General features: G+C 40.5%; 3 protein-coding genes across 4 annotated transcripts; 2 read left to right on the top strand and 1 right to left on the bottom strand.

Moving 5' to 3' along the window:
- Window positions 1-12,653: 12,653 nt before the first annotated feature.
- Window positions 12,654-13,598, top strand: LOC138874635 (uncharacterized). The gene is made up of 2 exons (XM_070153406.1): window positions 12,654-12,988; window positions 13,097-13,598. Exons 1-2 carry the CDS (start codon window positions 12,654-12,656, stop codon window positions 13,596-13,598), a joined length of 837 nt encoding a protein of 278 aa, XP_070009507.1.
- Window positions 13,599-13,610: 12 nt separating this feature from the next.
- LOC138874634 (uncharacterized) lies at window positions 13,611-14,153 on the top strand. The gene has a single exon (XM_070153404.1). The coding sequence runs from the start codon at window positions 13,611-13,613 to the stop codon at window positions 14,151-14,153; it is 543 nt and encodes a 180-aa protein (XP_070009505.1).
- A 17,184-nt stretch (window positions 14,154-31,337) lies between these two features.
- LOC104249338 (uncharacterized) lies at window positions 31,338-38,366 on the bottom strand. Of its 2 annotated transcripts, none has more exons than XM_009805749.2 (5): window positions 38,171-38,366; window positions 34,695-36,051; window positions 33,669-33,938; window positions 32,769-32,924; window positions 31,338-31,943 (listed from the first exon to the last, which is right to left on the bottom strand). In XM_009805749.2, exons 1-5 carry the CDS (start codon window positions 38,182-38,184, stop codon window positions 31,824-31,826), a joined length of 1,917 nt encoding a protein of 638 aa, XP_009804051.1. In that variant the 5' UTR covers window positions 38,185-38,366; the 3' UTR covers window positions 31,338-31,823. The 2 variants fall into 2 exon arrangements, with proteins under 2 accessions (XP_009804051.1, XP_009804052.1); XM_009805750.2 differs by having other exon boundaries at window positions 34,695-36,045; window positions 38,171-38,358.
- Between the last annotated feature and the right edge of the window lie 33,723 nt (window positions 38,367-72,089).

Genomic DNA, 72,089 nt, shown 5'->3' with positions numbered 1-72,089 from the left:
GCATGCCTCGTACTCAGCCATATTGTTGGTACAATAGAAACGAAGCTGAGCCATAACAGGATAGTGATGCCCTGTTTCAGAAATAAGCACATCCCTTATTCCAACTCCTTTCATGATGGCAGCCACATCAAGGAAAAGTTTCCAACCTGGGTTTTCAATCTGCTCCAGTTCGTCGATATGCATCACCTCTTCATCGGGAAAATAAGTTCTCAATGGCTCGTACTCTTCATCGATCGGGTTCTCGGCCAAATGATCGGCCAATGCTTGGGCTTTCATCGCGGTCCGAGTCACATAGATGATGTCAAACTCCGTGAGCAAAATCTGCCACTTCGCAAGTCTTCATGTGGGCATAGGCTTTTGAAAGATATACTTCAACGGATCCAAGCGCAAAATGAGGTAAGTAGTGTAGGATGACAAATAATGTTTCAATTTATGTGCTACCCAAGTTAGGGTGCAACATGTCATTTCCAGGTGAGTGTACTTAACCTCATAAGTCGTGAACTTCTTGCTAAGATAGTAGATGGCATGTTCCTTCCTGCCAGTGATGTCATGCTGACCCAATACACAACCAAATGAATTTTCCAGGGCTGTCAAGTAAAGAATCAAAGGACTCCCTAGTTCTGGTGGAACCAGCACAGGTGGGTCTGACAAGTATCCTTTTATCTTATCAAATGCTTCTTGACACTCATCAGTCCACTTGACCGCAACATCCTTCTTCAGCAACTTGAAAATAGTCTCACAAGTTGTCGTGAGCTGAGAATGAACCTGCTGGTGTAGTTCAACCTCCCTAACAGACTCAACACCTCAGTCTTGTTCCTCGGAGGCGGCAATTCTTAGATAGCTTTGATCTTTGACAGATCCAACTCAATGCCTCGACGGCTGACTATGAATCCCAACAATTTTCCGGATGGAACACCAAATGCGCACTTGGCAGGGTTAAGTTTGAGGTAGTACCTGCGAAGCCTCTAGAAAAATTTCCTCAAATCTCCGACGTGGTCGTCCTGTTGCTTCGACTTTATGATTACATCATCTACGTATACCTCAATCTCCTTGTGTATCATATCATGGAACACATTAGTCATTTCCCTCATGCAAGTTGACCCAGCATTTTTCAAACCATATGGCATTACTCGGTAGCAATAAGTTCCCCATGGCATGATGAATGCCGTCTTTTCCACATCTTCTTCATCCATTAAAATTTGATGATACCCTGCATAGCAATCCACAATAGATCCAATTTCACGCTTGGCGCAATTATCGATCAAAATGTAGATATTGGATAGTGGGAAGTTATCCTTTGGACTTGCTTGTTGAGATTGCGGTAATCAACGCATACTCTGATCTTGCCGTCCTTCTTTGGTACTCGCACAACATTAGCTAACCAAATGGGATATCGTGTGACCCGAGTGACCTTTGCATCTAACTACTTGGTGATTTCTTCCTTAATCTTCACACTCATATCAATTTTGAACTTTCTCAATTTTTGCTTGACGGGAGGGAATGCCGGGTCAGTGGGTAATTTGTGGATCACCAAATCAGTTCTCAAACCCGGCATGTCGTCATATGACCATGCAAAAATATCTTTGTATTCAATAAGTGCTTTTATTATCTCTTCCCTGATCTTTGGTTCAAGGTGGATGCTTATTTTAGTCTCTCTGATATTATTTGTGTCCCCTAAATTGATGGCTTCTGTATTATACAGGTTGGGTTTGGGTCTTCCTTCAAAGTGATTTAATTCCTTACTAATCACTTCAAAAGCCTCATCCTCATCATATTCTGATTCGTCATCACACTCTACTTCTTGAATTATTATTTCAAAATCAGATTGATGTTTAAGACTGGGCTGAGGATTCCTCATGCATACCATGTCATTAGAACCAGCGTAAAAAGAACTTTACAGAAAAGAAAAGAAAAACAAAAAGGAAAACCATCATGACTGATGAAGAAAGGGAGATTGCATTTCATTGAATGATAAAAGATAACAAGGTTTGCACACTCAAACAGATTGAAAGATAACAATCTGGATTACAACCCTGAAATAACCCAGACAAACTGAAGGAAAATCAAAATAAACTACCAAAACTCCTTCCGAGTGGGGAGAGGAGTAGCCTTCCAATTGTTAAGCTTTGTTTTTGGCCCGACAAATTGCACTTCCGTGTTGCTAGAACCTTCTCCAATTTCCACCATGTTTACATCGTCGAACAATTTCTCGAATTTTTCAATTAATTCCTTGCCAGGATCAATCACAGAACTGGGAATTGCTGTTACTGGGCGACTTCTGGTATCGGACTTGACAAATGATCTAGAAAGATGTGGGACCAACTTTGGAAGGGCACATGCCCTCTGTTTCAATTTCCTGGCTCTTTTTTTGTCTGCGGTTGTGGGCTTGAATCCCAAGCCAAATGTTCCCAAGTTTTTAGGGAGGGACACCGGCTGTATGATGCCCTGCAGAGATGAACCCAAACCTTTGCCTGGTACAAAACCATTCTTCAACATTTCAAAGGCCACCCTAGCTGATACGGTGGTTATCTTCGGATTTAGAATGTGTTTCCCCTCTGGGACTTTCTCAACCAACATCGTGTCAAAAACCTGGTAGACCCGCGGCCCCTTGTCATCTTCCATTTCAATGAACGACACAACGACATTGCTATGAGCGCAAAAATTATCTTCGCCGTGCACAACTATTTCCTATCTATCCCATTCAAATTTGACCATCTGGTGTAGTGTTGATGGGACTGCTTTAGCTGCGTGAATCCATGGTCGACCTAACAGCAGATTGTAGGAAACAGCTGTGTCTAGCACCTAGAACTCCATTGTGAACTCAACTGTCCCTATTGTCAACTCTAGCACTATATCCCCAACTGAATCTTTGCCTCCGCCATCAAATCCCCGCACACAGATATTGTTCTTATGAATCCTCTCATCTTCTACTTTCAACTTGCTCAGAGTGGAGAGAGGGCAAATGTTCGCACTGGAACCGTTATTGACCAATACTCGGGTAATCACGGAGTCCTCATATTTCACCTTAAGGTAAAGAGCTCTGTTGTGCTTAGTACCTTCTACAGGCAATTCCTCGTCAGAAAAAGTGACTCTATTCACTTCAAAGATTTTGTTGGCTATCTTTTCCAGATGATTCCCTGAGATTTTATCGGGAACATGAGCCTCATTCAGGATTTTCATTAAGGCTCGAGATGCTCATCTGAGTGGATTAACAATGTCAATATTGAAATCTGAGCAGGCGTCTTTTTCAATTGTTCCACGATAGAATAGTCTTGCATCTTCATCTTTCTCAAGAATTCCTCTGCCTCTTCTTCAGTTATAGCTTTCTTCATTAATACTGGGTTATCTTTAGCTTTTCTTAACTCCTCGGGGGCAAAGCATCTCCCCGAATGAGTCAAACCCTGAGTCTTACAGACTTCTTCTTTAACTTCTTTCCCTTTATAAGTCACTGTCACCCGTTCATAATTCCATGGAATAGCCCTGTTATTGACTATCGGTAACTGGGTTACCGGCTTAAAAAATGACATGATCTGTGCGGGCACCCTCCATATTTATGATAGTTCTTCTTGCCACTCTTGGCACAACCACTTTCATCCTTTCTTGTTTTTCTGCCACATCACTTGAAAACCTCTTCTTAACTGCCATAGATGGTTCAATTGGCTTGACCTCACTGGACCAAATCATCATGACGGTCTGTGAAGGCTTCCTAGGCTCCCCTACTTTATGCATTATTTCAATCATATTTGTCTCTTGGTGGGTTGGCATCGGATTTCGATTGATATTGGGCGCCTTTGGAGCTTGAACTTCAATTCTATTAGTATCAATGAGCTCCTGGATAGCACTTTTTATGTGCCAGCACTTCTCCGTGTCATGACCCGGAGTACCAGAACAATATTCACAGCTTACAGAATAATCCAGATTTTTTGGGGGAGGATTTGGCAATTTTGACTGTATCGGCCTTAGCATGTCCAGTTGTCTTAGCCTATGAAACAGACTAGTATATGACTCTCCCAATAGAGTAAAGGTTTTCTTTTTCTGCAACCTTTCATCCTTAAATGCTTGATTAGGCCGAAAACTTGGTCCAGGAGGGTTTCGTTAGGCTCGTGGTGGTGAATAAGTGTTTTGGGGAATGGGCGCACGCCATTGCGCGTGGGCAGGAGGTTGTTTGTTTGGGCGTGGTGGATAGAAAAATGAGGTTCTGGTGGGGGTAATAGTGTTGGGGTGGATTATACTGGGTGTGGGGGTAAGTTCGGTGGTGGGGTTGAGGCTGATTATAGTGGTAAGATAAGCCTTTGGGTCCGAACCAAGCTCCTGAATCAATTGTCGCCACATCCTCTCTCTTCTTTTTCCCAATTATTCCTCCCGCGCCGCCCTGAATAGTTTGAGTAGTTGCCTTAATAGCCGAATAGCTCATGATTTTATTCGACTTGAGCCCTTCTTTTACCATGCCCCCCATTTTCTCCACTTCGTTGAAGGATTTGCCTACAACCGATACCAGATGACTGAAATAAGTGGGTTTAAGGCCTGCAGGAAATAATCCACCATTTCACTTTCTTTCATTAGAGGGTCAACCCTCGCTGCTTGTTCTCTCCAACGGAAACCATACTCTCTGAAACTTTCACTGTGCTTTTTCTCAAGTTTTGTCAAGGACAGTCGATCCGGAATGACCTCGAGATTGTACTGGAAGTGACAAGCAAATGCCTGGGCTAGATCATCCCATGTGTACCATCTTCCGGGTTCTTACCGGGTATACCATTCCAACGCTGAACCACTCAAACTTTGACTGAAATATACCATTAGCAATTCATCATTCCCTCCAGCTCCCCTCATTTTGCTACAAAACCCTCTCAAGTATGCTATTGGATCACCGTGCCCATCGTACAAATCAAACTTGGGCATCTTAAACCCTGCCGGCAATTGCACATCTGGAAACAGACATAGGTCTTTGTAAGCCACACTTACTTGACCTCGCAACCCCCGCATGTCTCTGAATGACTGTTCTAAGCTTTTAACTTTCCTGAACATCTCCTCATGTTCGGGATTTTTGGACGGTTTCTCAGCTTCCACAGGAAGATCGAAACGAGGAGTGTAAGAATATGGTTCCGGAGCTTTGAAAGTGGGATCAGGGGGTAATACTAGTTGTTATGATCCTGGAATAAAGGCTCGCTGGAGTATTGGTGAATTGTAGCAGGCGGTGGTACTACGAAGACAGAAGTGGCTGGTGGATGAGGGTACGGAACTGGTTTGGGTGGTGGAGCTTGCGGGGTTTGGGAGGTGGTACCTTGGTAGTGATGGTAAATAGGAAATCTTGGAGATGAATCAACAGTAGGATGTTTGTGGGTTTGAGTCAATGGCGGGATGAAAGCAAGGTTGGCGGGGTAAGCTGGTGGTGGTTGCCCTTTTGCCCAGGCTTGGTACATTTCGGCCATCTACTGCTTCAACTTATACATCTCTTCTTTCATCGAATTAACATCCAATTCTTCCACCTCTCTTGAAGGATCGATGCTACTCACATCAAGTTCTTGGTTAGACATGATCAATTCCCCTTTGGACCTGGTGTTGTATAGATGGGTTGCCAGATTGCTCAACAAACTAACCACCTGCCTTAGCTCTACAGCATCAACAACAAACTCGTTAGTGATTAGAGCTTAACAGATTGGTAACCGCATATTTGTGGAATTCAATGCACCTAAGTAATTAATCATTTCTATCATGTATTTGCTCGATTGCTTGTGTCATCCCGGCCTTTCCTTATTTCCATGTGCAACTTCCCTTTTTCTCTTTTTTCTTGCCTTTCTTTGTTTGACTTCTCTTTGTTTTTTTATTCTCTCATTTCCCTTTCTTATTTTGTTTCCTTATCATGGTTTCTTATTTTCTTTCTATTTTCTTTTGGTTATGGTCGAATCCTATGGATATTGCCTACGTATCATGACCCCGCATGAATCAGACCGAGCATAGTTCTGGGGTATAAGTGTAAAAATAAGTAATAAAACATTTTTGGGATTTTTAAAAAAGCAAATACTTTGATTATAATGACTCAAAAACTAACAGACTCAAAAGAAACTAACAGACTTTAACAGAAAGAAAATACAGAATCAAGTAAAAAAATCACGAATACATTAATGCCTCAAATGCTCCTGGGGCCCGCGGGACATCATTCGGTCTCGCCACGGGCCTATATGAAAGATCCCTTTGAAGCCTCTCCAAGTCACTCATTATTTGTCGGAAAAACGTCATCACTGCCGCGAAGAAAGTGGTGTGAGTCATATCCTCACATGCTTAGCATTTCACAACAATGTAGTCTGCAATGACCTTGACCCGCTCTCGGATTCTACCCTTTCTTTAAGCAGATGCCCGACCTGTTGATTCCGGGCTTCTAACACCTGAGTGTCGTGGAGATGTTGATTTTGCAACTGTTGCATTTCTTCCTCCATCTGAGCCATCAAATCATAACAGTGTTCCTTATCAGCCTTGAAGTTCTTGGCTTGCTTGGCTACTTCATTCTCGAGGGTAGTCATTTTTCTCTTCAGGCTGGTGATTGTCCCTTCATACTTTCTTTTCATTTGTTGCACAAACTTTGCCCGCTCTTCCGCCTCCTTTGCCCATTGTGCCCGGACTTTGGCTAGGTTGGCCTCAGACTTTTCCAGGTCATCTTGACACTCAAGGGGTTTCTTTTTCAGACTGCTTATAAGCCTTTCATCCGCTCGGCTTCTTTCCGGATTTCTAGCAGCTGTTCTCATTTTCTGAATTTGGGCTTTGAGGGCTTCATTTTCCTGAGTTAGCGTTTTCTTCTCGCCTTCATCCGCGACGGCTTGCAAACTATTCTTAAACTGAAGGTCCATGACTTGCTTTTCTAGCCTGCCTATGGTGGCTCTGTACTAATTTTCTTTGGCCAGCCAATCCCATTGCTCTTGTGATGCTCCGACAAATTCTTGAAGATGAGGTCTTTTGGCCGGCCTTCCAAACTCAACTTCCCTTTTATACCAGGAAAGATATCCTGGTGCAACTTCACCTGTGGACAGATCACGCACTCGAGTGTTCGCCGTCAAGTCTTAACATTCGCTCCAAATTTGTCGGACTGCTACTTCATGAAACTGACCATCGGGACCAATCTCGACCACATGGCGACTAATGTCTTCATCCCTAAGAACCATTTGATATCTCCCTAATTGTCTCAAAACCCGGTATGGGGCATAAGGCTGGATACTCCTGAGACCCATCAAAAGGAAATGAGGCCTGGTAGCTGGCATGTATATGATCTCATCTACGGGAAGCCACCCAAACGTCCACTTTATTTGACTTGCACTGATGGAACTGAGATGTGATACCCATTCTATAACCACTTCTGGCGAGCTGATCCCATCAACCCTCGTATAAAATTCCTCTATGCAAATTTTCTCTGTCGACCCATAAATCAGGAATTTAGGACGATGGCATAGATGTTCAATCATCCACGTCTGCAGCAACAAGTTGCACCTCTCAAAAAAGTCTCCTCCGGCTTTGCAGGTTGTGAGAGCGCGAAAGATTTCAGCTACTATCATGGGTGCGAGGGTGCTTTTGGCCTGAGTAAGCAAAGTGCTGACAACCCCAGCTATTCGTATGTCGATATTTCCATCTTTCCTAGGAAACACCAGAAGTCCCAAGAAGACCACCATAAAAGCAAAACACCTGTGTTCTTTCCATTTGAGGCAGTTCCCTTTGCTACAAATTTTGTTTTCTGGATTGTTAAATCCTCCTATGTGACCGTATCTTTGGTATATAAACTGCGGAGTGGAAAATCCTGCGGCCAAATCTGGGTTATGGACCCCCTGCTTATCTTTAAGGAATCTAGGAATCTATGCACAGCGACGACTCTTGGAGAAACCAGATACTTGTGTCTCAGAGGAACTTCAACGCTCCTAATATATCTGGCTATTTCTTCCAGAGTTGGGGTGAGTTCAAAATCTGAGAAATGAAAAACGTTGTGGGCTAGGTCCCAGAATGTAACCAATGCATTTATGATGTCCCCTATAGGCCTGATCTTCAACAACCCGGTGAGTCCTCCCAAGTATAGATTGACCTTATCTTGCCCTGATTTACCCAGATCTTCCCACCAAATACACATCTCCAAAGGGATCTTGTTCATGACTGTTATTGGCAAATTTTGACTCGTGCTCATTCTGCACATTTATTAGGGTGATTAAGCAAAATAATGACTCATTTGACTCAAGAAAAGTTAATTTTTGAAATTGTCATTTCAAAAATAAAACCCGGCTTTGCAAATACGGCCTTTCAGCATTTCCGGGGAGAAGATTTTAAGGTTGTGCTTGCTAACCAGCCAAAAATTCGAAAAAGAGACCAAAGATGGTTGTTTTTGCTAAAACAGCCTTCCGGCGTCCTTTTTGGGGACATTCGGCTATTTTAGACAAAAATGGCATCACCCTGCTTATTTAAAATAAAATAATTTTTTTTTCTTTTGGGCTATTTTCGCAAAAGGGAAGTTGGACCCGATGGGGGTTGCCTACGTATCCCACATCCAGCGAAAATCAAACTGGCTTAGTTCGGGCAATTCTGACAAAACAAAAACCAACTCTTTTTTTCCTTCTTTTTTCACAAAAAAATTCTCTCTTTTTTTTTTCAAAATTTTGGCAGAGTTTCGGTATGTTTTGGACATTGGTTTTCAAAAATAGACAATTATCTCTCTCAGTCCCCACATTTTCCTTTACAATTTTTTCTCTATGAGCCGGTCAACATGCAAATCCAAAGCAAATGAATACACAAGTAGCAAGTAAGATGCATCAGGATGGTCTTTTCATTTCGGGTACACCTGTCCTAGACAGACTCAACCCTGTGTTGAGTCTCCAAAGTCAAATGCACATGACGCAAACAAACGTTCCTACTAGGGATCCGGTATGAGGCTGAGTTATTCTAGGTTCAAAACCTAGGTATGTGTTCTAGACTGTGTACCCGAGCGGACAACTCGAGCTGAGGAGGGGGCTACGTATCGGGAACCAAAAAGCCATCTGGCTTAGTAACTTGTCCGAGCCTCTTTCTTGTTTCAAGGTATGACACTAACAGAATAGGGAGTCTCGACCAGCGAGCACATCCCCGAAGATGAGAAGAGAAGGGTTTCGTAGCAGTTTATATACAGTTCAAATAGTATCAAAGCGTAAAAGCAATATTTAGCACATTAGGCCCAAACATGTAATCAGATAATAAATAAAGCTAAATATAACAATTCATCTAAGCTCGAATTATGAACCATGAACCAGAAGTTCTGGATTCCAGTCCCCAGCAGAGTCACCAGAGCTGTCACACTTTCTTTTTTCCTACACCACAGAAAGGGTATAAGAGAGTTTTTTCCAACTTAAAGTGACAATCGAAACGGGATTCATTTATTATTAAAAATTCAGAGTCGCCACTTGGGATAATTTATGGTGTCCCAAGTCACCAGTTCAAATCCCGAATCGAGGAAAAGATTGACTCTGTTTTACAGTCCGCGAACACAGAAATTCGGGTAAGGAATTCTGTTAACCCGGGAGAAAGAGTTAGGCATTTCCGGGTTCCGTGGTTCTAGCACGGTCGCTCAACTGTTATAATCGGCCTATTATCTGATTTTAATACATGTTTTAGCCTATGGTTCAATTTTAACTTATTAACCACTCTTATTCATTTTTAGGACGATTGCAACGTCATTTAAAATATGTCTTGAACCACATCACATAAATGCACCCGCGGTCCACGATACATTTTATTTAACATTGTTGGGATTTGGATTTGGGTCACATGAAATGCACACCCGAGATTAGGAGGGTAATTTTAAATTACGCGCCTAAAGCAACTACGCATTTTTCAACTTTGCGAGGACCATAGAAAATTCGCTAAATGGCATGCCTCGAATTCTAAGGATTTAAAATTAATTAAATGAGGGCCATGAGTTTTGAGGTTTTATTGTGGATGGAGTGGTATAAATTGATAAGTACAAAAGGCCTAAAGAAATGGGTTAGCTACATGTGTATCACTGGAGCCTTTTGTTATAGCATACTACAATTCAGAAAGGTGGAGTTGGCATTTATGTGAAAATAACAAAAGACAGGTGCCAACTTTGGGTTCATCTCCATATCATCTTCAAAAGACCGACTTTCGTTTTCAAATTCTAGAAAGAAACTAACAAAATTTTATAACAAAATAATGAATCTTAAATGATCATATGAGCACAAAATTAAATCATGCTGATAACTATTCGGATGAACCAGAAGGAACAAAACAAACATGGACATACAAAAATGCATTTTAAACTTGATTATAACAAAGAACACTTAAAGTAATTAATTTATTTAACACTATGCTAAAGAGAAAGTTGTAGTATCACCACTATAACTTTTACACTTAAAGTAATTAATTTATTTAACACTATGCTAAAGAGAAAGTTGTAGTATCACCACTATAACTTTTACAGTACCATTTTGAGGCAGAGGAAGTTGAATCTTCACATGGTTAATTTAAGAAAATATGCAACCAATAACATAAATTGAAGATAAGATCCTTCCACTAACGCAATCTATTTTTTATTTTTACATCTTAATGTTGACAAATTGTTCAACTTCACATATTTCTTTAAATTTCAAAATATGAACATGGTATTACATGGGCTTGAAATCTAAACGTAAACAAAACAATACCTGCTGGTTACAAGTTATGAGCCAAGAAAAAGAAAAAAGAAAAAAAAATGAGACAGAGTCATGAACATACTAAAATAATGTTAACATTTGCAAATTTCAATTTACTCAATTAAAGAAACATCATTCATGCGAACAGATCCAATACGAAAGAAACTTTATCAAAAGAACCAAACCAATTTGCTTCTGCATCAATAAAGATGCTCCGACATTTTTTAACTCAAGAACTTGAATTACATACCTACAAGAGAGTGAATTCAAATGAATAAAATCTGAAAGTTGTAGAGTCAATACAGCAGCAACAACAAAATCTCTATCAATTCTTCTTCAAACCCAATATTCAAGGCCTGAAATGTTGAAAGAAAAATTTAATGAAAATTTTCAACCTAAATTTCTCTCCTCCCACCTCTTATTGTTTTTCCCTTCTTCTCAAATTTTCTCTTCTATTTATAGAAAACTTTTCGAAATTTTTCAGATTTTTTTTAAAAAAAATATTTTATTATTTTATTATTTTTTAATTAAAAGAAATCTCACTTACAAATTGCTTTTATTTTTTTTATAAAAAGAAATCCCACCTTTCTTTACTTTTATTTTTTAAATTCCAACTTTAATTACTTTTATCTTATTTAAAATCTCACTTTTTTTACTTTTTAAAAGAGAATTCCACTTATTTAACTTTTCTTAAAAAACAATCCACTTTCTTTTGCTTTTCTTTTAAAAATGCTACTTTCTTTTACTTTAAATTTTTTTAATTTTTAGATACCTTTATATTTATTTTTTAATTCCAACTTTCTTTTACTTTTTATTTTTTTAAAATTTCCACAAAACTTTACTTTTATTTTTTTAATTTTCTACTTTCTTTTACTTTTTAAAAGAGAATTTCACCTACTTTTACTTTTGTTTTTTTATTTAATACTTCCCTTTTTCTTATTTTTTAAATCACTCCTGAAAATTTAAAAAAAAAATTCGGAATTTTTTTATTGTTTTAAAATAAAAATAAAATAATATTAATAGTAATAATTCAGCTTTTAAAATTTTGTATTTTTATCCTATAATAAAAAGTGTAACAAAGATAAAAATTGTAGGTTAAAACCCCTAAAATATTTACATAGAAGAAGTGATAAAAAATTAAATATTGTCAAAAATTAGGTGTTTACACACGCGACAGTACAACAGACAGTGCAACGGTCACTTCCCATTGGGAAGAGATTTGTACCAACCAAGAATTGACATCATCCTTGTGATGTCTTTGGTAGTATAACAATATGGTTCAAGGTACTAGATATTCACTTGAGCATTTAGTGATATTCTTTCAAGCATTAAAGAGTCGATCAAGCATTGAAGTCACTGGTACGTCAAAAACATGAAGACAACTCCATTAAAGGATCAGTTTCATAATGAGTCTATGTGTATCCGTAGTTGAGTTGTAATTTTGTTATTTGTTCTTCATTGTAACTCCTATATTGCTTTCTTAGAAGTTGTGCTTGGGGAAACTCAAAACCATAAACTTTCTGAGTTTGTGTTGTGACTAGAGTTAGTCATAAGTTAAAGTCTTTGTAACTATTGAGTGACAAAGTGGCTTGTGGTAAGTGTATCACAAGTTAGTTGAGTGTAAGTCTTTGTAATAGAGTCATTACAAAGTGGCTAGTAACAGTGTGATTACAAGTTAGTGAAGTTGAAATCCTACAAGTATAGGTCGTGATTTTTGTCCCCTTGAGTGAGATTTTTCTACGTAAAAATCACGTGTCTCTCTTACTTACTACTTCATTAGTATTCTCAGTGGAAACTCATATTGGAGTAGGTACTATATAGTTTGGTGGACTCATATAAACTAACAATTGGTATCAGAGCAGGTTCTTTCTAAAAGGTTAACACCTAGAAAGGATCTTAATGGCTGCTCCACCCAAATTTGAGGAAGGACAATCAACCTAGAGACCTCCTAGATTCAATGGTCAGTACTACGGCTGGTGGAAGACTCGTATGCATGATTTTATAATGGCTGAAGACTCAGAATTGTGGGATGTCATTTGTGATGGTCCACATGTTCCTATGAAGAAGCTTGGAGAAACTGGACCAATGGTGCCGAAAGACAGAAAAGAATACAGTGATGTTGACAGAAAAGCCGTAGAAAAGAACTATCGTGCCAAGAAAATCTTGATATGTGGTATAGGACCTGATGAGTACAACAGAATCTCAGCTTGTGATTCTGCCAAAGAAATATTGGAAGCATTGCAAACCGCACACGAAAGAACTACTCAGGTTAAACAATCCAAGATTGACATGCTTACTACTGAATATGAGCTCTTCAGGATGAAGGATGATGAGTCCATGTAAAATATGCACACTAGATTCACATCCATCATAAATGAGTTTCATTCACTTGGAGATGTTATTCCCAGAAACAAGCTTGTAAGGAAGATTCTCAGTGTTTAACCTAGTTCTTGGGAGAGTAAGGTGAATGCCATCACTGAAGCTAAAGATTTACAAACTCTAACCATGGATGATCTGATTGGAAATCTGAAGACATACGAGATGAAAAGAAAGAAAGACAGTGAAAGGAGAGAGCCCAAGAAGGAAAAGAACCTAGTACTCAAGGCTGAAAACAATGACTCAAATGAAAAAGATAGTGATATGGCCTATCTTACTAAAAGGTTTCAAAAGATGGTTCGAAGAAATGGTGGTATACCAAAGAGGGGCAGTTCAAGTAAGGCAAGGAACAATGATCTCTGTCACAAGTGCGAAAAGCCAGGGCATTTCATCAAAGACTGTCCATTTCTGAAACAGGAACAATACAAACAAAACCCTGACAAAGCAACAAAAAGGAACCCAGTTCTAGACAAACGATTCAATCGAAAAAGTGCAGCTAACAATATTATCAAGCAAGCCCTTGCTGCTTGGGGAGACTCCTCCAGTGAATCAGAAAGGGAACCAAATGCATAAAATAGCTCCATGATGGCAGTGATAACTGAAGCAACGAAATATGACTCACTTTTTGCACTGATGGCCCAGTCTGACGATGATGAAGATGATGAAGATGCTGAGGTAAATTTCAAGGATGTTCAGAGAAATCTGAAGACCTACTCTTCTAAGAAATTAAGGTCATTAGCAAGTGTTCTAATTGATGCATATTATAGCTTTATTAATGATAAGAAGATCTTGACCATAAAGCTAAGAGATGCTGAACAATCTAGAGATGATCTGGTGGTCTGTGTAGTAGATCTAAATGAGACAATAGCTAATCTTAAAAAGGAAAAGGAAGCTTTGAACAAAAAAATAAATACTGTAGAAAATGAGAGAGATGACTTGATGGTAGTGGTTGTTGATTTGAAGGAAATTATAGAAGTCTTTAGCAATGAAAAGCACACTCTAGAAGAGAAAATTACAGCTACTGAGCAAGAGAGGGATGATTTTCTAGTGATAATCACTGACCTAGAGGAAACTATTGAGATACTCAAATCAGAACTTAGGGCTGCAAGTATTGAGAAAGGGAAATAAGTAGCCAGTGAGTCACACATCAAGCTTGAAAAGGAATTAAATGATGTTAAAATTAGTCTATGTGGTGAACTTGAGAAAAATAAGCAGCTTCAAGCTTATTTGAAGAAAGTAAAAATTGATCTTGAGAAATCTCTCAAGTGGACCTGGTCCTCAGATGCTGTCAATACCATGTACTTCAACAATAGTGGAAACAGGTAGGGAATCGGGTATCAAAAGGAGAAAACTCCTTACAACCCTAACATCAAGTATGTCACAATTCCTGATAATTGGCTTTGTACTCACTGTGGGAACAATGGGCACTTCAAAGAAAATTGCCAGTCCAGGGTTCAGTCTGTTCAGAAAAACAAATCATTTACTGAGAAAGTGACTACTAAAGAGGGACCAGGTACCACTCGCAAGAAATGAATATTGCCTGCATGGACTAGAAAAGCTCTTATGCATCCCTTTTCTCATTACAAGGGACCCAAACTAGTTTGGGTTCCTAAATCTAACCCATAATTTACATGTGCAGGGAACGGTGAGAGGAAGTGGACTGCAATGGATCATGGACAGTGGATGCTCAAGCTATGAGTGTTTATTGGGCAGGCTGGGACGGGTTGAACGGGAAAACCCCCAGCCCGTTTGGTTAGCGGGCTGGGGATAGCGGGCTCTTAGTGGGCTGTGTTTTTTCGGGTTTTTGTGGGCCCGTACAGGTTAGGGCTCAAACGGGCTCGGGCGGGCCGGGCTCCAGTTTTTTCTTTTAATTTAAATTTTATTTTTCTTATTCAATGTTATTGATAGTTAAGTATTTGCAAACTTTTAAGGGTTAGAATTAAACTTTGAAGTTTAAAGTTTAAAATTTGAAATTTGTATTTTAAAATTATAAAATTGAAATTAGAAAGTAAGTGACTACAAAAAATTATTTAATAAGAGTATAAGACAATAAGCAATGTAAGGAACAAACTTCGAAGGCTTTCATTTATATTTTTAATACTTCAAACTAATTTGCAAGTTCTTTTTTGATTTTTAAACTTGCAAATTAAAACTTAAAAGTTTACAATAATTATAAAAAATAAGAAATAGTACATCACATGTTTTGCATCATTTTTGTAAGTTCTTCCATGTCAACATGAGGTTCTTGGTTTTCGGCATTGGTTGAATCAGAACCATAAACCATTATATCTCCAATTTCTTGGTCCTCCTCTTCGTCTATCTCGTCACGCCCTTGATTTCACCGTTCTGATCTTATCCAATCTCTGAAGCACACTAGAATTTCCAAAGCGTTGCTGCCCAATGAATGACAGGTATCTCCTAGCTGCTGCCTTGCTTGGCTAAATGCGCTCTTTGATGCGACTGTTGAAATCGACACATTTAGCACGTCTCGAGCCATGGCCGAAAGAACAGGAAATTGATTTGAGTTGCTCCTCCACCAACCCAGCGGTAGAAAATTCTTTGTGAGGGGCTCTGGTGACTTTTGCAAGTAGAATTGTAGTTCATCAATATTCCTGCTACTGGTTTGTTGATGCTCTCCTAGTGTAGACCAAATCTGATAATCTTGAACACAATCATCATCATCCATAGTTTTTCCAGATGTTGAAGGATTAGTTGAAAGAATATTTGCATCTACAACCGAAGAAGCATCAACAATATTAGCATAATAATTATATAAAGTTTGTAAATGTGTGTGTAGCTCAGAAATACAAGTGTCAATATCAGGAGTTTCAGTTGGGCCAATATCCATATAAGTATATAAAGCTCTAATTAATTGGTGACACTTTATCATTTTGACAGTAGGGTTTAAAATAGCACCAATTAGGTAAATATAGGAAATTGGGTAATACTTTTTAAACTTATCTAGCATATATTCAACAATAGTAGCATATCATTCTTTCTGCTTCATATTATGTAGTAAAAGAGAAATTTCAGCAATATGAACTAAACCATTTAAAATGGTAGGATAATAAGCTCCAGAAAACTCAAGTGTAGCCACATAAAATTTTTGTAAAAATTGTATAACATCATGAATGATTTCCCAAGATCTAGATGTTAACAAACGGTTAGGATCGGTACAATGAGAATTAGCAACTTCAGTTATAGGCATTCTATATTTATAACAACATCTTAAGAACAAATAAGTATAATTCCACCTAGTAACTATTTCTTCAGGCATGAGTCTTGGTTTTAGTCCATAGTGTACACATTTTTCCTTAAATGCATTTAATCTAGCACTTATATTATTTCCTTGAATTATACCAACAACTCTCCTAACTAAAGTAATTTCATCTCTAAATAATTCAAGGTCACTCTTCATAATCAAGTTATAAATATGACATGCACATCTAACATGAAATATTTCAGGAATTGGTGGGTGTAGATGCAATTTTATATTGTAATAGCAGCAGTGTTGTTAGAAGCATTATCAAATGACATACACAAAACTTTTTCTGCAAGATTATAAAATATAGCAACTTCATGTATAGTATTACTTATAAATGTGCCAGTATGACTTTTATCTTCATCATATTTAAAAGCAATAATACGTTTTTGCATACAAAAATTATCATCTATCCAATGGCATGTAATAGTCAAATAATCATTTCCATTCACAGCACGACCAATATCAGAAGTAAGAGAAACTTTACAAGGAAGACTTGCGAACAATAACGTATATATGTGTGATATTGTCCAAAAAGTCTAAAGATATCAGCTCTACAAGTACTTCTAGGAATACCTTTAAACATAGGGTTATAAATTCTTTGAATATAAGTAATAAGATACGGTGAAGAAGCAAAACTAAAAGGTAAACAACCTAAAACAATCATTTTAGCTAATTCTTTCCAATCTTTCTTAATATCGTATTTCCCAGATAACCCACTAGTACTCGGATTAAGTCTGTGTTGCCCAGATAACTCATCTACTCCCCAATCAAGAGGGTGTTTCTCTTCCATATGCCTACGAAGTTGACCCGTTTCCCCTCCTTTATCGGGCTCATATTTATAATGTTCACTACAAATTTTACATTTTACATATTTTTTTTGATCTTCTAGTCTTTCAAAAACATCCAACACTTACTTCTTAATCGTCGATTCTTTTTAATAAGGAGATGAGGCCTACTTGTTTCACCCCTAACATTTTGAGTTTGACTAGCATTACCAGGTGTAGGTGGTGGTGTTTCAAGATTATCGGGTGATTGAATATCATCTAACAAAGCATCTAAATCATCATCTACACCATAATTTTCTTGCATTCGCTCATAATCTACATTTAAATTTTCAGATAAACTTTCAGAAATATATGTAAAGCTACTAGAAGAATCAACACCACCTCTTGTTCTTTTTGAAGTTTTCTTACTACTACCTCTACTAGTGCACGCTTTTTTGGCTGCTCTAAGTAAACCCATTATATAAATTAAATTAAGAAATTAAATTAAGAAACTGAATTAAGAAACTAAATTAATAATTCTAAATAATAAAATAAGTGTACACCAAATAAGAGAAAGAGATGGAATGAGTGTACCTGGATTCCTTATGCCGCACTCATTTTGAATTTTTTATATCAATTCAAACTTCAATTGATAGACCAAAACTTGATAGTTGATATTACTTGAATACTTGATACCACACTTCACTTTAATAATTGATATTTGATAATAATAATTTTGTAATGACTAAACTAAATAATTGATGAAACTTGAAATAATAAATAATTGAGAATTTGAGAATTTAAGAACTATAATATCAAGAGAGAATTGAGACTTGAGAGAGAATTAGAGTAGTAAGAGAGTGAATTGTGAGAAAAAAATGAAGAAGAAGGGGAGCTATTTATAGATTTTAAAAGGTTAAAAAAGTAATTTTGCAATTATTATGGGTGGGAGGGCTATATTTTTAAGGGGGGGGGGGCGAAATTGGCCATTTTTGCAATTTCTGGCCATTCCCCGATGGTCATTTCTCAATTTAACCGTTGGGAACAGTCCAATTAAATTTTTGTAATAAAAATTCCAACGGTAACAGGGCTGCTAACGGGCTGCAGCCCGTGTTCAGCCCGTTAAGACATTTTGGTTCAACGGGTTAGGGCCACCGTTAAGCTAAACGTGAACATCCACAACCCGCCTCCCTAAACAACCCGTTCATTAATGAACAGTAGCGGGCTGAGCTGGGCTGAGCCGCATTGAAGTGGGCTGAAAACGGGTTAGCTCGGCCTGATTAACACCCTTGGCTCAAGTACATGACTGGAAACACCATGGATTCTCTCTCGCTGAAAGCCCTACAGGAAAGGATCCCCTAAAAATTAAAAAAATGGGGTACATTCTCGGTGGTGGAAAAGTTGGAAATTCTCCGTGACACTCAATTGAGAACGTTTACTATGTTGATGGCCTGAAGTACAGTCTCTTGAGTGTTTCTGAAATCTGTGGTAAAGGAAATAAAGTAGAGTTCTTATCAAAAGTGTGCACAGTTACCAATTTGGTCACTGGCGAAGTAGTCTTAGTAACCAAAAGATATAAGAATATCTACTTTGCTAACTTTGAATCTCTACAAGCTGGTGATATGAGCTGCTTGAAGTCAGTTGATGATGATGCAGAACTTTGGCATAGAAGATTGGGGCATGCAAGCTTCTCACTTCTAAATAAATTAATTCAGAAGGACCTGGTTCGTGGTCTGGCAAATTCAAGATCCATCTAGATACTGTTTCTTAGAATAAAGAATGAGATTGTCAAGGTATCTGTGGCCTTTGTCAAGAAGATCCAAGTGGAAATAGAATTGAAGGTAGTATGCATCATATCTGATCACAAGACAAAATTTGACAACGCCAAGCTTGATAAGTTTTGTAATGAAAATGGGACCACTCACAACCTCTCAGCACCAAAGACTCCATAGCAAAATGGTGTAGTTGAAAGAAAGAACATAATTGTGGAAGACATGGCATGGACAATGCTCATTGATAGTGGAATTGCCAAAATTATGGGCAGAAGCAATAAACACTGCCTACTACTTGGTGAATAGGTGTATGATCAGGTCCTCCCTAAACAAAACCTCCCATGAGCTTCTCAATGGAAGAAATCCAAAAGATAACTCATCTGAGAATCTTTGGATGCAAACTCTATAATCTCAACAACAGGAAAGACCAGTTTAGGAAGTATGATGCAAAAATGGTGAAGGAATCCTTAAAATATATCCCTCTAAAAAGCAAAGTCTGTGAAGTCTGCAACAAAAGGACACAATATGTGGAAGAAAGTGGTCATGAGCTATTCAACAAGACTCCTTCCTCTGACAAGAAAGGAAATAGTGATGGTCAAGATAATGAACCACCTTTGGATCCTGGTGAAATATCTAATGTTTCAATGGCAAGGGAAATATGATGAGTCAGATGAAGGAGACAAGTAAAGATAATGCAACATCCTCCTTCACTTTTCAAGAGGAACCTGGTACCTCAATTATTATCATTTGAAGCAGAAGAAGGGTTGGAGATGTAGTGCAAGAGACTCCACAAGTAGCAGAACAAAGAGTGTAGCGAAATCCACTTAAACTACCAAGTTCCTCTACCAATCAAACCTCAGTCCCCATTTGGAAACACAATAGCTCTCATCCGCTCGATAACATAATCACTCCTTTTGATTCTGGATTCAGACAAGATCAAAAGCCAAAAAAATCCCTAGTCCTTTCTGTATTTCCATCCCAGACAGAACCCAATATCAAATTCCAAGGAATTTCACTTGAAGGCTGCCAAAAGAATGTTGAAATACCTTAAGGAAACACAAGACCTAGATTTGTATTACCTATCAGGTGACAATTTTAATCCCATTTCGTATGTTGATGCTGACTATGCAGGTTATCTTGTGGATAGGAAAAGCACAAATTAAATGACTCATTCTATTGGATCATGCCTAATCTCATGAGGTACAAGGAAATACAACCCAGAGGTTCTCTCAATAGCTGAAGCAGGTGCTCTTAACATGGAAAAGAACCTGGTCCACCAGAAGGACCAAACTCATTAATGCCAGATACATGTGCCTCAAAAAATAGTGTGAAAAAGGGACTCGTCTATATGAGAATTTGTTGCACAAGAATATCAAATTGTAGATATTTCTACCAAAGGCAGTGAGAGAGGAACACTTTGAAAGAAACCGGGTGAAGCTGGACTATTAAAGCTTAATTGAGAACCTGATACCTCATCATTTGGCTATGAAAACCTCCTTTAGGTAAAACTAGCTAAAGTGTTTTCTGGCCAAGCCTAACTCACATCGATACTGTTGCAAGTAAACACGTATGACGATCATAGAAGTTAAAGGTACAATGACGAACTACGAAAGAAGAGCTGTTAAAATCTTTTTCAAAAACCGGTCAGAAATCAGGTTCCTGTACCACAGGTTAGTAGTAATGTGTTATCTTTGCATGCTCTCTTAAAAGGTTAATAAAATTAATTCAACTGCCACATCATCCAACTTTTCAAAGTCTACATGTCACGTCTTGTCTATCAAATCCCTTCACCTCCTCTGCACAATAACGTTTCCTCACAAACCTACCGCCGTTTTCAAGACCCTTCAGAACCCGTTTCTCTCTCTCCTCATCATTAACCCTTCTTCCCATAAAACTCTCTTTTTCCCTCACAGCAAGTCATGAACCTTCATCTCTTTTGTATCTATGTGATCCTCTCTTAACTTCTCTCTCACTCAGCTTCCCTACCAAATACTCATACAATGGCAATCGAACAATCGCTTCCTTCTCCCACCATTAACACCACTCCCACTTCCCTACCTTCTTTAAAGTCATCTCTAGAAATTCACTCTTCCACTCTTCTCAAAGCTACTGCACCCACACCTATTTCCTCTACATTTCCTATTGTCTCTCCTTTTCCGTCAAACTCTGTCTTCCTTTCATGTGTTGAAAACCCCATGTCTCCCCCTTCTTCTAATCTCACCAAAGAATACTCAGAAAGTGTCACCTCTCATGTGTCAGAGGTCTTTGAGGATAATCCTGATCAGTATCTGAACTCATCCATTTTGGACTCAGTAGCTCTCATAGAGTCACCAGAAAAGGAAGCAACCCACAATATCATGGCTATCGCTACTGAGAGTATTTTGAATGAAGGAGTCTATCTCTTGTCTGAGTATCAGAGAGAAGAAACGTTATTCCTAGGCGATGAATAGACCTAATTCTCTTCTAGATAAATCAACTCAGTAACCTCTTGGTTATTCCAAACCGTTAGAATCCTCTTCCAAGCCATCCATTCCCAAGTTGCAGCAGAATGAAGCTTTTGAGTCTACCTTGCAGAAAAGGAAGAGGATTGTCATGACAAAGAAGAAGAGGTTGATGAAACAAGGGGAATTCGTCACTGACAAATGCATTCCAGTGACTGAGGATGACAAAGATGCTCTAGAGGAACCAAGTTCCTTGGTAAAATGATCTACAGAAATCCAGAAGCCTGTGGACGGAGATTCTGATGAAGCTATTAAAATACAGAGTGAAACTTGGTCTGTAAAGGGTAGTAGTAAGTCTAAGAAGAGTGTAGTTGAGCAAACTATGTTTGAAGGAGATATTGTGGGGGTTGTAAGTTGGAAAGGGAAATTTTTTAAAGGATCTAGAAAACGACAACGGGAAACTGTAGGGGAACCTGGTTCTCTAAAGACCATACCCAGTGACAGTGGTCCTTAGCAGGAGAGACTGAGAACTCAAAAAGTCTTATGTGGTCGTATGTTTGATCCGGCAATCTCAGAGATGGCAGGTATGCTGCAAGTTTTTGAGATGGTAGATTTCAGCAATGGGAGCATTTGTTTCAAGAGTATATGCCTAAGGTGTACGAGGATGCAGTACAAAATTTCTACGCATCTCTCTTCACTGTCAAGGGAGATCACATCTGTATGCTAGTAAATGAAGTAGATATTGTGCTTGACACTTCAGCATTAGGAAAGGTTCTCCAAATTCCATGTGAAGGGATGTCCTCAGTCAAGGGTATTTGTGGTGCTAACTTTAGGAGAGCCATCATGAAAGAGAAAGTTGTTCAGCAAGGGGAACAGGTGCATAAAAAGGTACTACTTCCTAAGTATCAGCTTCTCTTTGAGCTAGTCAATAAGGTGCTTTTACCTCGTGCTGAGAGGTGGTCTATCACTACAAAGTCTGATTTAGTCTTAATGGAGGCTCTTGATGAGTTTGTCCCGATCAATCTGTCAGCAATCATGATAGACCATATGCAAAAGGTGGCAAACTTTAAAGGTGGCAATCATGGGCTTCCATATTGCTTTCTCCTCACTCGAGTGTTTGAATTCTACAAGGTTCCTTTGGCTGATCCCAAAGTGGGCACACGCAAGCAAACCTTCTCAAAAACCACTCTGGAAGAATGTGAGTGCGTAGAAAAGGTTGGTGGAAGCATCTCGACCATTTCTCAGCTGATCAATGCTCAAAATGCTGCTTCAGAAGAAATAGAGATATTGAGGGCTCTGAATGCCATACTAGAAACTCAACTCAGTCAAGCTGTTAGAGGACCTGGTTAAGTTAATTCCACAAATGAATAAGTTACCCGCTTGATAAAAGAAAATGCTGAGCTTCGCGCAAAACTTCTTGAAGAGCAGCTGTCTGCAAATGCCCGTCTGGACCTGGTTCTCAAAACCCTTACTGCCTCTCTCTCCAAGTCTCCATGTTCAAGTGCCCCTTAGAAACCTCTCAGTGACCAGTTGTCTTTGGTCATGATGTTTTGTGGCTGCTGTTTCTATTTTTTGTTGGTCTTTTTTGCTTATGGCATGTTGGACTTCACCAGTATTGCTCCTGCTTTGCTCAGTCCATTGTTTATATCAATTAAACAGCTCTTTTCTTTGCTTGTACAGTGCTGTTTTCCTTTAGCTTCTCTTTTCTACCATGTTGTGTGCACATATGTGGCATGAGTTGGCTGTGTTAGACTTCTTTGTGCTATTTGCCTGCTTGTGTATTTTTAATGATGCCAAAAGGGGGAAGTATAGTAGTATAGTATTAAAAATGCCAATGGAAATTGATTGAAATAGGGGGGATCTGAGTAAGGGGGAATCAAAAGCAAAAGGTCAGAGGGGACTTGTGAAGTTCCTGTTACCTCATCTGGTCATTTTTGCTCTAAATAAACATTATCAGTGCCTAAGTTTGTCATCATCAAAAAGGAGGAAATTGATGAGCTTTTAATATCTCTGCCTTATGTTTTGATGATCTAACAAACTTACTTTTAAGAACCAGAGGAACCTGACACACTTGGTACACATTTCAAATGAACGAGGTCCAGTCTGAACTCCAGCTAATGTGAACTGATGCAAACAAAGAGAAAAAGGAACAAGACAGGAACCTGATCCCTTGGTGTTCTCTGACAGAAGTACAAGTCAACTATACAGCTGGAATGCAATTACAGAAAGTGACTGCCTGCTACTGTACACGCGACATTGCAGCGGTCACTTCCCATTGGGAAGAGATTTGTACCAACCAAGAATTGACATCATCCTTGTGATGTCTTTGGTAGTATAACAACATGGTGCAAGGCACCAGATATTCACTTGAGCATTTAGTGATATTCTCTCAAGCATTAAAGAGTTGATCAAGTATTGAAGTCACTGGTGCGTCAAGAACAAGAAGACAACTCCACTAAAGGATTGGTTTCACAATGAGTCAATGTGTATCCGTAGTTGAGTTGTAATTTCGTTATTTGTTCTTCATTGTAACTCCTATCTTGCTTTCTTAGAAGCTGTGCTTTAGGAAACTCAAAACCATAAACTTTCTGAGTTTGTGTTGTGACTAGAGTTAGTCATAAGTTAAAGTTTTTGTAACTATTGAATGACAAAGTGGCTTGTGGTAAGTGTATCACAAGTTAGTTGAGTGTAAGTCTTTATAATAGAGTCATTACAAAGTGGCTTGTAATAGTGTCATTACAAGTTAGTGAAGTTGAAAGCCTACAAGTGTAAGTCGTGGTTTTTGTCCCCTTAAGTGGGATTTTTCCACGTAAAAATCTCGTGTCTCTCTTACTTACTGCTTCATTAGTATTCTCAGTGGAAACTCATATTGGAGCAGGTACTATATAGTTTGGTGGACTCATATAAACTAACACTAATACTCGTCGCTTCTCCATGACTTTCACGTTTATTATTTGGTATTTTGGGATCATGCAATATGAATTTATAATTATATCCATTTCCGTGCGTATTAGTACAACTAATTTTGTAGATTTTTGTACGGACTCTGATTGGCCTTAATTTTCGTAGCTCCCTAATGACCAATAATCATTGCTTTATCATGAATTTCGGGTTTATTTTACGATGTCTTATGGTCATACAATACGAATTTGTAATTGTATCCACTTTTTTGTGTATTAGTACATACTGATTTTGTAGAATTTTTTTAAGGACTCCAATTGGCCTGAAATTTTGTAGGTCTATAAAAAACGGTCCTAGTGAGCAATAATCATTGCTTTGACATGATTTTTTGGTTCATTTTATGGTGTTTCGTGTTCATGCAACTATTGACGATTAAAATAAAAAATCGTGCGGAATTCTTGTTTTATGGCCCCAAAACGTCAAAAAATAAGGAACAGTCATGGCGAAGCAATAACTATGATTTATTAGGTCGTCTATAATGGGCCCACAAAATATTAGATAATTCGGGATTGGTCACCCGAATTCATGAAGATGGCGTGGATATTAGCACACGAAAAATAAAAAATCGTGTTGAATTCTTGTTTTATGGCTCTAAAATAACAAAAAATGAGGAACGAATATGACAAGGCAATGAAATATTATTCATTAGGTCATCTTTTATGGGACCACAACAATTTAGGCGATTTGAGGCCGGTTGCACGAATTCTTGAAAATGGCGTGGACATTAGCACATGAAAAATCAGAAATTTTACTGAATTCTTATTTTATCGCCCTAAAATACCAAAAAATGAAGACAATCATGGTGAGGAAATGACTATTATTTATTAGATCGCTTCTGATGGGCCCACAAAATTTTAGGCAATTCGGGGCCGGTCGCCCGAATTCATGAAGATGGCATAGACATTAGCATACGAAAAATAGAAAATCGTGTTGAATTCTTGTTTTATTACACTAAACTGCCAAAACCAAGGAATGATCATGACGAAGCAATAACTATGGTTCATTAGGTCGTTCTTATGGACCCACAAAATTTTAGGCGATCTGAGGACGGTTGCCCGAGTTCATGAAAATAGCATGGACATTAGCCTACGAAAAAATCAACAATCATACTGAATTCTTATTTTATAGCCCTAAAACGCCAACAAATAAGAAACTGTCATGGCGAGACAATGACTATGGTTCATAAGGTCGTTTCTGATGGGCCTACAAAATTTTAGGCAATTAGAGGCTAGTCGCCCGAATTTATGGCGTGGACATTAGCATATGAAAGATCGAAAATCGTGTTAAATTCCTATTTTTTGGTCCTAAAATGCCTAAAAAGGAATGGTTATGGAAAGGTAATGACTATTGTTCAGTAGATCATTTTTAATGGCCGACAAAATTTTAGGCGATTCGAGGCCGGTCACCCGAATTCATGAAGATGGCATGGACATTAGCACACGAAAAATCAAAAATTGTGTTGAATTCTGGTTTTATGACCCTAAAACGCCAAAAAAGAGGAATGCTCATGGTGAAAAAATAATTATAGTTCATTAGATCATTTTTGATGTGCCCAAAAAAACTTAAGCTATTCGGGTTCGGTCGCCCGATGGCGTAGACATTGGCACACGAAAAACGGATATCATGCTGAATTCCGATTTTATTGCCCTGAGACACCAAAAATAAGGAACATGCGATGATTATGGTTTATTAGGTCGTTTCTGTTGGGCCTTCAAAATTTTAGGCGATTCAGGGCCGTTCACCCAAATTTATGAAGATAGCGTGGATATTAGCGCACGAAAAATCAGAAATCGTGCTAAATTCCTGTTTTATGACCCTAAAACGCTAAAAATAAGGAGCGTTCATGGCGAAACAATGACAATGGTTCATTAGGTTGTTTCTGATAGGAACACTAGATTTTTGGCGATTCGGGGCAGGTCACTCGAATTCATGAATATGGCGTGGACATTAGCACACAAAAAATAAAAAAATTGTACTATTTCTTGTTTTATGGTCCTAAAATGCCAAAAAATAAGGAACGGTCATGGCAAAGTAATGACTATGGTTCATTAGATCTTTTCTGATGGGCTCATAATATTTTAGGCGATTCGGGACCGGTTGTCCAAATTCATAAAGATGACATGGACATTAGCACAAGAAAAATCAACATTGTGTCTTAATTCCTATTTTATGGACCTAAAATACCAAAAAATGATGAACGGTCGTGGCGAAATAATCACTATGGTTCATTAGGTTATTTCTGATGGTCCCACAAAGTTTTAGGCGATTTGAGGTTGGTCTCCTGAAAATGGCGTGGACATTAGCACACGAAAAATCAAAAATCATCTTGAATTCCTATTTTATGGCCCTAAATACTAAAAAATGAGGAATGATCATGGCAAAACAATGACTATGGTTCATTAGAGTAGTTTTTAATGGGTCCATAAAATTTTAGGCGATTTGGTGTGGGTCGCCTGAATTCATGAAAATGTCGTGGAATAATGCACACAAAAAATCAGAAATCGTCTTGAATTCCTGTTTTATAGTCCTAAAACGCCAAAAAATAAGGAACGATTATGGCTAAGCAATGGCTATGGTTTATCAGGCCATTTTAGATGGACCCACAAAATTTTTGGTGATTCGGGGCCGGTCACTCAAATTCATGAAGATAGTGGGGACATTAGCACACGAAAAATAAAAAATCGTGCTAAATTCCTGTTTTTCACGACGAAGCAAAGACTATGGTTCATTGGGTCATTTTTAAAGGACCCACAAAATTTTAGGCAATTCGGGACTGGTCGCTCGAATTCATGAAGATGGTGTGGCCAATAAAAAGATCAAAAATCCAAAAAAAAAAATCGTGTGCTAATGTCCACGCCATAATCATGAATTCGGGCGACGGCCTCCTAATCGCTTAAAATTTTGTAGGCCCATCAGAAACGACTTAATGAACAATAGCTATCGCTTCGCCATGACCATTCCTTTTTTATTTGGTGTTTTAGGGCCATAAACAAGAATTTAGGATGATTTCTAATTTTTCGTGTGTTAATTGTCCATGCAATCTTCATGAATTTGGGTGACGGGTTCCGAATTGTCTAAAATTTTGTGGTCCTATCTGAAACGATCTAATGAACACTAGTCATAACTTCTCCATAACCATTCCTTGTGTTTTGGTATTTTAGGGCCATAAAATGGAAATTCAGGATTATTTCAAATTTTTCGTGTGCATGTCCACACCATTGTCATGAATATGGATGACGGGCTTCGAATCGCCTAAATTTTTTTGGGCCCAATAGAAATAACATAATGAACAATAACCATTGTTTCACCATGATTTTGGCATTTTAGGGCAATATAACTTAAATTCAAAATGATTTTCATTTTTCGTGTGCTAATGTCCACGACTCCACTCCTTCTTCATGAACTCGGGCAATGGGCTCTAAATCTCTTAAAATTTTGTGGGCCCATCAGAAATGACCTAATGAACAATAGTCATTGCTTCGCCATGATCGTTCCTCATTTTTGACGTTTTAGGGCCATAAAACAGGAATTTGATATAATTTTTAATTTTTTCGTGTGCTAATGTTCACGTCATCTTTATGAATTTGGGCGATGGGTTTCGAATTCCCTAAAATATTTTGGGCCCATATGAAACGACCTAATGAATAATAGTTATTGCTTCTATATGCTCGTTCCTCATTTCTTGGTATCTTAGGGCCATAAAATAGAAATTCAGGATGATTTTCATTCTGTCGTGTGCATTAGTCCATGCCATCTTCATGAATTCAGACAACGGACTCTGAATCGCCTTAAAGATTTTGGACCCATCAGAAATGATCTGATGAACAATTGGCATCATTTCATCACGAGGGTTCCTTGTTTTTTGTCGTCTTAAGGCCATAAAATAGGAATTCGGAACGATTTTCAATTTTTCGTGTGCTAATGTCCATGCCATCTTCATAAATTCGAGCTACGAGCTTCGGATCACCAAATATTTTATGGGCCCATCAGAAATAATCTAATTAACAATAGTCATTGCTTCGTCGTGACCTTTCCTTATTTTTGGCTATTTTAAGGCCATAAAAAGAAATTTAAGATTCGATTTCCAATTTCTTGTGTGCTAATATCCACACCATATTCATGAAATCGACGACGAGTTTCGAATCGCCTATAATTTTGTGGGCCCATCAGAAGCGATCTAATAAATATATCGTTTCTCTATGACCGTTCCTTTTTTGACATTTTAGCCATAAAACAAGAATTCATAACGATTTTACAATTTTCGTATGTTAATTTTCACGCTATATTCATGAATTCGAGCGATAGGTTCTGAACCGCCTAAATTGTTTAGGACCCATATGAAACGACCTAATGAACTAGTCATTGCTTCATCATAATCGTTCCTCATTTCTTAGTGTTTAGGGCAATAAAATAGGAATTCGAGATGATTTCTATTTTGTCGTGTGCTAATGTCTACACCATCTTCATGAATTCGGGCGACGCCTAAAATTTTATGGGATCATAAAAAATGACCTAATGAATAACAGTCATTGCATCGGCATGATTGTTCCTCGTTTCTTGGCGTTTTAGGGTCATAAAACAAGAATTCAGGACGGTTTCAAATTTTTCGTGTTCTAATATCCACGCCATATTCATGAATTCGAGCAATGGACTCTGAGTAGTCTAAAATTTTGTGGGCCCGTTAAAAACAACCTAATAAACTATAGTTATTATTTCACCATGTTTGTTCCTCGTTTTTGGCGTTTTAGGGCCATTAAACAAGAATTTAAGAGGACTTCCAATTTTTCGTGTGCTAATGTCCAAACCATCTTCATGAATTCGTGTGACGGGCTCCAAATTGGCTAACATTTTCCGGGCCCATTAGAAATGACTAATGAACAATAATCATTGCTTCGCAATGATCGTTTTTCATATTTATTTTTTTGGCATTATGGACATAAACAAGAATTCAGGATGATTTTTAAATTTTTTGTGTGCTAATGTTCACATCATCTTCATGAATTAGAGCGATGGGCTCCAAACAACCTAAAATTTTGTGGGCCCATTAGAAACGACCTAATAAACTATGGTTATTGTTTCGGCATGAGTATTATGTTTTGGCGTTTTAGGGTCACAAAAAAAGAATTCAGGACGATTTTCAATTTTGTGTGCTAATGTCCACGCCAATTATGAATTCGGGTGACGAACTCTGAATCGTCTAAAATTTTGTGAGCCTATCAAAAACGACCTAATGAACAATAATCATCACTTCGCCATGACCGTTCCTCATTTTTTGGCATTTTCGGTCCATAAAACAGGAATTCAGAACGATTTCAAATTTGCCATCTTGATGAATTCGAGTGGCGGGATTTGAATCGCCTAAAGTTTTGTGGGCCCATCGGAAACGACTTAGTGAACAATACCCATTGCTTTTCCATGATTGTTCCTCGTTTTTTGATGTTTTAGAACCATAAAATAGGAATTTAGGACAATTTCCAGTTCATTAGCTTATTGAAACACACTTCTTTTTATAACCCCTGTTTGAATATCTTTTTGGATATATTTTGACCATTTTTTCAAATCAGAAATTTCCTAAAAGTTTGAAACTTTGTGCATAGTTTTATAAATTATTGAAGGTTATTCTAAAATGGTTTTTGAAAACTGAGTAAGCTGAAGAGGTTCTTAAAATAGAGAAGTTAGATGAACAAGGAGGAGGAACGAGGCAACGGGGGAAGAAGTGGAGAGTCATGAGTTGGTAGTTTACCAACTTATTTCTTCTCTTAGATTTTTGTAGTGATTATTGAATTCTAATACCACAACTAAGGTCAAGATTGTTACATATATGCACGAGTTGAGTTTCAAATTTAAATTACTGCAACAAAAACACTAACTTTTTTCCAGCTGTTCAAGTTTTGATGGACAAAGTTATCCGATCGCTGCTACAAATGTATGCTAATTGACCCGGACACCACAATTATAAAAAAAAGTTATCAAATATATGTACCAAAAAGAAATCCTATTTGCGCAGTATAGTTTTTTCCAGAAGGAGATTCATGAATCTTTGCAAAAGGTAGCTCCGCCCCCTGCAGAGCTAGATCAGGTTAAACCTGAATATGTCTCCATCCCAAACTAGTTTATGATTTTTTTCATTACAATATTTAATTACTTAACTATCTTCCCTTTCATTTTCTTGTATCCAGAGTCTAATATTCTTTCCTAGTTGAAAATCTTCAAGAGTGTGTGCTGGGAAGTAGAATGCAGTACAGAGTTTAGTACAATAGAGATCTGGTAGTACGACATCACGTACAATAGAGAACTGGTAGTTCAAAATGTACTACTTGAAAGCTCTAATGTACTATCGATGATTCGATTCCTATATTAACCAACTAATGAAAATAAGTCATACAGAAAGCTAGGAAGGAGTAGCTATGCAGAGTGCTTAGAAATATCATTGAGTGCAGCGTTGATGAAAATGTCGAATTTCTGCAGATACTGATGCTGCATTATTATTCATTTCAGACAGTTTTCATCTACGCTGCACTCAATCATGTTTCAGCGCTCTGAAGAAATAGTTAGTTTACCCTAAACAGTCCCACACTCTTCTGTTGTGTACCTCATAAGTTCAGACCTCGAGTTTAACATCTTTTTCTGTAGGGTTAGCAAATCATGGTTCAAAACTCGATGGATAATGAACTCACATATCTATCCTTCTCAAGTTGAATACAAGACTTTAGTTTGAGGCAGAATTTGAACCTGTAACGTGCACCAAGCCCACACATCATGTGTTGCACCTCGAGTCTGTTATTTCATGCCCAATCCAATCAATGGCAAAATATGCAATCCTCTCCAGTGACAAATTAACCATTACCCACGATCAGACGACAAGCACAGGTTCATGGCCATGTCAAAACACTTCAGAAGGATCTTCCCCATGTTTCACAGTTGAATGTTCATAAAACTACTCATCAACTAGTCAAGCAATATACCAAATTATATTGAATATAATGTCCTCAATGGATACAATATTACCCATAGGAGGAGGCATTACCCATTACACATCAGAAGGATCTTCCCCATCCCACGTTGCATAGCTGAACAGTTCATAAAACTACTCCTCAACTAGTTGAATATAAGTTCCATAAGAGACAACATTACCCGTAAGAGAAGGTATTAACCATTGCAAATAGAATCAAAAGAAGAGTTGAGATTTGTCGCAGAATCTTCAGATCGCTACGAAAGTACTTACTACACAATCATTGGGGAAGTAAAAGTTGGATTACAAAATTTCCCTCACATTTCCACGGGTTTGATCACGGAATTGGATGCATCAGTCTACCATGAGACATACGGCGTCAATCCAAAGCCTCTCATCAATACATTCTTGATATTTATTATCTCACACAGTGATCAAGAATAAGAAACAATTTTTAATAAGAATTCAAGGTTAGAGCTAAACTAATCTCAATTTTTTTTAAAAAGGCATTTCATCCTTATTCTCTTATAATACCAGATGTTGTGTATATTATCTTTCCTTTACGAGATATTACTCCATCAAAATTGTGGAATCGTTTCCCCTACATTGGGGTCGGGAGCAGAAGCAAGCAAATGAGACCTTTTTAAGGGGCCATCAGTCCTCCAATTGTGTGAAAGAGAGACTCCGCCCAGTCTTCTTTGAAAAGCAACTTTTGCAATGTCTGCAGCACATCGTATTCCGGATCCAGTTTTCGCTGCCATCCCTGTAGGAAGATAGACAAGCATAATGTAATACATTCCAACAAGTAATAGACATATTATGCTAAGCTTTTCCTTCTATTGGTATCTGGAAGAAAAATAGAGGGAAAAAAGAAATTATATGGCACAAGGCATGGAAAGAAAAGCATCTAGGAAGAAAAGCAGATAAGTTAAAGAAAACGAGATTAAAGATAACAGATAGAAACTAAATTATTTTTTGGAAACCATCATTCATGGCTCAGCGGCTTTCACTTCACAAAATATGCACTTCTGTTGTAATTACAACAATTCCAAGAGCCTATATGAACCCAGCTCAATTACCACAAGTTGTACAATACTGTTTTATCCTAAAGCATCTTACAAGGTTGGGCTTATCATAATAAAGATGTAGTATGGCACAGTTACTCCTTTTTTTCTATAATAGTAGTGTCCGGACTAGCTTGCGCGCACCTCGACTAACTCCATCGGGTACCTACTACCTCCCACCAGCACAGGTCTAGGTGACTCTGTCCATCAAGGGTTAAACAGATGGAAAGAAATAACCTAATTTTTTGTCTCAGGGTCATGGCTCTCCACCCACTTGCTACACCCTTTGGTGCAATATGGTACAATTACTTTTGCTAGCTTTTTGATAATTGAATGTCAATAATCGCGTTGTGCAGATGTTTGAGCAAATCATACTTGAGAACCATAGATGCTGACTTCCCCAACACACATAGCAGATAATAAGAACCATAGAAAAGGATAAATTAACTTAAGAATATAGCAGACGAGTCTACGCTGTGCAGAGTTATCAGAGGGTAAAAACATCCAATAAGGCCATAAGGTACCTCCAACACCAAAGTAGTCACAATCACAGTGCAAATGTTGCCATCAATATTCACCCGATGACGTCTAACTTGCTCAAGCAATTGTTGCATGCAATCCGCCGGATGGATGCCACCCCCTTCAGGTGTTCTCCAAAAGTCAAAAGTTCCCTCCACTTCCTATTACCAAAGTGTACATTCATTTGTTATTCAACAAGGACATGAATCTATAAAAATTGTGTATTACTAAGGAGACTACAACAATGTGTATTACTAGTATTCATCAGAAAGAAATAGGTGAAACAAAAGGTATTTAAAATAGATTCTCATATTTCACAGAAGCAACTCATAAGAAAACATCATAAAGCAGTTTCACATGGGATATCTTTTGCTTATATATTGTGCATCTCTTTTCTTTTTTTTTAAGGATACTTCCAATAATTTTTATTTTTTGAAACAACAACAACAAACCCAGTGAGTTCCCACAAGTGAGGTCTAGGGAGGGTAGTGTATATGCCGAATAAATAACAAATTGGCATATATACATGCTGCATCAAAATATTTGTCCATACATCGATGATGTTGTAGCACACCCGTATAAGGAAGACAAACTTTTAGAAGAATGAACTAATTTGTAAGTTTATTTAACATACTGATGTATGGCCCTAAGACAAGATGAGAGGGAGCTTTTGCTTTTTAATTCTTTCCTTTATTATCCCCGAAAGACTCATAATGTACTATATGCACTGTGCTTGAACTGAAGTTAAACCAAAATGCAAGATGCGAATTAATACGTCTATTTAGTTTTTCCTTCTTGGACATTGAATTGACTCCTGAGAATCTAACGATCAATAGTCTGCCAGACTCTACAGTTTTGAGCTTCATCATTCTTTGACAACAGTTGTTAGAAGGCTAGGAAAGCACCTTGATGAATTCCTCCGGGTTCGGACAGCTCTGTTGTTTAGATAGTCCAAGAGTACATTCTGCGGCAGAGCGGCCATCTCGTAGTGCCACAGCCTTAAAGAACTCCAGCAGAAGGAGTCGATCCTTATTAGATAGCTCAGCAGTCATACCCACATCTAGGAAGACCACATGAGGCCTCGATTTGAAAAGTCCTTTACCTGAAGCTCTGTCTTGCGGTGTTCTAACAAGAATGTTCCCAGGATGCATGTCTGCATGTATGAAATTGTCCACCTGGAATTAAAGAGTATAGTATCAAAAAAGAGCGCAGAAATAAATTTAGTGAATATGTTGCAGAAATAAAGAACTGCAATATTCCAATGGAATAGCATTTCCCCCTCACCCTAACGAAAAGGAGAAAAGAATACACAATCTCAACTTGAAGACTATAACTAAGAAAGACTAGTTTGACAGCTTACAGCCTTCTTACTCAAAAATAGAAGAAAAGAACGAAACAGCCAATACAGACTTGTTCAAATAAAGGAAGTTCTCCACTTTTTCTAAAAAACTGCCTTCAGCAACCTACTCGGCATGTTTGATAACCTTGGTCACTAACCCAGAGTGTTTTACGCATTATTACCATTGCAGAAATTCGAGTAGCAACATGCAAAGTTGATTTAGGTATTTATTTTTTATCGGAAGTTGATTTAGGTATTTATTAATGCAATTCAGAGATAACGCTAAGAAATCCCACATGATGGCCTGATAAAGCAACCCTTTTTTCCCTATTGGTATGTTAAGCCCCAACCCCAACTATTGCCCTTGCACAGGAGTCGACAATGGTCCCTCTATCACCGAACTTCAATATTGGAGGTGAATGGTTCTTTCCATTAGGATATCCTCCCTTGTCTTAGGAACCCATTTTTACTCATGTACTTAAGTAGTTACTTTCAGTTGAAGTTTCTATTGTCATATTCCTTCTTGAATTACTTGTGGTGATGATAACCAAGCTTTGACTTTTCCGGAACGGCTAAAATTACACAGACATACCAACATCATCTTTAGTAGTGCATGAGTCCCAATGTGCGCAAGGGCACTTCTGACACTCTCACGTCCGTCGAGCTCTTTAATACGTTCTTCAAGCTCTTCAATGTAGCGCAAGATATTTTCACCATCTTCATAAGTTTCCACTAAAACTGCTGGATGCACCAAAGGATATAGAGGTCTGGGAAATGATACATCCTTCCATCTGCGGAAGTTGTATATGAACCGACTTAAGTTAGCTGCTTCCCTAGAAAGATCAACTTGAGACATCATAAAGACCGCAAACTGCTGTATGCTTTCATCCAGTCTTAACCACTTCAAATTCGGGAAGACCTTCGAAACTTTTGCAAAGAAGTTAATTAATATGAAATCCCTTCTAATAGATTCACCAACGCCTGGGTGCCTAACTTTGACGGCCACACGAATGGGTTTAACCCGTTGTCTAGGATATCGAAATCTCAAGGTAGCCCGATGAATTTGAGCAATACTACCAGATGCGACAGGCTCCTCCTCAAAATTTTCGAATATTTCAGGCAGCTTGCGTCCGAACGCCTTTTCGATGCTTCTTTTTGTGTACGCATAGCTATGTGCTGGTGCCTTAGAATGGAGTTCCGCAAGTTCATTACACATATCATCTGGAAATAGATCTGGCCTTGCTGCCGCCCATTGACCCCACTTAATGAACGCTGGACCCGCCTTCTCTAGAGTTTTTCGCACAACACGAAGCCACTTCTTCCTAAATTCAATACCAAGGGAGTCTGCAAAAGGAGCCATAAGTATACACGGGAAGAACAATAGTGTTAAGTATACAGCTCTGAAGAGCAAAATCAAGCCCTCTAAAAGTAAGAAGACAACTGAAGTCAGGTAGACATGTCCATCCTTTGCATGCATGTAGAGTGATTCCGGGGATGTGAAGCCTTCTGCTTCGGCAAACACACTTCGCTTCCATGCTAGCTCTCCGATAAGGAAGGCCAAAATGCCAGGAGAAACCAGATGTGAGCGAGTCAAAGCAAGGCTCATCATACACGTAACCCTACTTATCGGTGGCAGAATTGCTCCGCTGCTTGAATGAAATTGAAGTAGCCTTTTCCAGGCAATTCGAGCATGGTGTGACACTGTCTCACTTGTTAGGAACAAACAGCTCGATTTAGAATTGTATGCCTTCCATAAGGTTCCTTTTGCCTCATATAAAATACTGGAGGTAAATCCTCTATGACAAACTCTACATTGTGAATGAAATCTGGAAAAGATGTAAGAAAGTCTGGCAGGGCAAGACGTCCAAACCTCTGAGTAGCTGGCCCTTGGGCTGGCAAGAAAGGAATGAGCAACCCTTTTAACGCCGCCCTTCACCAAAATTCTGCACCTGACAAAACAAAACACATACTATAACAGTCACACTTTTTTGATTGTTTACACTAACAGTCACACTTGGCTGAGCAAAGCTCAAATTGTAGGGGTTAAAGAAACTAATTTTGACATAATGACAAATATTTTGCTTACAATATGTTCCTAGTTGAAATCTTTTTTCACTGTTCAGTTCTTGAGTTGCAGAAACTGTTTCTCCAAGGAAAAATGTTTTCTACCAAAAGAGGGAGAACAATACATATGGGCAGTAGTTATTTTACCTTTACAAGTACTGGATTCTTGCTCTACATGACTTGCTTCATCAAACAGTTGAACACTGTTGTCAACATTTAGTATTCAAAAACATCATGAAACAATGTCGTTATTCCCTATCCTCTATCTCGTAACATTACCATACTTCATCTACCTTTATACCATCTAAATCCTAAGTACCTGCTACCTCCCACCAGCACAGGCAGGTCGGAGCCACAGTCAACAGAGATTGTTCAACTAAACACCCTTCACCGGAATTATGCCATGTATTATGTATATAGGCCAAATTCTGTAGTATTTCAATATATACTAGTCGTTGAACACCCTTGACACAACTAAGCCTTCTAGCATGGTGGTAAAGGGTAATAACTTTAAAGTGGAGGGTTCGAATCTAACACGCTACAGCCTACCGCATAAATTTTTGCTTCATTTGGTGGCAGGTTTGAAACTCATACGCCACAGCTGCACGCGCTTTCGAATTACGGTTAAATAAAGATAGCCCCATTATCCCAGTATCAATCAAAACACTGCTGCATACATACATTTAAAATTTACAGCCATGGATTATTTGAGGAAGTAATCCACAGTCAACATGATATTCTTCTTTAGCCAAGTCGATAGAATGATCACTGGTATTTCAGTTTATATAGTAGTCTGTATAATTTTACCCATCGAAAAAAAAGTAGTCCGTATAATTTCATTAACTGCCTCCTAAAGTGATTTGTTTCAGTTGGGTTGCCTTAAATGAAGCATGCCTCACTCAAGACAACCTCAGCAGAAGGAGTATACCAATGGTGAATAGGTGCTACATGTGCAATTTGGATTCTGAAAGTGTTAGACATCTCTTTTTGCATTGTCCTTTAGCATGTGATATTTGGAACATGTTCCTCTCTATTTTTGGACTAGCCTGGGTCAAGCCTAACAGCATCAAGGAAGCATATGAATGTTGGTGTTCATGGAGAGTTGGTAAATCCATCAAAAAATTTTGGGTAATGGTACCTGCTGCTATCTTTTGGTGCATCTGGAAGGAAAGGAACTGTAGATGTTTTGATGGGATCTCAACTCCGACCCATGTAGTCAAAGCAAAAGGCTTATTGAATTTGTTTGGTTGGCTAAATCAGGCACTTGTAACTAGTTCTGTTCAATTTTTTGATTGTGTCTTGCTCCTTAGTGATAGAATAGTTTTTTGTGTATATGAGCAGACACCATCTCTCTTAATTGTAATCTTTTGCCTGCATCCGCTGGATGCTTTTAATGAATTATCCTTACTTCATAAAAAAAAAATTCATTACTAAAGCAACACAACTAAAAATTCTGAATGCTTTTCACTGTTTGTATTTAGTGGAAACATATTGTTGAGATTGTTCATGCCAGAATCGCTAGGCTGAACAATCACTAAACCAATGATCGAAATTTTTTGTTATTTACTTTTCCAACTCTTGAACACCCTTGAAAAAGTTTCTGGCTCCACCACTGAACACAGGTACTAGATAACTATGTCCATCAACACTTAAGCAGATGAAAAAGCTCACCTAGTATTTTTGTCTCTGCTTGAAAATGTTAAGATAATTTATCCAAACACTGAAAACTGATCCAAAAATCATTTCTCAAGGCAAAAACATTTTTCCCATGCCAACCACAATCTAAACCTTAACGAAATAAGATTGTAAGAGAATAACCATCCTTCGTGTTAAAACATTGCAGCTCAGGGTCCTATTACGTAAGAGCCAACTCTAGCCTAATCCAGTAATACCGAATTGTACAAATGAACAATCCTAAGCATATAAAGAGATCTAAAATTAAGAATACAGGAAAAAACAAAACTCGAGAAATGAAAGCAATATTAATTGGGTAAAAATACGGACCTTGATGTGGCCATTGAAAATTGGTGCTGATGAGTCTACGATGAACAGCTGATACGAATCAGCAGCCGGCATTTTTTACTTGCAGCCGAAGAATCGACGGCTCATGGCCTTCGAGTGAAGAGAAGAGAAAAATCAGCTGCGAACGGTTGTTTTGGGTTCAGTGACGCTGCCGCTTGACGGATGTGTGTGAATCAATGGACTGAAAATCTACCGGGTTGTAAGAGTTTTGGGCAAATGACCCGCTTCTGTTCCCAAATTTCAACCTTGCTAAATTATTTTAATTTTGATTTATTATAATCCTATTTTATTTGAAGTAATTTGACTAGTCACCACCTTTATAAACTTAACTTTTCCAAATAAAAAAGGTTACTTAGGCATGTTAAGCTCATAATATCTAAAATATTTTTTAAAAAGGCTTCTCAAGTTCAAGATCATGTCTCGTACTGTCAATACAGGCCAGGCCGGGTTAGCCCAATCCAACTTACGTGTGTTTTAGCAATTGACTAATTGGGCTGGGCTAGCCACTATTTTGATGGGCCTTATAATGACAGCTTATCCTAGTCCTGAACTATTGAAAAATGTTTTAAAATATCATTCATCCATCTATTGGGCTAAAAATACCTCTCCATCCGCATTTTTTGTTCACTTATACCCTTTGACCGTTAAGTCAATGCTGAATTTAAAAAATAATTATTTAAATTCCACGTGACAATTTCTTATTTGTCGAAATTAAAACATCTAACCTATTAGAAACACCCACCTATATCTACCCATTTTTCGATCTAACCCGTCCCAAACATTAACCTGACCCGAATAAAAAGTTCAATAAAAAAAAAAAAGACGCCCCACTTCCATCTAACATATGGATTTACATGTGTTCATTTTCTTGATTAAACAAGCAAGAAAGGCCTAGCATGAATGAGCCAATGCCTTTCTTGACAATAATGTGGGACAGAAAACTAGGGGTAGTCCAACGATTTTTTCATCATTTTGAGATCTTTCCGTTATGTGAAAATGATTAAATTAAACTCACCTTGAATATGATGCAATTTGTATCTATCATGTAAATTGAATTGGATGCCATAATAAGTAAAAAAACACGTAGTAAATTTGCGTCTTGTTCCGTGGAGTTTGAAAGAAGTGGGACTCATTTTTTTAGTTGAACTTTTTGTTCGAGCCTCATTAGTGTTTGAAGCGGGTTAGTACAAAAAACTGTTAGATATGGGTGGGTCTTTCTAATGGGTTACATGTTTTAATTCTAGTCAATAAGAAGTTGTCACGTGAAACTTAAATAATAATTATTTTTAATTAAGCATTGACCTAACGGTCAAAGGGCATAAGTGAATCAAAAAGGTAGTTAGAGGGATATTTTTAGTTCTATAGGTGGATGAAGGGTATTTTTAAACATCTTCCAATAGTTTACGGGCATTTAACCCTTTTTCGTTTTTTAAAATATAATTTTATATTTTTTCTTTAAGTTCTAACCTAAAAAAAGATAAATATTTAAAAGTTAAAAAATATCTTATTGGAAAATTTTTGCAATACTTAATAACTTTTTATATTGTTCCAATATATTACACTAAATACTAAAAAGGTAAAAAAATAAGACTATATTTCAGTCACTAAAAGTCAAAACTCAAAATAAACAATTCAAGAGAACGTCCATGACGCTTATGGTATATCCAACACGTCATCTTCATCAAGTACATTTGAATCCGCTTGTGACAAGGTTGTCTTAACATCTTTACTTTCATTTACACCTACAATTCATATGCAATATTAATTAGTTAAATATTAAGAATAATTAAATTTTAGAAATTAATAATATTCAAATTCACATAGAAAATATTACTAGTTCGAATTTGGGAAAAGTCGTGCAGCTAATTTCGAGTAGTAACAAGTGTTTGGACATTTTCATGATGGATGCAATTTCTGTACTTTGTCATAACACACCCACCAAATGTTGATTCCGATGCTACAGTGGTAATAGGAATACCAAGTACATCACGCGCCATCACTGAAAGATCGAGATATTTTCTAGAATGGTCCTTCCAATACATGACAATATCCATCTCTTGAAACTTCTCAAGATCAAGCTTTGGTTCTTCTAAGTAAAAATCTAATTCTGACTTTCTATCGTTAGAGACAATATAATTTTATATATTTTCAATAAATATTTTTATTAGGCCCAACCCAATCTCAACCAAACCTCACGGGCCACGAGCTTATTCGGGCCGAATTTAAATTCCTCATTTTTAAATGGGCTCTAAAATTTTTAGCTCAACCCTGGTAAATCACGGGTTGGGTTGGGCTGACATGGCCCAACGGACCAAGCCCATATTGACGCCTCTTTATAGGCGATTGTATCTATTCTTTAGTAATTTTATGAAAGACAATTTTTGCAATTCAATTTTATAGGTTCAAAAACTAAAGAACTCTATTGGTTATAATACCATAAATTTGTAATCGAATAGGCGATTTCAGATATATTTAGGCCATTTCCCTAATTAACTTAAAGCGATTCTAGATTAATAATGTTAGGAAAAAATCTTTAAATCTACTTTCTAGAATTTGCATAAGTACAAAAAAGGAAGTCTGCGGAAGTGGGAACTAGAATTTACTTATTATACATTGCATTTTAGGCGTGGAATATAAACCGAAACTAAATGTGACTTATGAAATAGATTTGGTGAATGCGATTACAAATTGCAGTTCTTAAATGCCACTTATAAATCTCATGCAAAAATTACGACTTATAAGTCGCATTAACCAAAATCCAAACTTATTCCCAATGCAGGTGGGATTAGGTAAAGAACAATTAATTCAACATCTACAAAGAATTATGAAAATGATTTGGAATTAGCGAGAGGCGAGGCGAAAGCCCTAGGGGCACGGGGCGTAAGTACTAGCTAACTTTGACTATTGTGCATGTACTGTGTGTATGGGTGTCACACCTCCTTTTTACGCGCCCGCGGGGGCGCAGGGGAGTTTTTTCCAATTAAAGGACAATCGAAACGGGATTGGTTTAATTATTCAGAGTCGCCACTTGGGAGATTTAGGGTGTCCCAAGTCACCAATTTTAATCCCGAATCGAGGAAAAGAATGACTCTATATTATGGTCTGCGTACCAGAAATCCGGATAAGGAATTCTGTTAACCCGGGAGAAGGTGTTAGGCATTCCCGAGTTCCGTGGTTCTAGCACGGTCGCTCAACTGTTATATTCGGCTTGATTATCTGATTTTATACAAGTGTGAACTTATGTGCAAAATTTAACTTTTAACCGCTTTTATCATTTACTGTTTTTATCAAGAATTGCAACGTTGTGAAAATGTATCTCGAACCGCGTTACAATCAATGTACCCGTGGTCGTCGACACACTTTGACTCCGTTGAGATTTGGATTTGGGTCACATCAATGTGCACCCGAGTTTAAGGAAATTAAATTATTAAAGGCGCGCCTAAAGCGACTAGCGTATTTATTTTGGGTAGGACCGTGGAATTTTACTAAACGGTCCATCCCGAAGCCTAAACAATTTTTAAAGCAATATTTATTGAGGGCCCCGCAATTTGTATTTTTATTTGGCGAGGCTCACCTCGTTCTTTATTTCTAATGAATTTGCAACGTCATGGACATGCATCTCGAACCACGTCACAGTCAATGTACCCGTGATTAGAGAGGCATTTCGAATCCGTCGAGATTTGGATTTGGGTCACATAAATGTGCACCCGAGTTTAAGAAGGTAAAGTTTATTAAAGCGTATCCTAAAGAGACTAACGTGTTGTCATTTTAGGAAGGTTGTGAGATTTGCTAAACAACCCGTCCGGGAAACTAAATGCTTCAATGATTTACATTTAACAAGGGCCCCGCATCTGCGTGTTTTGTTTATTTTCATCGAGGCTCATCTCGTTCTTATTTTAAAAGGATATCCTATAGCAACTACGTTTCTTGTCGTGTTCGTCTCTATCAATTGAAAACGGTAGACAGTCCTAATTAATTACATGATTGCGAGTTTACTTATAACAGGATTTAAAATGCTTTTACAGAATAATAAAATGTGACTGCGATTATGGATAACTAGCCGAAAATTATGGGCCCAAACCTAGCTCATGCGAGATGGCCAGACTTAGGCCCCCTTTTTCGATATGGGCCTAACTGATTTGTTTCGATTTGGGCTCGGCCTTCATGAGATTGAGGCCTAGGACTGATTCTTTGTTCTGTGAAATGAGTTTATCAATTTATATGGGACAATCTGGCAAAAGGAGAAAGAATTTTAACTAAAGTGGATAGTTTTCCTATTTGGCTTACATTAGAGAATATATTACACCCTCAGACTAAGTCTAAAGGTACAACTTATTACACTGGGAATGTTTTTTCACCTAACAGCACACATACATGACTAGCATGCATTAACCTGCATTGATACACTAAGCATGTAGGCTACTTCTATTATCCAAACAAAAATGTAACTACTATATACTACATGACATTTAACACAACAGTCCACGTGTATATAAACAATCTGCAGGTCCTCTCTTTTGCATTTATGTTCGAACTCTCAGTTACATTAGTGGTATCGATTGTGTACCTGGTAAGGAGGACAAAGAAGAAAGGAATGATCAGCTAAGCAATATGCAGTGAATACAGCAACAGCAGATAACACCAACAACACAGCAACAACAACCAGCCACAATGATGAAGCTCACAAGTGGTCGAGCAACAAACAAGCAGTCCCAGAAACAGAATGATGAACCAACAGAAAACCAGAGTATTCAATATAACAGCACCAGCAGTTCAACAATCACAAACAGCTCGGCAAATAACCAACAACAATTAGCAAAGACAGCTTGGCTAACTTGAACTCCTAAGCAGTTTTCAGACAGTGTTTTGTTACAATATTCTGAAATTTTCTTTTTGTTTTTTTTTTTTTCTCTCCAGACTCAAAAATGTCCAGCCTAAGACCCTTAAAACTTCAGCCCCTGTTTTAGTTATCAAATGGCCTATTTATAGGCCAAATGCACCATTACAGCTGAGCTGCCCTGCCTGCCAATTGGCAGAATGCCCATACTCTTTTAAGCCCATGCTCAGCATGCTTGGTGTCAGCTCCCTTTATTCCCCACGCCTGGTTTTGTTTAATCCAGAATTATGGGCTCATTTGTTTATTCATTTTGAGCCCCCATACCCTTGTGTCTTGTTCCCCCATTGGTATTAGTTTAATCCTAAGTTAGTACCCTTTTTGTCAGCTCACTTAAACTAATTACTTCTGTTCTTTTTAAACACCCCAGAATACCCCCGTTAACCTTGATTATTACTGCCCCTGCCTATTGCAGCATTAGGGCATTTTTGCACTGATGAAAACTCGAACTCAGGACTGCCTAGACTGAACCCTTTTAGTCATTTTTATAATGCCAACAGACCATTTCAAACATTACTAGGTCATCCAGCCAGTGTCCGAGTTTAATTAGTTATGTGAAACTCCTAGCTCCTTCGATCCATTAGTTATAGAAAACTAATCGACGACATTTATCGAGTCGACTATACTAATTATAGCAGGTAATAATCAGTCGCTCATATAAACAACACGTTCGGGGACCTAAAGGGTATCAGACAACTTTTATTAAATTACTGGGCCTATATGAATTAGTTCCTTTGACGATTAATCTAACTGACGATCATGTTTATCACAGAGTGTATTCAGAACAAACAGAAGACAATCGACCAAATAAAGGGTCTTTAACAGAGATGAAAGAAATCTGGAAGAAGTAACAAAATAACAAACAAACACAAAGAGATATGCTGACAACTTATTTGGAAATAAAACAAAAGAACGGAAAACTTACCAAAATGTTTAAACCAAACAGACCCAAATCAAACTCGACTTCGAACCTTTGAGGCCGAACAAACCTTAATCAGGGTGTTCTCACATGAGAACACCTTGGTTAAGGTCTATTAGACCTCAAACCTATGTCAAAACTGGCCGGGTTCCCCAGGTGCATGTGCTTCAGAAGTCTGGATTTCCAGATCTGGATTTTTGGGAGTTGTGGGTGGATTCGGACCAAACCAAGCTTGGTTTGGTCACGAGGAAGGTCAGGAGAGTGTCTAGCATGAAGATGGGGTGGTTTGGCATAGGTCCAGGTTCGACTCAAATCTTCAAACGAAGATTCGAGACGAACGGAAGTGATTCGAGGCTTGTGGTTAGTGGATTCGTGTTCAGGATGGTCGGGTGCATCGGGGGTGTTATTTTGGTGGTCATCGGAACTGTGGTTGCCAGGCTTATGGTGGGAAACCTAGGCTGCTAGGGTTTGAGAGGAAAGGGAGCCTGGGGAAGATGGTGAATAGTGGCCGAGGGGGGGGTGTGGCTTGGGGCGTGGGGTAAGGGGGTTAGGTTTATATATGTATTGAGGGTTTAGATCCTGGCCATTGGATCAATTGAGATCAAGGGCCAGGATCTAACCATTGAGGAGGGACGACGTCGTTCGGGAGATGATAGTGGGTTATGACCGGGTAGGGGATTGGATCGGGTCATGTTGACGGGTTTAGAGGAAGGCCTGGATCCGTTGGATCAATGGGAATGAACGGCCCAGATTAACTTGCCTGAAACGACGTCGTTTCGACTTAGCAGGGGCTGTATTGGACCGTTTGATTGCCATGAATCAACGGCTCAGATTGAGGCGCTGATACGACGTCGTTTGGGACGTGTCCGGGCAGCCTGTGTTTGGACTGGATCTGTGTCCTGGTCTTGGGCCTATTTTGTTTCATTTCTTGGCCCAAACCGATTTTCCCTACTCTTTTGCTTTTGTTTTCTTTCTTATTATTTTTTCTTTTCTTTTAAACAAAATAAATAAAAATAACAAATAATAAGGTAACGGAATTAAACAACAATGCAACATTTTAACACAATTATCACAAAAATATTTACGTAGGTTAGCTAAGAGCCTAGGGCGAACGGTGCACATATTTTTTGAATTTTCTTTTACTGACCGAATTATGGTTTAACCATCCTAATACATATATTTTGTATTTTGTTTGTTAATGATTAAATGCAAAAAAAAAGAATGGACAGATCCACAAGTGACTAACAACACATGAAAACTCGAACAATTGTACAACGAAGCCATTTGTCACTATTTTTATTTTCTTTTGGAGCGAATGTCCGTAAAGCAAAAATCACGTGCTTACAGCTGCCCCTCTTTGCACGGAGACACGAAGGGTTTTCGCGCAAAGATAAAGCGAGCGATTTTTGCCCGTCCGAATACTCCGTGTGAAGCATTTTTGAAAAAGATTTGACCGAACCTTTGCTTCGGAGGTTTCCTACATATCCTGGGCTGAACAGGAATCAGGTCAATGTAGTTCGGGAAATTTTGGTAGCTGGGACTACCATGTGACTGTATTGCTTGCTGTTGTTGTGCGCTGTTGCATGCTGCTGTAGGATGCTACTGCTCAACCGATCTCCCTATTACATTGCTCTAAAAGGAAAAACAAGAAGTTAAGCTAGAGTATGAGGTCTCATCTATCTCCCACTTGTTCTTGTTGTCTTGCTTTCTTGTCGGCTAATGCTTTCCTCTGACGCCTGTATTTTGTGAACTTGGAGATGATGCTGATCCTTCGCTGACGTTTGAATGCCAGTTTTCGTCACTTTGCTTGACCCGCTGGGGATACGACTTTCTTCTTTAAATCTTTCAATGGTTTCCTCAGTGGTATGGCTTTTCATCAGAATTGTTATGTTGGGCATGCCATAGCGTTCCCAAACTGCTCTTTTGAGACGCGTTCCTTCTTCCCTTTGAATGTGCGCTTGCTTTTGCAGTTGTCTGCTTCTTGGTGCTGAGGATTTTATTGTTTCCCGTTTGGGGATCTCTGTCGTAACCTTCCGTCTTCAGGTGGGGTGACTGATTCCAAAATCTAGAGCTGAATGTATTCCCGCATTATACTGGTGGGCGACCTAGAACTTAAATGTATTCCCGCATTATACTGGTGGGCGACCTAGAAAAAGTATTCCCGCATTATACTGGTGGGCGACCTAGAACTTAAATGTATTCCCGCATTATACTGGTGGGCGACCTAGAACTTAAATGTATTCCCGCATTATACTGGTGGGCGACCTAGAACTTAAATGTATTCCCGCATTATACTGGTGGGCGACCTAGAACTTAAATGTATTCCCGCATTATACTGGTGGGCGACCTAGAACTTAAAAGTATTCCCGCATTATACTGGTGGGCGACCTAGAACTTAAAAGTATTCCCGCATTATACTGGTGGGCGACCTAGAACTTAAATGTATTCCCGCATTATACTGGTGGGCGACCTAGAACTTAAAAGTATTCCCGCATTATACTGGTGGGCGACCTAGAACTTAAAAGTATTCCCGCATTATACTGGTGGGCGACCTAGAACTTAAATGTATTCCCGCATTATACTGGTGGGCGACCTAGAACTTAAAAGTATTCCCGCATTATACTGGTGGGCGACCTAGAACTTAAATGTATTCCCGCATTATACTGGTGGGCGACCTAGAACTTAAAAGTATTCCCGCATTATACTGGTGGGCGACCTAGAACTTAAAAGTATTCCCGCATTATACTGGTGGGCGACCTAGAACTTAAATGTATTCCCGCATTATACTGGTGGGCGACCTAGAACTTAAAAGTATTCCCGCATTATACTGGTGGGCGACCTAGAACTTAAAAGTATTCCCGCATTATACTGGTGGGCGACCTAGAACTTAAAAGTATTCCCGCATTATACTGGTGGGCGACCTAGAACTTAAAAGTATTCCCGCATTATACTGGTGGGCGACCTAGAACTTAAATGTATTCCCGCATTATACTGGTGGGCGACCTAGAACTTAAAAGTATTCCCGCATTATACTGGTGGGCGACCTAGAACTTAAAAGTATTCCCGCATTATACTGGTGGGCGACCTAGAACTTAAATGTATTCCCGCATTATACTGGTGGGCGACCTAGAACTTAAAAGTATTCCCGCATTATACTGGTGGGCGACCTAGAACTTAAAAGTATTCCCGCATTATACTGGTGGGCGGCCTAGAACTTAAATGTATTCCCGCATTATACTGGTGGGCGACCTAGAACTTAAAAGTATTCCCGCATTATACTGGTGGGCGACCTAGAACTTAAATGTATTCCCGCATTATACTGGTGGGCGACCTAGAACTTAAAAGTATTCCCGCATTATACTGGTGGGCGACCTAGAACTTAAAAGTATTCCCGCATTATACTGGTGGGCGACCTAGAACTTAAATGTATTCCCGCATTATACTGGTGGGCGACCTAGAACTTAAAAGTATTCCCGCATTATACTGGTGGGCGACCTAGAACTTAAAAGTATTCCCGCATTATACTGGTGGGCGACCTAGAACTTAAATGTATTCCCGCATTATACTGGTGGGCGACCTAGAACTTAAAAGTATTCCCGCATTATACTGGTGGGCGACCTAGAACTTAAATGTATTCCCGCATTATACTGGTGGGCGACCTAGAACTTAAAAGTATTCCCGCATTATACTGGTGGGCGACCTAGAACTTAAATGTATTCCCGCATTATACTGGTGGGCGACCTAGAGCTTAAATGTATTCCAATTGTTTCCCCGTTCTTCCGAGAAAATTTCGACAATCGGCAGAAAATTTTCTGCCCCGGTTTTTGGTAACTTCCATGGCATTGCATCTTGTTGCCGTCATCAATTCTTTGCTCTCCTGCAAAAGACAAAAGGTTTTAGTCAGTTTTAATCGTGGGGGTAGAGGGTGCCTTTCTGGCGAGCCATTTTTCTCTCTTCCCCTTTTCTTGCTCTTTGTCCCCATAATTGGTTGGCAGGCAAAGTTGCCTGTTGGGGATCTCTAGCCTGCTGGGGATATGGTTTTCAATTTATCCCCTTTTCTGCTTTCTTTTAAAACACATGATGTGGGAGTCTGCTTCTAACTCCCGAAACCACTCCCTTTGGAGCTTACTTCTTCCAACATTTCCGAGCACAGTCCCTGCATCGCCTGGGGCCGGCCTTTTAAGACTGTTTGTATTACCCTGCATTGGGTGAATTTCCCTTCGGTTTCTGGTAGTAAGCTTTGAAAAATCCTTTAAAGAACACTTTTTTAGGAAAAGAAAATAAAGATATGGAAAAGAGAAAATCTTTCTGAACCAATCTTTTGTGGGAGAAGACAATCAAAAGAACTTATCTGGATGACACAACTGGTCCCCGTGATCATGACATGCACCATAGATTCCCGACCCAGTCTATTTGTATCAATTGATTTGTCCGACGGGCTGACTTGCTGGGGATGATAAATGGATGTTCATCTTGTTGCGAATGTGGTAGGTTTCGCTGCTCTATCTTGTCGCCTCATAGTGCCCTTCGAGGGGTTTTCACTAATGAGACTCTCTCTTTTCTCTCATCTCCCGGCGCCTTATGGTGCCTGTGAAGGTTTTCACCAATAAGACTCTCTCATTTCATTTCCCTCATCTTACATCGCCTCTCGGTGCCTGTGAAGGTTTTCACCGATGAGACTCTCTCATTTTATTTCTTTTCGAGGAATCGGGGTGTTGTAGATATGATCCTCTCTTCTGGAGATTCTTTTGACTATCAACTCATTCCCAGTCTTACGATCCTTTTCTTTGCTGGGGATCGGTGTATCATTCTCGGCCTTATTTGCCGGATTTGGCATCTCTCGAACATTGATCGGGAGGTCTTTTGGATGTCGATGTTGGTTTTGGTGTGGGATTGAAGGAAGGCTGAAAACAACTTGGAGGGTGATGTGCTACAACTTTTGGAATCAAACCTTTGTTGGAACTTAAAACATAACTTCTGCCCCAGTTTTCTTGCTTGGGGAATTTATTTATTTTTTACTTTTATGTTGTGCTACGTGCATTACGCACGCTGTGTCTATTATGCATACTATGTACATTATGCATCCTATATTTATTATGATGCATACTATGACCGAGCCGTGAGGCGCCTACGTATCCTCTTTGAGGAATCAGGTCAAACGTAGTTCCCACGGTTTTGTATTTCTTTATGATTTCATCTTCTTTTTCTTCTTCTTTTTCTTTTTTTTTTTTTTTTTTTTTTTTTCATGTCCTTTCCATTAGTGATTCCAAAAGAGGGGTATGAAAGGATTACTTAAGGCTCAAAGGGGGAAGCAAGGGTTAAACAGTGTTTGGATAGAAGAAAGAATTGCCTCCGTCATCTCATTATCCATCAAATGCCAAATACAAACAAATAAACCAAAAATTGCCATAATTAAAGAAATTACGCATAATATCTCTTGACTGCATCTGAATTGATAGCCATGTCGACACATCTACCTTCGATATCTGTCAAACACAGAGCGCCGTTGGACAATACTCTGGTCACGATATAAGGCCCTTGCCAATTTGGGGCGAATTTGCCTTTTGCTTCGACCTGATGTGGGAGGATCTTCTTTAACACCTGCTGCCCTACCTCAAACTTCCTGGGGCGCACCTTCTTGTTATATGCTCTTGCCATTCTCTTCTGATACAGTTGACCATGGCACACTGCTGCCAATCTTTTCTCATCTATCAGGCTCAACTGTTCCAATCGAGCTTTTACCCATTCATCATCATCAATCCCGGCTTCAGCGACAATTCGGAGGGATGGAATTTCGACCTCCGTTGGTATCACGGCCTCAGTTCCATACACCAACAAATAAGGAGTTGTGCCTATGGAGGTCCGGACGGTAGTGCGGTACCCCAACAAAGCAAAGGGTAATTTCTCGTGCCATTGTCTGGACCCTTCCACCATTTTTCGTAGTATCTTCTTGATATTCTTATTGGCTGCTTCGACTGCTCCATTCGCCTTGGGACGATATGGGGTGGAATTGCGGTGTGTAATCTTGAATTGTTGGCACACCTCTCTCATCAGGCTGCTATTAAGATTCGCGCCGTTATCCGTAATGATCACTTTTGGGATCCCAAATCTGCAGATGATATGGGAGTGAACAAAGTCCACCACCGCCTTCTTGGTTACCGATTTGAAGGTTTTAGCCTCCACCCATTTGGTGAAGTAATCAATGGTCACTAGAATGAACCTATGACCGTTGGACGCTGCTGGCTCGATGGGCCCAATGACATCCATGCCCCATGCTACAAACGGCCAGGGTGCTGACATCGTATGTAACTCTGTTGGCGGAGAATGAATCAAATCTCCATGTATCTGGCACTTATGGCATTTCCTTACGAAAGTGATACAGTCGTGTTCCATGGTTAGCCAATAACACCCTGTTCGAAGGATCTTTCTTGCCAATACATATCCGCTCATGTGTGGCCCACAAACTCCGGCATGTACTTCCGCCATAACCGTCGTTGCCTGCCCGGCATCTATGCATCTCAACAACCCCAAATCCGGGGTTCTTTTGTACAATACTCCTCCACTGAGGAAGAAACCATTCGACAAACGCCGAAGGGCTCTTTTTTGGTCTCCAGAGGCATGTTCTGGATATATCCCCATTCTGAGATATTCCTTGATATCATGAAACCAGGGTTCGCCATCTGCTTCTTCTTCTATGGTATTGCAGTAGGCGTGCTGATCACGGACTTGGATATGCAGAGGATCAACATACATTTTGTCAGGGTGGTGCAGCATTGATGCTAAGGTGGCTAAAGCATCTGCAACCTCATTGTGAACTCTCGGGATGTGTTTGAACTTCACCGATCGAAATTGCTTGCTCAGATCATGCAAGCATTGTCGGTATGGTATGAGCTTCAGATCTCGTGTTTCCCATTCACCCTGAATTTGATGTACCAAGAGGTCCGAGTCTCCCAAGACCAAGACGTCTTGGACATCCATGTCAGCAGCCAAGCGCAGACCCAGAATGCAAGCCTCATATTCGGCCATATTGTTAGTGCAATAGAAGCGCAGTTGGGCCGTAACAGGATAATGCCGTCCTGTTTCAGAGATGAGTACTGCCCCTATTCCCACCCCTTTTGCATTTGCCGCTCCATCAAAGAAAAGCTTCCAACCCGGTTCCTCGGGTAATTCCAACTCATTTGTATGCATCACCTCTTCGTCAGGAAAATACGTTCTTAAAGGCTCGTATTTTTCGTCAACGGGATTCTCTGCCAAATGGTCTGCTAGTGCCTGGGCTTTCATGGCCGTCCTTGTTACGTAGATGATATCAAACTCTGTGAGCAGAATTTGCCACTTTGCCAACCTTCCCGTGGGCATAGGTTTCTGAAAGATATACTTCAATGGGTCCAAGCGGGATATGAGATAAGTAGTATATGAGGACAGGTAGTGCTTCAACTTCTGAGCTACCCAAGTCAGGGCGCAGCATGTTTTCTCGAGTTGAGTGTACTTGACCTCATGCACTGTGAATTTCTTGCTAAGATAGTAGATGGCCTGCTCCTTCCTTCCTGTGTCATCATGTTGCCCCAGTACACAACCAAATGAATTTTCCAAGACTGTCAGGTAAAGGATTAGGGGTTTCCCGGGCTTAGGCGGGACCAACACGGGTGGATTAGACAGATACCCTTTGATTTGGTCGAAAGCCTCTTGACACTCTGTCGTCCAACCTTCTGCAGCATCCTTTCTCAGTAGCCGAAATATGGGCTCACAAGTTGCTGTGAGTTGAGCGATGAACCTGCTGATGTAATTGAGTCTACCCAGCAAACTCATTACCTCTGTTTTGTTCCTTGGCGGTGGCAAATCTCGGATGGATTCAATTTTGGATGGGTCTAACTCAATCCCCCGTCGACTGACGATGAATCCTAGCAACTTTCCTGATGGAACCCCGAATGCGCATTTGGCCGGGTTAAGCTTGATATCATACCTCCGGAGTCTTTGGAAAAATCTCCTTAGGTCTGCCACATGGTCCTCCTGACGCCAAGATTTGATGATCACATCATCGACGTACACCTCTATTTCTTTGTGTATCATGTCATGAAACACAGCAGTCATTGCTCGCATGTACGTTGCCCCAGCGTTCTTTAAACCGAACGGCATTACCCGATAGCAGTAGGTTCCCCATGGCGTAATAAATGCTGTCTTCTCAGCATCCTCCTCATCCATTAGGATCTGATGATAACCCGCATAGCAATCCACAAAGGATCCGATCTCGCGCCCAGCGCAATTATCGATCAGGATATGAATGTTGGGTAACGGGAAATTGTCCTTGGGACTTGCTTTGTTGAGGTTGCGGTAGTCGACGCACACCCTGATTTTTCCATCCTTCTTTGGGACTGGTACCACATTGGCCAACCATTCGGGATACCGAGTGACCCGAATGACCTTCGATTGTAATTGCTTGATCACTTCTTCTTTGATCTTTACACTCATTTCTGTTTTAAATTTCCTTAGTTTTTGCTTGACCGGAGGGCATGCCGGGTCAGTGGGCAATTTGTGAACCACTAAATTGGTGCTCAATCCAGGCATATCATCATATGACCATGCAAAAACATCTTTGAATTCCCTGAGAGTTTCGATCAATTCTGCTTTGACATTTGGCTCAATGTGGATGCTAATTTTGGTCTCTTGGATGATATCAGCGTCTCCTAGGTTCACAGCCTCAGTGTCATTTAGGTTAGGCTTGGGTTTCTCTTCAAATTGGCACAGTTCTCGATTTATTTCTTCGAAGGCTTCTCCTTCGTCACATTCGGATTCATTATCACAAACGACCTCTTGCATTGTTGAGTCAGATTCAGATTGATTTATTAGACTAGGTCGAAGATCCGCTGTGCATGCCATGTCATTAGGACCAGTAAAAAGAGAACTGTTCAGAAAGAAAAAGAACAAAACCAGAAATTAAAATGGGACAAAAGAAAAGAACTTTATTAAATTTGCAGGATAAAAAGGGTTCACACTTTTACAAAACGAAAGTAAAATTGGGATTACACCCTTGAATAATCCGATCAAACAAACAAACAAACAAAACATTAATCAAAGCCTACTACCAAGACTCCCCTCGGACAGGAAGAGGAGTAACCGTCCAATTGTTGGTCTTGGCCTCAGGCCCCACAAATTGTATCTCTGCCCTGCTGGAACCCTCTCCAGCTTCCACCACACTGACATCCGCGAATAGTCTCTCAAAACTCTGATTCAGGTCTTCATTTATGCCGATCAAAGGTCCTTGAATCTTTGGGATCGCTGACCCCTTGGCACTAGCTTTAACAAAAGACCTCGAGAGTCGTGGTACTGGTTTAGGCAGAAACCAGACCCTCTTCTTCATTTTTCGCGCTTGCTTCCTGTCTGCTGGGGTTGGTTTGAACCCCAACCCGAAAGTTTCCAGATTTTTAGGAAGGGAGACAGGTTGGACTATCCCTTGAAGTTCAACTCCCAGGCCTTTTCCCGGCACAAACCCATTACCCAGCATCTCCGATACCATCATGACTGTCGCGGCAGCTACCCTAAGGTGCGGGATGATTTCTCCTTCAGAGATTTTGTTGGCCGACCCTGTATCGAGAATCTGGTAGACCCAAGGACCCTTGTCATCAGTGGTCTCTATGAAAGGCACAATGGTTCCGCCCATGGTGCATGTTGTATCCTCACCGTGCAACACGACCTCTTGTCTTTCCCACTCGAACTTCACTGCCTGATGTAGGGTGGAAGGCACCGCTTTAGCTGCATGAATCCAAGGTCGTCCTAACAGCAAATTGTAAGATACCGTGGCGTCCAATACCTGGAATTCCATGGTAAACAGGACCGGGCCAATGGTTAGTTCAAGTACAACATCCCCCACAGTGGCTGTTCCGTTTCCGTCAAACCCTCGGACACAGATGCTATTCTCCCGGATTCTTCCACGGTCAATCTTTAACTGGTCCAGGGTGGATAATGGACAAATATTGGCGCTTGAGCCGTTATCCACTAATACTCGGGTTACCACCGAGTCTTCACATTTGACAGCTAGGTATAGAGCTTTGTTGTGCTCTGTACCTTCCACCGGCAGGTCATCATCTGAGAATGTCACTCTGTTCACCTCGAAAATCTTGCTGGCAATGGTTTCCAGGTGGTTTACAGAAATCTCACTGGGTACATGGGCCTCGTTCAATATTTTTAACAGGGCTCGGCGATGTTCCTCGGAATGGAGGAGTAATGACAATAGTGAGATCTGGGCAGGTGTTTTTCTCAGCTGCTCAACCACAGAATAGTCTTGCACTTTCATCTTCCTCAGGAAGTCTTCGGCCTCTTCTTCTGACACTGGCTTCTTGGTTGCCACTGGGTTGGTTTTCCTTAACTCCATCGGAGCAAAACATCGACCTGATCGAGTCAGCCCTTGCGCTTCACAACTGACTTCTTCCACCTGTTTTCCTTGGTACGTTACCACTGCTTTTTCATATTTCCAGGGGACAGCCCTGCTGTCAAGCATTGGCAGTTGGACCACCGGCTTTATGGTTACCCGTTCTCTACATACCCCTATCAACACGACCGCCGGTGTGGGCAGGATCCCTGGTATTACCAACTTGCTTGGCTCGGGTTTGCTTGCTATGACGGACGGGTTCTTCCCCCATAATACTACCGGCTTGACACCTTCTCCCTGCGACTGTGCATTTGTTCCTCCCCTGGTTAAGACTTCTTTTGGGGCAGCTTGGATCATCATCACTGTTTGTGAGGGTTTTCTTAATTCACCTCCCTCACACACCAACTCAATCATGTGAGCTTCGTGGTGCGCTGGCAGTGGATTTTGGTTGATGTTAGGAGTCTCCGGTGTCTGGACCTCGATCTTATTGGTGTCAATAAGATCCTGTATGGCATGCCTTAACTTCCAACACTTCTCGGTATCGTGCCCGGGCATCCCTGAACAGTATTCACAACTGATTGAACGATCCAAATTCTGAGGCGGGGGATTTGGTTCCCGAGTATGGACGGGACTAACCAAACCCAATTGCCGCAGCTTGTGGAACACAGCGGTGTAGGTTTCTCCCAGTTCGGTGAAGGTTCTTTGCTTCCGCAACCTGTCATTTCTGGCATCTGGATTTCCCCGGAAACCTGCCCCTGAAGGATTTCTATATGCCCTTGGTGGAGGGTAAGTGTTTTGTGGTGGTGCATATATGTTCTGGGGAGCCGGTGCGCGCCATTGTGGGCGAACCGGAGGCTGAGTGTATACCTGGGCTTGGTGTACGGAACAATGTGGTTCTCGAGGTGGATAGAAATTTTGTGGTGGGTTGTATGGATAGTTTGACCTGTGAGGCCTGGGTTGGTTGTAGTGTGGCCTGCCAGCCCTGGACCAACTGCCTGCCTCGATCGTGGCAACCTCTTCTTTCTTTCTTCTTAGCGCACCTCCCGTGCCGCTTTGAATAGCCTGGGTCGTGGCCTTAAGTGCCGAATAGTTTAAGATCTTGTCCGACCTCAAACCTTCTTCTATCATGACCCCTATTTTGACTACCTCGTTGAAAGATTTTCCAACCGTTGTCACCAAGTGACCAAAGTAGGTTGGATCCAATGTCTGCAAAAAGTAGTCTACCATTTCTCCCTCTCTCATGGGAGGATCGACCCTAGCTGCTTGTTCTCTCCAACGGAACCCGAACTCGCGAAAACTTTCCCCGGGTTTCTTCCCAGTCCTCAATAACGTGAGACGGTCAGGGACTATCTCTAGATTGTACTGGAAATGACCTGCAAAAGCCTGTGCCAGATCATCCCACGTGTACCACCTGCTGAAATCCTGCCTGGTATACCATTCCAGCGCAGATCCGCTCAGACTTTGGCCGAAGTAAGCTATCAAAAGCTCATCCTTGCCTCCTGCCCCTCTCATTTTGCTACAGAACCCCCGCAAATGTGCCATGGGATCACCGTGCCCTTCATATAAATCAAACTTGGGCATCTTGAACCCAGCCGGGAGTTGGACATCTGGGAAAGGGCACAGATCTTTGTATGCCACGCTGACTTGATTGCCCAGCCCGTGCAAGTTTCTGAAGGATTGCTCCAGGCTTTTGAACTTTCTTAACACTTCATCCTGTTCTGGGGCCTTAACAGGCTTCTCAACCTCTGCCGGTACTTCCAAATGGGGATTGTAAACCTGTGGTTCCGGTGCGTGGAATGTAGGCTCAGGGGGATAGTACTGTGTATCGTGAGCCTGAAACAATGGCTCACTGGTCGTTCGCTGCAAAGGGGCTGATGCAGGTCCCACAAAAATGGGAATATTGGATGTTGGGAGAGGTTGGTGGGGTGGTGGAGCTTGGGAATCATGAGGGCTTCTCTCTTGATGATAGAGGGGGTTTGGGCGGCTTGTGGAAGGGCCAGAGTGAGGGTACTCCGGTACGTGTCCCAGTGTCTCAGGGCTCTTTTGCGTTTTGGCCAGGGCTAGCTGCATGGCATGCATCTCCAGTCCCATCCTCTCAATCTTTTCCATTGCCTCTTTTAGCAACTGGCTCATCGGCCTTTCTTCCTCATTACTATTCTCAGAAGTGGTCATGCTTGTTGCTACCGGTCCTTTGGATCTGGTTTGGTATGAATGTGTTGCCAGAATTCTTTAACAACTAACTGTCTGGTATCAGACAACAACAAACTTTGTTAGTGTTAGAGCTTAACAGATTTGATCATAACACATAGAGGATGCAATGCACCTAGGCAGTTGACCGTTTCTACATGCTTTGCTTCAAACCACATGCGTCATCCCGGTTTGTTCATTCGTCTCTTTTTTAGAGTATTATGCGAAACCCCGCGTTTTTATTTTATTTACATTTTCTTTTCTTTATTTAAAAAGCGGTCGAATCTTATGGGGATTGCCTACGTATCACGTCCCCGCGTGAATCAGACCAGGCGTAGTTCTGCCTTAAAGTAAAGACACATAGAAATTCTTCCGGAGTCACTTAATTTCATTATCAAAATTTGCTATTACACATTGCTTCAAACAACATAGCAACAGTACAGACTCCATGGTTCTTTGACCCTATTTGATTGAAGAAAAAATGGAAAACAACATATGGGAAAACATCAAAGCTTAACTAAAACAAGACTCGGCCGGAGGTTAATTTTCCAACTTAGGGACTCGCGAGGCATCGTTCGGCCTTTTCGCGGTTCTAGGTGCGAGATCCCTTTCGAGCTGCTCCAACTCGTGCATGGTCTGTTTGACATAACCCATCACTACTGGGAGAACGGTAACACAGGTCATGTTTTCACACCGTCGACACCTTCTGATGATGGCATGGGCAATGGCCCTGATCTTGTCTCTGGTTTTTTTCTTCTCTATGAGTAGGTGTCTTATCTGATCACTGCACGTCTTGAATACCTGTGAGTCCTGTATATGCTGATCCCTCAGCTGTCGCACTTCTTCCTTCATTTGGGCCAACAAGTCGTAACAGTATCTACTCTCCGATTGGAAATCCCCGGCCTGCTTAACTGCTTTAAACTCGAGTGTAGCCATCTCCCTCTTTATTTTGGCCACAGTCTTCTCGTGGTCACGTTTCAATTGGTTCAAACACCGGCGATGCTTATCTACTCTTGTTCCCCACCGTGCCTTGAACTCTGTCATGACCTTTTCGGATTCTTCTAACCTGTCTCGCCATTCCGCGATCTCCCTTTTCAAACCCTTTATCAACCGCTGGTCTGATCGACTTCTGGGCTGCTCGTCGAGAGACAATCTCAATTTTTGGATTTGGGCCTTAAGCTCTTCGTTCTCTTGGATCAATCTATTCTTTTCGCTTCGATCCGCCGCGACTTGTACGCTATTATCGAATTTCAGACTATCCATTTGTAGCTTCAAATCGCCAATCTCTGCCCGATAACCCTTCTCTTTTGCTAACCAGTTCCATTGCCCTTGGGATGATTCTACGAAATCTTTGAGATGCGGCCTCTTAGCCGGTCTTTCGTAGGACAGGCTACCTCTAAACCAAGCGTGATATTCTGGGGCGACTTCCCCTTGTGCCGTATTAATCACACAAGTGTTTGCTGTCAGATGTTGGCATTCACTCCATATTTGGCGGACTTCTTCTTCAGGGAAATGACCGTTCGGACTGATTTCAATCACTTGGGTACTCAAATCTTCATCTTTCGGTACCACTTGGTACCTCCCAAGTTGCCTCAAAACCCGATATGGTGCATAGGGTTGGATACTTTTCAGTCCCATCAACAGAAAGTGAGGCCGGGTTGCCGGCATGTATATGATTTCCTCGATAGGTGACCATCCGAGCGTCCACTGGATTTGGCTGGCAGTGAGAGTTCGGAGAAATGCGGTCCATGATGTGACTCCCTTAGGTAAATTGAGCCCTTTGATTCTCGTGTAGAATTCTCCAATACAAGTTTTTTCTGGCGAACCATAACCCAAAAGTGAGGAGCGATGGCATAAATGATCGGTCATCCACATTTGCAACAGTAGGTTACATCCTTCGAAAAAGTCGCCCCTGGCTCGACAAGCAGTGAGAGCCCGGAAAATGTCAGCCATAATCATAGGCGCCAGAGTACTTTTATCTTGGGTAAGCAAAGTATTGACAACCCCGGCTATCCTTAGATCAATGTTTCCATCTTTCCTAGGGAACACTATAAGTCCCAGAAAGGCTGTCATAAAAGCCACTAGCCTGTGTTCGTCCCACTTTTGTCGGTTGCCTCTACTGCATAGCTTGAAATCCGGCTTATTGAACCCGCCCATGTGACCGTATCTAGCATATATGAGGTGGAGACTGCAGAATCCTTTGGCAAGATCTGGATGGTGGAATGTCCGAGGTATTTTTAGGAAATCCAGAAACCTGTGTACCGTGACAGCTCTAGGTGCAATTAAGTATTTGAATCTAAAAGGGGCTTCATCAATCCCGATGTACCCTGCTATTTCTTCCAACGTCGGGGTGAGCTCGAAGTCCGAAAAATGGAACACGTTGTGTGCGGAATCCCAACAAGTGACCAATGATCTGATGATATCACCCCGAGGCTGAATGTTTAGTAGGTCCGGGAGACCTTTCAGATATTTCCTTACTTTGTCTTGCCCTTCTTTGCCTAAGTCGTTCCACCATAACCGCAACTCAAACGGGATCCTGGTCATTATTGAAAAGGGTTCGTTTTGTACCGTGCTCATCCTGCACATTTATTGGGGTGATTATGCCTAAGTGAATAATAAAAAATAATAAAAAAAATAATAAAACTTTATTTAGACGTCTACTTTTATAAAACTTTATGAAAAACCCTGCACATTTATTACTTTCATGACTTTTGGCAAAACCAGTAATTTTGCCACAAATAAAGGCGTATTTTTATATTTGTATATATATATGTAGAGATATATATATATATCAAAAATAAGACTCTTTTCCATCTTCATTTTTGCGACAGGACAAACCATATATATATATATTTAAAAGTATATAAAAGTAGAACGACGACCCCTTTTTTCTTCTTTTCTATTTTTCCTTTGCAATTAATTAAAATAAAACTAATAAGACATTTTCCTTTCATTTTCTCAAAATTTCAGCAGAGTTTTGACTGTATTTTGGCATTGGCTTTTTTTTCAAAAATAAACAATTAACTCCTTAACCGCTATTCCTTCCCCTTTTTTTCGATTTCCATTATTCAAACACTGGTCAGCATGCGGGCTTGAGACAAATAGATGCACGGAAAACAAATGGGATGCATTAGGATGGTCCTTTCATACCAGGTTGCTAGTCCTAGACGGACCCAACCCCTGTGTTGAGTCCCCTAAGTCATATGCAACATGATGCAAATAAGCGCTCCTACTAGGGATCCGGCATGAAGTCACGTTATTCTATGTTCAAAACCTGGGTCAGTGTTCTAGACAGTGTACCCGAGCAGACAACTCGGGCCGAGGAGGGGCAACTTACCGGGAACCAAAAGGCCGTCCGGCTTCGTAACTTATCCGTCCTCTTTCTTATTTCGGGTATTGACACTAACAGAATAGGGAGTCTCGACCAGCGAGCTTCTCCCCGGAGGTAAGAAGAGAAGGGTTTCGGCACAGTTTATATATACAGTCCAAATAATATCAAAGCAGTAAAAGCAGCATTTAGCACATTAGGCTCAAACACGTAAAAAACCAGATAATAAATAAAGCCAAATAATAACAATTATTTTAAGCTCGAATTCTTAACCCTGAACCAGTGGTTCTGGGTTACAGATCCCCAGCAGAGTCGCCAGAGCTGTCACACCTCCTTTTTACGCGCCCGCGGGGGCGCAGGGGAGTTTTTTCCAATTAAAGGACAATCGAAACGGGATTGGTTTAATTATTCAGAGTCGCCACTTGGGAGATTTAGGGTGTCCCAAGTCACCAATTTTAATCCCGAATCGAGGAAAAGAATGACTCTATATTATGGTCTGCGTACCAGAAATCCGGATAAGGAATTCTGTTAACCCGGGAGAAGGTGTTAGGCATTCCCGAGTTCCGTGGTTCTAGCACGGTCGCTCAACTGTTATATTCGGCTTGATTATCTGATTTTATACAAGTGTGAACTTATGTGCAAAATTTAACTTTTAACCGCTTTTATCATTTACTGTTTTTATCAAGAATTGCAACGTTGTGAAAATGTATCTCGAACCGCGTTACAATCAATGTACCCGTGGTCGTCGACACACTTTGACTCCGTTGAGATTTGGATTTGGGTCACATCAATGTGCACCCGAGTTTAAGGAAATTAAATTATTAAAGGCGCGCCTAAAGCGACTAGCGTATTTATTTTGGGTAGGACCGTGGAATTTTACTAAACGGTCCATCCCGAAGCCTAAACAATTTTTAAAGCAATATTTATTGAGGGCCCCGCAATTTGTATTTTTATTTGGCGAGGCTCACCTCGTTCTTTATTTCTAATGAATTTGCAACGTCATGGACATGCATCTCGAACCACGTCACAGTCAATGTACCCGTGATTAGAGAGGCATTTCGAATCCGTCGAGATTTGGATTTGGGTCACATAAATGTGCACCCGAGTTTAAGAAGGTAAAGTTTATTAAAGCGTATCCTAAAGAGACTAACGTGTTGTCATTTTAGGAAGGTTGTGAGATTTGCTAAACAACCCGTCCGGGAAACTAAATGCTTCAATGATTTACATTTAACAAGGGCCCCGCATCTGCGTGTTTTGTTTATTTTCATCGAGGCTCATCTCGTTCTTATTTTAAAAGGATATCCTATAGCAACTACGTTTCTTGTCGTGTTCGTCTCTATCAATTGAAAACGGTAGACAGTCCTAATTAATTACATGATTGCGAGTTTACTTATAACAGGATTTAAAATGCTTTTACAGAATAATAAAATGTGACTGCGATTATGGATAACTAGCCGAAAATTATGGGCCCAAACCTAGCTCATGCGAGATGGCCAGACTTAGGCCCCCTTTTTCGATATGGGCCTAACTGATTTGTTTCGATTTGGGCTCGGCCTTCATGAGATTGAGGCCTAGGACTGATTCTTTGTTCTGTGAAATGAGTTTATCAATTTATATGGGACAATCTGGCAAAAGGAGAAAGAATTTTAACTAAAGTGGATAGTTTTCCTATTTGGCTTACATTAGAGAATATATTACACCCTCAGACTAAGTCTAAAGGTACAACTTATTACACTGGGAATGTTTTTTCACCTAACAGCACACATACATGACTAGCATGCATTAACCTGCATTGATACACTAAGCATGTAGGCTACTTCTATTATCCAAACAAAAATGTAACTACTATATACTACATGACATTTAACACAACAGTCCACGTGTATATAAACAATCTGCAGGTCCTCTCTTTTGCATTTATGTTCGAACTCTCAGTTACATTAGTGGTATCGATTGTGTACCTGGTAAGGAGGACAAAGAAGAAAGGAATGATCAGCTAAGCAATATGCAGTGAATACAGCAACAGCAGATAACACCAACAACACAGCAACAACAACCAGCCACAATGATGAAGCTCACAAGTGGTCGAGCAACAAACAAGCAGTCCCAGAAACAGAATGATGAACCAACAGAAAACCAGAGTATTCAATATAACAGCACCAGCAGTTCAACAATCACAAACAGCTCGGCAAATAACCAACAACAATTAGCAAAGACAGCTTGGCTAACTTGAACTCCTAAGCAGTTTTCAGACAGTGTTTTGTTACAATATTCTGAAATTTTCTTTTTGTTTTTTTTTTTTTCTCTCCAGACTCAAAAATGTCCAGCCTAAGACCCTTAAAACTTCAGCCCCTGTTTTAGTTATCAAATGGCCTATTTATAGGCCAAATGCACCATTACAGCTGAGCTGCCCTGCCTGCCAATTGGCAGAATGCCCATACTCTTTTAAGCCCATGCTCAGCATGCTTGGTGTCAGCTCCCTTTATTCCCCACGCCTGGTTTTGTTTAATCCAGAATTATGGGCTCATTTGTTTATTCATTTTGAGCCCCCATACCCTTGTGTCTTGTTCCCCCATTGGTATTAGTTTAATCCTAAGTTAGTACCCTTTTTGTCAGCTCACTTAAACTAATTACTTCTGTTCTTTTTAAACACCCCAGAATACCCCCGTTAACCTTGATTATTACTGCCCCTGCCTATTGCAGCATTAGGGCATTTTTGCACTGATGAAAACTCGAACTCAGGACTGCCTAGACTGAACCCTTTTAGTCATTTTTATAATGCCAACAGACCATTTCAAACATTACTAGGTCATCCAGCCAGTGTCCGAGTTTAATTAGTTATGTGAAACTCCTAGCTCCTTCGATCCATTAGTTATAGAAAACTAATCGACGACATTTATCGAGTCGACTATACTAATTATAGCAGGTAATAATCAGTCGCTCATATAAACAACACGTTCGGGGACCTAAAGGGTATCAGACAACTTTTATTAAATTACTGGGCCTATATGAATTAGTTCCTTTGACGATTAATCTAACTGACGATCATGTTTATCACAGAGTGTATTCAGAACAAACAGAAGACAATCGACCAAATAAAGGGTCTTTAACAGAGATGAAAGAAATCTGGAAGAAGTAACAAAATAACAAACAAACACAAAGAGATATGCTGACAACTTATTTGGAAATAAAACAAAAGAACGGAAAACTTACCAAAATGTTTAAACCAAACAGACCCAAATCAAACTCGACTTCGAACCTTTGAGGCCGAACAAACCTTAATCAGGGTGTTCTCACATGAGAACACCTTGGTTAAGGTCTATTAGACCTCAAACCTATGTCAAAACTGGCCGGGTTCCCCAGGTGCATGTGCTTCAGAAGTCTGGATTTCCAGATCTGGATTTTTGGGAGTTGTGGGTGGATTCGGACCAAACCAAGCTTGGTTTGGTCACGAGGAAGGTCAGGAGAGTGTCTAGCATGAAGATGGGGTGGTTTGGCATAGGTCCAGGTTCGACTCAAATCTTCAAACGAAGATTCGAGACGAACGGAAGTGATTCGAGGCTTGTGGTTAGTGGATTCGTGTTCAGGATGGTCGGGTGCATCGGGGGTGTTATTTTGGTGGTCATCGGAACTGTGGTTGCCAGGCTTATGGTGGGAAACCTAGGCTGCTAGGGTTTGAGAGGAAAGGGAGCCTGGGGAAGATGGTGAATAGTGGCCGAGGGGGGGGTGTGGCTTGGGGCGTGGGGTAAGGGGGTTAGGTTTATATATGTATTGAGGGTTTAGATCCTGGCCATTGGATCAATTGAGATCAAGGGCCAGGATCTAACCATTGAGGAGGGACGACGTCGTTCGGGAGATGATAGTGGGTTATGACCGGGTAGGGGATTGGATCGGGTCATGTTGACGGGTTTAGAGGAAGGCCTGGATCCGTTGGATCAATGGGAATGAACGGCCCAGATTAACTTGCCTGAAACGACGTCGTTTCGACTTAGCAGGGGCTGTATTGGACCGTTTGATTGCCATGAATCAACGGCTCAGATTGAGGCGCTGATACGACGTCGTTTGGGACGTGTCCGGGCAGCCTGTGTTTGGACTGGATCTGTGTCCTGGTCTTGGGCCTATTTTGTTTCATTTCTTGGCCCAAACCGATTTTCCCTACTCTTTTGCTTTTGTTTTCTTTCTTATTATTTTTTCTTTTCTTTTAAACAAAATAAATAAAAATAACAAATAATAAGGTAACGGAATTAAACAACAATGCAACATTTTAACACAATTATCACAAAAATATTTACGTAGGTTAGCTAAGAGCCTAGGGCGAACGGTGCACATATTTTTTGAATTTTCTTTTACTGACCGAATTATGGTTTAACCATCCTAATACATATATTTTGTATTTTGTTTGTTAATGATTAAATGCAAAAAAAAAAGAATGGACAGATCCACAAGTGACTAACAACACATGAAAACTCGAACAATTGTACAACGAAGCCATTTGTCACTATTTTTATTTTCTTTTGGAGCGAATGTCCGTAAAGCAAAAATCACGTGCTTACAATGGGTCAAAATCAAACTAGAGAAATTCAACACACGGAGACGATCATGAATGGCCTGTAGAGTAATATGGGCAGTTTGGCCGAGGTTGATCAGTGATCAAAAGAACAAGACGTTGAGTGGTTCATCAGGGCCGAGGTCTAGCTGCATAGATAAAAGTAACGGCTAGTATGAATAGTATGAGAGATAAGAAAAAAGACATGTAATATTCTATATGATAAAAACACTTTTGAAAAGGTAGCTCTCAAGATAAATACAAAGGATAACTTTCTGGAGAGATTCCTCCCTTTTTGGATTATCTATTGTCATTTCCACCAGATCCGAGAAAGTGCTCAACATTCTCTTATCTTCTTGTCATTCATCGTTATCAGAAGAAGGAATCATTCACCTCATTCAATATTGGATGAATCTTCCTTATTGTCATTGATTGTCGTTTAATACTTGATACTTCATACACACTATTGTATTTGACACATTTATTGTTAGTATATTAACTCCATTCCTCACCGCTCATATCTTTTGTACTGATAACTCGAGATCTGAAGTTATTAGCTTTAACTAGGATTAACCCTTTTTAATAACTGATTAATTAATTTAACCAAAGATTATCATTTTTTGGTCAAACAATTTGACGCCATTTGTGGGGTTATTCTAGTTAAAATTTTAGTTTCTTTCAGATCTAAAAGAAAACAACACAAAACCTTGTCTTTTCTTGCGTGCATAGTTGAACATGGCATGTAATGGAGAGGAAATAATGAAAGCAGTAGCTAGTCTTACTAACAACCTCCTAAACACTATCAACGAAGTCGCTGGAACAGATGTTGAGGACGTGACGCCAAATGCCTCCCCCAGACGGAGTGGTTCACCCCTCCCCCATGGCAGCATCACAGCCTCACATGGTAAAGGGGCCTCTACATCCACAACAGAAGAGGCATCACCGACAGTGAAAAAGTTGCTCGAGGCATGGTTGACAAATACGTTGACCAACATTCTTGACAAGCCCTCTCAAAGGACGAATAGAGAATGCGAGAGTTTGCGTCGCACCAGTACCAGACAAGCAACAAGCCCCACCCCCCTGTAACAGGTATTACTCACAACGTTAGTGATGCAGGTAACGACACCCTCACAACCATTCTGAGGAAGATGGAGGAGATGGAGAATGAGAACAAAATGCTCTGATCAAATAAAAGAGCATCAAGAAAGGGTAGACAAAATACCAGGTGCCCCAAAACTTTTACCAAAAAAGGACGCCGACCGGTTTGTTGAGCAACTATACAGTGACGAAGCTGCATCGCACGCCATACCTAAAACCTTCAAAATGCCGCCATACTTGAAAATATACGACAACACGACAGACCTTGAGGATCATGTGACCCACTATGTCACTGCAGTAAAAGGCGATGACCTCGCCAAAGAACAAGTATCATCCATACTACTGAAGAAGTTTGGTGAAACACTCACCGGGGAAGCATTAACTTGGTACTCACAGCTACCTGCACATTCCATAGAGACGTTCGAGGAAATGGCCGATAAGTTTATAACGGCCCATGCCGGAGCTAAGAAAGCATAGGCGAGGGTGAATGACATATTTGCCATTAAACAGTCACCCGAAGAAGGACTAAGAGATTTCCTTGCCCGATTCCACTGCGTGAGGATGACCTTACCAAATGTATCGGAGGGAATGGCAGCAGCAGCTTTCCAGAATGGGTTAAACAAGAGCGATTTGAGGGCGACCAGAAAGTTGCTAAGCCGACTCATGAAATATCCCCCAACCACTTGGGACGAGATACACAATGCCTACTGCGTCGAAGTGCGATCTGACAAGGATGACCTCATTGGGCCAGCTCAACCGGTAATCTCGGTCAAAATGGAATCCAGGAAAGACCGAATAAATGGCAACAGAAGGGACCTTGTAGGCGCCCGCGACCCAACCGTGAGGCACCAACCATATGTCAGAGCCGCCATCATACAGCCTCCCCGTCATGGCGACGGTCCATCCAGGCAGCCAACAAGGACTCGCCGAAGCGAAAAAGGTATGCCTCCACTACTATTTGCTCACAAATTTTGTGTTTCTCCCTCAAAAGTAGTCTACGCCCTGGAGAAGCTCGGTCCAAAAGTGAAGTAGCCGCAGAAGATGAGGTCTTACCCAAACACCAGAAAGTCAAATGCCCTCTGCGAATTCTATCAGGAATAGGGCCACAAAACCGAGGACTGCATCGCTCTAAGGCAAGAGGTCGTGAACATGCTTCACCAAGGACATATAAAAGAACTTTTGAGCGATCAAGGAAGGGCAAAATTTGCTCGATGATGCGAACAACATCAAGGGCCACCAAAACTGCCCTCTCCAACTCGAACCATCCAAATGATCATCGAAGGAGGCGAAGCCGCGTCAATCAATAATGTAAAATTCATGACCACTCACAAGCTAAAATGGTCAATCACTCATGAACGGTATGACGAACTCGAAAGAGTATCATCTTCGATAAGTTGGATATCTACAATTTGGTCTTTCCTCATTATGACGCCCTTGTTATTACTTTACGCATCTTAGATACTAACTTAAAATGTACTATGGTCGATGATGGGAGTGGCGCGTGCATTGTCCACCCTATGGTTCTCGCACAAATGAAGCTCGAGGACAAGATAGTGTCGCATTACATCACACTGGCAGGTTTTAACAATGCAGTTGAATGGACATCTGGAGAAATCACGCTACCCATCCTGGCTGGCGGCGTCACTTTGGAGACCACGTTCCACATTATGGACCAGGATACAACGTACAACGCCATCATAGGTCAGCCCTGGATACATGCCATGAAAGTCGTCCCCTCTAGTTTATATCAAGTCATCAAATTTTCCACCCCTTGGAGGGTATTCAGTATTCGAGGAGAGCAACACACTGCCCGAGAATGCTATCGCATCGCCTAAGACTGCATATACACTCAATAATTGAAAGGCAAAGCCGAGGCCACATAGTAATTAACGGAGTGGGGGTCAAGTGATGATGAAGGGAATGATGTCATCAGGGACCCCACAATCATAGAGGCCACAGGGTCGACCGTAGAGGATCTCGACCCCGTACAACTCGACAAAGATTACCATAACAAAAAAGCCTACATCGGCCATAAACTTTAAGAACCAGGTAAATTCCATCAATTTTTAGCTAACAACGCAAACTTGTTTTCCTTTTCCCATGCAGATATGACGGGCATCCCGAAAGAGATAGCGACACACAAGCTAGAATGTTGACCCATTTTACCCATAGTGTGGCAAGTTAGGCAGAAATTCAACTCCGTAATAAATGACGCGGTCCGCAAAGAGGTTGAGAAACTGCTAGAAAATGGCTCCATCAGAGAATCAAAGTACCCTCAATGGGTCGCCAACATGATCATGGTGAAAAAGAAGAATGGGAAATGACAGATGTGTGTAGACCTCACAGATCTAAACAAGCCTGCCCGAAAAACTCATTCCCGCAACCCCATATTGACCAGCTCATTGACGCAACGGTTGGGCACGAGCCACTAAGCTTCTTGTACACCTACTCGGGCTACAACCAAATCCTCATGGAGGAGGAAGACCAAGAAAAGACCACTTTCATCACTCACCAGGGGAAGTACTGCTACAGGGTGATGCTTTTCAGACTATAAAATGTGGGGGCGACATATCAGAGGATGGTGACGAAAATGCTCAAAGATCAGCTCGGCAAAACCATGGAAGTCTACATCGATGACATGTTGGTCAAGTCAAAAAGGAAAAAAGGGTCAGATCACTTGAAAGAGGCATTCGACATACTTAGACGATATGGTAAGAAATTGAACCTCGAAAAATGTGCCTTAGGTGTAACCTCAGGAAATTTCCTCGGTTTCTTGGTATTACAACGAGGTATCGAGGTCAATACCGACCAAATAAAAGCTATAAAAGGAATACCGAAGAACCTAACCAGTAAGAAACAGGTACAATAGTTGACCAGCCGCATAGACGCCCTGTCGAGGTTTATCTCGCAGTCCTCTGATAGATGCCATAATTTTTTTGATGTGCTCAATAAAGAGAATGGACTCCAATGGAACTCCGAGTGCGTCAAAACCTTGAAACTAAAGGCGTACCTATCTTCACCCTCGTTGCTCGCTAAGGCGGAACCCGGGGAACAGCTCCTCATTTATCTGTCCGTGTCCGATGTAGACGTAAGTGCGGCCCTAGTTCGAGAAAACAAAGGTACGCAATCCCCCATTTATTATATTAGCAAAACTTTGGTCGATGCTGAAATGAGGTACTCACACCTCGAGAAGCTAGCCCTGCTTTGGTCGTAGCTTCACGAAAGCTTAGACCCTATTTCCAATGTCACACTATCTCGATGGTCATGACCTTTCCCCTAAGGAGTATTCTGCATAAACCCTAGCTATCGGACAGGTTGGACAAATGGGCCATAGAATTGAGCGAGTATGATATAGCATATAAACCACGAACGACAATAAAGTTGCAAGTGTTCGCCGACTTCAGCACGAAAATAATGCCTTAAATCGAGAAGGAAGTCGCCCGTACTTCCCCAAGAATATAAGACCTATAGGTTTTGTATATCGATGGTGCCTTGGGATCAGGACTAGGACTCGTGCTCGAAGTCCCAACAGGCAAAGTGATTCGCCAGTCCATAAGATGCCCAGATATGACTAATAACGAGGTTGAGTATGAGGTCGTGATTGCAGGGGTAAAGTTAGCACTCAAGTACGGAGCGACTCTAAGCTCATCGTCAATCAAGTCACAGGGACTTTCCAAATTAAGGAACAAAGACTACAAAAATACCAGGCCGAGATCTGCAAGTTGTTACCTAAGTTCGACAAATGCCAGCTCGACCAAATCCCTCAAACACAGAATATCGAAGTAGATGGCCTTGCTAAACTGGCATTGGCCACTAAAAGCATAATCGGAGAAGGGAACATGTTCACTATCCTCTACTCGTCGATCGACCAAATCGAGGTATGAACTATAAACCTAACTTGAAACTGGCGCAATCGTATTGTCACATATTTGTAGGACGGAGTGCTTTCAGACGACAAAAAAGAAGCCAAGAAGCTTCGAATGCAGGCGGCCTGGTATAGCGTCATCAACAACGACTTGTACAAAAGAACGTATGGCAGCCCCCTGGAAAAATACTTAGGCCTAGACCAGACGCGATGCATTCTGGAGGAAGTCCACGAATGTCACTAAGGAGCTCACATCGGCAATAGAGCCCTCGTCAGATGCCTCATACGAGCAGGCTACTACTGGCCCAAAATGAAAAAAGAGGCCACTAACTTCATAAGAAAATGCGAACAATGCAAGTGTTAAAACTTGATTGATGCGAACAACCAACAACTTGATTGGTGCGGTGTTAAAACTTGGTGGAGACATAGGCGAACATCATTTGCTTGTATGCTTTGCTTACATACATATATATATATATATATATATATATATATATATGTTTTAACACCGCACCAATCAAGACACTCACATTCGACCTCATTCGAATTAATTAATAGTAACATTCGACCTCGCTCGAATAACCTCACATTCGACCTTTTTCGAATTAATTAAGAGTAACATTCGACCTCACTCGAATCAACCCACATTGGACCTTGTTTGAATTATTTAAGAGTAACATTCGACCTCGCTCGAATCAACTCACATTCTACCTAGCTCGAATTTCATTCACAGTTAACCTCGTCCGAATTAATTATGGTGACATTTAACTGTACTCAAACTAATCAGACACACTCGGCCATGTTCGAATTAACGCTTACCAATAGTTCTTGTATATCAAGACAATCAGTCAAGGAAAACATTCAAGGAAAAAAATATATAGAAGACTCAAAAATAAACAACAAAAGTAGCATTCCAAATTAAAAGGTATCTTATAAGGGTCGAACAGACGCCCACAAAAGCATAAAAAAGAAGAAAAAAAGTTATAAAGTCATCACTCAGCGGCTTCATCTCCTCCATCATTCCCGCCGTCATCCTCGTCGGTCGAGTATGCATCATCATACCAAGCACCTTGCTCGATTTCGCCCAGCTCGTCTTCATCATTGCCCGCCTGTGGCATGGCGGGATCATAACCACATGCGATTCAAGTTGTGTGCGCCTTGGCACGAACACCCTCGAACTCAACCTCGGAAACTCTCCCTACCGCCAACAAATCCCTAAATATGTCTAGCTGGGCCTCGACATGGATCCATTTCTCGTACGATTCCCGCGCAACGTTAGGATAAACGGAAGTGTAGGAGGAGGATGGTCGAGCCAATAGCTGCGCCCTTTCAGCCTTAAGAGAGCTGACTTGATCATTTAAGTTTGAAACCTCTCCCTCAAGCTCGCCAACCTCTCACCAAGCCTTGCCTCCCTAAGCACGACCACCTCCGCTTCCCTCGCCTGTTCAGATCTGAGAACGCAGATGACCTCTTCCGATGCCACAACCTTTGCCAAAGCCGCCCTCCTGACCTCCTCGGCCTTATCCAACTTCGTTATCTTCTCGATCAACTCGTCATTGGCCTTGGTCGAGCTTTGCTCAAGTTCAGCCTGCAAGGATGCCACTTGGGCCTGAAGATCGGCACACTCAGCCATGACCCCCTGCTCACCTCGAGCTCTTCCTCCTTGGATCTAAGCGCTCCCTTGAGCTCGCTACATCTGCCAATGACCCTTATGAGCTCGTCATCCTTCTGCTTTAGCTCGTCCCTCAGAGACTGGAAGTTATCGTCCACACTAAATTGGAGGCATATCTCACGATACTTGGCACAGTATTCTTTATACTTCAATTACATCTTCTTGAAAATAGCCTTCTTCTTCTCCTCTCGGCGGGCACACTCAATCTCCAATATAAGGGTCTGATGAATAGGGAAAAGCAAAAAGAAGTTAGTAAAAACGGACAAAAGAAAGAGAACAAGGAACAAAAACTCGAAGAACCAAGAACTTTACCCACAAAGCCATCCTGGATATGCCCAATGATAGAGCATCATCATCAAACGTTTGTAAGGTCATGTCCTCGGCGCTGGAGCAGAGAGGACCCAAAGAAGGGATCACTCTCTCCGTGTTCTTCAATAAATCACGGTCGAGGGGATGATAATATTACGAGTAGTCCCATTCGACCTCACTTCCACCCGAGTGAACCCCTAATTGCACATCCAAACTTCTTCGGGGTCAATGTCAGTACCGAACTCATAACCATCTACAACCACATATTCCCCCTCTCCTCGATAGAGGAAGGTATGTCGGCCTGCCCTGACAGTGATAGATCACTCCTCGAAATAACCTCCGCTGTCTCTGATCGGCCTCCCCATTCCACGACAACCTCAGGCAAGGGAGCAATATCTACAGCTGGAGGCATAGTCTCTGTGTCCAAATCTATGCCGCCCTCGGATGCAGTCGTGGCTAGCTCGGGATCACCCCTTATTGGCTCTTCGTTTCCTACTGCCTCGCCGCTAACTCTACTCTCCACTTTTTAGAAGAACTGCTTCCTCTTCATCTGGCGACGAATCATTTATTAAGTGCAATATGAGAGAAGTCGGAGTCTCCACCGAAGGGCATGCTGAGATCCGAGAAGAAGCAGCTATCTGAATGGACTGGCCTGCAGTCGCAGCGACCAGAGATCCGATCAATGCACCCAATTGACGAAAAGTGGGTGTAGGAGCCCTC

Source organism: Nicotiana sylvestris, chromosome 8 (genome assembly GCF_000393655.2).
Source record: "Nicotiana sylvestris chromosome 8, ASM39365v2, whole genome shotgun sequence".
Classification (NCBI taxonomy): domain Eukaryota; kingdom Viridiplantae; phylum Streptophyta; class Magnoliopsida; order Solanales; family Solanaceae; genus Nicotiana; species Nicotiana sylvestris.
The sequence above is the reverse complement of the archived record's forward strand: the minus strand, read 5'-3'. Positions and strand labels throughout refer to the sequence as shown.

Bases quoted from the DNA above. Each gene is read 5' to 3' on its own strand.
- LOC138874635 (XM_070153406.1), top strand. From the start codon at position 12,654: ATGGCTGAAGACTCAGAATTGTGGGATGTCATTTGTGATGGTCCACAT. The intron at 12,989-13,096 runs GTAAAATATGCA...TGTTTAACCTAG, and splicing joins ATGAAGGATGATGAGTCCAT to TTCTTGGGAGAGTAAGGTGA.
- LOC138874634 (XM_070153404.1), top strand. From the start codon at position 13,611: ATGGCAGTGATAACTGAAGCAACGAAATATGACTCACTTTTTGCACTG.
- LOC104249338 (XM_009805749.2), bottom strand. The intron at 33,939-34,694 runs GTATGTCTGTGT...CTTTAATTCCAG, and splicing joins CACTACTAAAGATGATGTTG to GTGGACAATTTCATACATGC. The intron at 31,944-32,768 runs GTACCTTATGGC...ATCTTCCTACAG, and splicing joins TGACTACTTTGGTGTTGGAG to GGATGGCAGCGAAAACTGGA.